General features: G+C 46.1%; 1 pseudogene; it reads left to right on the forward strand.

Annotated features, from left to right (window-relative positions):
• Window positions 1–8,813: 8,813 nt before the first annotated feature.
• LOC119356107 lies at window positions 8,814–55,384 on the forward strand (annotated as a pseudogene).
• The last annotated feature ends 16,129 nt before the right edge of the window (window positions 55,385–71,513 follow it).

Raw genomic sequence — 71,513 nt, forward strand, 5'->3', positions numbered from 1 at the left:
TGATCCCCCATGCGGCATTTTTATCCCACGTAACCCCTGCCAGTGATAAAACAAATATTGCATGACACATTTATTACTATGTAATGCAAATAATATAGTGAAAATGTTGCACACACTTACAATTTGAGCCAGTGGCGGACCACTAAGCATGTAGCTAGTCCATTCAATGTTATCTCAAGAATATGGAATAGGTTTACCTAGGCCGCCCAAGCACTGAGAATCGAAGAATAACGTGTACATACCATTTTGTTGGAACCAATGTCTATAATCAGGTAAACTAGCTACATCGAAGGGAAATTTCCTCTGGCAACTCACTTTCTTGAACGCGATAGTATTCTTGAACATAATTGACATGGATCCCGATAATATTTGGTACCTATACATATTTCATTTGCAAGTTAAGAAAATTATTTGTGGCAGCGCAAATGATGTGTAATAAATTTAGTCAGTAGAATACAATAACAGCATTATGAGGGACATCAAACGCATGTGCAGCACACTTCTTTGCTCCAAAAACAGGGTTATAATCCAAATGTACGTCTTGTTCGTCTTCCTCTTCTTCATGTTCCTCTCCTTCTTTGGGTTTCTCAAAAATGACTTTAGGATAACCAAGTGGCAAATGGGACCAAGACCATAATTGTAGAAGCAATAATGGCCCGAAATTTCTATTATCTCCTTCTCAGCGCACATGCTCAATTGCCTATACAAACAGAGCAAGAGCTGCTACTCCCCAATTATACTCTGTTGGTTGTCCTAAATTTTGCATACAATGGAGATACATAGCTGGCACTAAATCTCCAGATGTATCAGTAAAGACTATGGAGCCAAGGATTTCTAGGACAAGTGCTCTCGCATGCCAGTTAATCTGAAGTGCTTATGAAACCAATGACAAATCATTAAAGCTGCAGCATCAGCAATATCAATCATGTCCTCTCAACTGCTTACAAGTAAACACTTACACTCATGAAAATTCAGGAACGGACATTATTTTGTTTTGATGCAGTATCGATAACAATCTATTAATCAGAAGAAGAGACAAATACCATGCAATAAGCAGAAGATATTTGCTAGCATCTATTGTAGTGTACTATTCAACTCGAGATCAGGAAGAACATACAGTTTCAGAGAAAAAATACAGTGCCTACCATGGTGTGCTCCAGCGCGGGTGATGATTGACGCTCGGAGCAATGCTAAGACGAGGAACGGAATAGTGTGGTTACCACGGTGGAGCCGAGAGAAGGGTCGCCAACTCCGTCGCGCTCACCGCGGTGGCACAACCTAGTTAGCCGTGGTGGTGCAACCTGATTGCAATTAACCTTTCCTATTTTCGTAATTCTGAGATTTTTAATTACTATTAATAAAAAATTCGGGGCGGCAGCGCTTAGCTAGGGCACCGCCGCACGGGCGCACGACAGCTGGCAGTCACTAGGCAGTGGGCGCACAGGGCGGGTCCTGCGACCGGCGAGGCGGCAACCGGCAAGAAGGACACCTCGAGGCCGTGATCAGCAAAGACTGCGACTCGCCGAGTTCGCTAGGGTTTGCAGATGGCGCCGCCCAAGGAAAGGATTAAGTATGTAATGAAAGGTGTAATTTCATAGTCCTTCCACTTGATCACATCGGATGAATTGTCATATTAATTGTTCGAATCACATGAACATAAATTATTCAATTGTTCACTAACCATTTAATGTTTCTTGTGGTTTCTACAGATTTAATGTGTAGTTTTGCCGAAGCCAGTAGAAGTATGTCATTGCCACGTTCTACTTGATGAAAGTATACCTTCATTATGGGTATGTATTCTTTCTAACTATCTTCCCTTGCATAATGTGGTTTCTATCATTATATCCTACTAGTTATTAATTCATGATTTATCTATGGGTTCTATGTTTTATAGGTCATCTTTATGCCAGTCTAGTTAATATAGATGATACATTGGCAATCAATAATCCATGTAATCTTCATCAAATGAGGTATGTAGAGTGCCCACACTTAAATTTCAGATTTTGGTTGTATTTGTTGAACACCAAGTAATATTTATCTAATATTCTAGTGAGCTCTTCCATAGTTGAGTTGTACATGATTTTTTTTCAATCATAAACTTCGCCACACCTGGAAATCATTCCTGCCTCCGCCACTGGTTTAGCACTTCAATCCGATGTGCTCCGTGCTCGAATCCCATGTGCTTTAATTCGGTATGTATCGAAACCATAACAAAAGGTATATACCCAAAAAACCATATTTTAATTTCATATAATATTTACCAACGTATTCATAATATACAAACCAAAAAACATATAAAATGAACCATGAAAACCGAACAAATCAAATGCACAGAGTAATATATCAAAAAACCAAATAGTTAACCAAATAAACTGAAGTAACGAAAATTATTTATTTTCTCGAGGCAAAAAAACATACAACCAGCTACTTTTCTCATACAGGAGCCAGATTAACTTCTAAGCATGTCCAATTTTTTTGTAACGTAGTCATTATTCTTTGAAAAATGCTAAGCACATCCATTTTTTGTAACTTAGTCATTATTCTTTGAAAATGCTAAGCGCGTCCATAACCATCAAGGCATAAACTCATGCATGCATATGGACTTCTATGTACACTGTTTGTGTAAAAAAAGTATGTGTTTTGAGTCATACATTTCTAAATTATTACTATTCCATTTTCACATTCGCATCAACTTTGGTTATTATGGTCCTCTCAAAAATACTTTTGTTATTATGGTATATACCTAAACGATACTGAAATAATGTGGTATATACCTAAAACCGAACCGTATTTTAATTTCATACCATATTTACAAAAGTATCAATATCATACAAACTGGTAAAAATGTATAAACCGAACCATGAAAGCCGAATAAACCAGGGGAGGAGCCATTATCCATCTTCTGCATAGATTGTCATATGAGCTGGTAGACTGAGAAACATCGGTCCAGGAGGGGAATTTTTGGTCTATGGTGTATATACACCCTAAATTAATAATTAGATAAAAAGTCAACAAATTCTTTTTTTAGATAAACTTCACCTTTCATTGTACTGGTAAAAAAATCCATGGAAAGCAAAAAATCTCGTTGTCTTCTTTTCAAAAAAGACAAAAAATTCGGTCAAAAGAGTGACCTATAATAGCAAAAAAAAGCCTAAAGTCAACGCTGGTTTTCCATTGTGATCTTCTTTTCCTGAAGTTTATAGTAAAAAAGACTTCCAAACTGTTTTGACTTCTAGTGATTCTAGCCACATAACTTTATTGGTTCTTTTTCTAATGCGAAAGCCAGGTTTGACTGTCTCACCTTACTATCTACAAATACATTGACGGACTAGCAAACATCAGTATTAGTAGCTATTTCAGTCATTTACAAGGAGCAAAATAATCCAACTCCCATCTAGTGTTTTTTTTATGTGGATAGTAAGGTGGTCTACAGGCCTGGATGTAATTTTTACTTCTAGTGTTTTTTTGTACTACCTTGACAGTTGATGAATAGATCGGAAGTTTTCGCGCAAAATAAAAAATAAAAAATAATCCAAATAGTAATAATAATAATACATCTAATAAACACACACGTGAACTACAAACTCTAGGCAGGTACGAGTGCATAAGCAAAGCAAACTCCCATGGACAGCATGCGCAAAAAGGCTGGGAATTGACATGACACAGCCGTTGGAGAGCTGTGACCAGTGCATGCTGCCAAGGATGCGACCACACACTGTTGGCCGCTACGTCCTTTAGTCTAAGATATGTTAGATACACAAAATACTGTACAAAATGGGCGCAGCTCTAACAGATTGATCACACAAAGCAAGGGACTGATACGAAATTGAGCTAATGGCCTGAGATGGCAGGTGGGTGGAGAAGGAAGGGCACGGTCGAGGGAAGGGATGGATAAGACAGTGCTGGGTGGGGGAAAGTTCAAGCGGCGGAGAGGGAAAAGTTCCTAGTTAGGTAATTCAGAGATAGTAGTTCCTCTCGTACTTTAACTCCCTTTCTGGAAGAACTTTATATCGTACAAAACGGTTGTTAGTTCATTGTGCATTAAAAAACAAAATATTTTCATGCTATTACTCCGTATATCAGAACATAATTAGCATACACGTTGGTTAAGCATAGCATAAAAAATAGCAGTCCCGCATTCCATCCTGTAAACGGTGGGTTGCAGCGCTCGTGACAGGAATCTAAATGACATGGTACGGCCTAGTCACAGAAGAATCTATAGGACCCGGACCTGCAGTTGTTGGAATACGGCTCCATATACGTAGGGAATATCATGTGACTGTGGGATACATTGCATGGCTGACACACATGTGGGCCAAGTTGATTTGACACCACGCCTGATGAGAGGTCACGATTCGATTTGTGCACGCATACAGTTAGACAAAATCCATGTCCCTGTCTTTCATCACGAACGAGCTTCTTCGCTGACGTGGCGATTTTCTGTGCTCCAGGATTCGTGCCAAAAGTCCAACTGCAGACGAGGCGTTCGGGCTGAGAATCTAAAAAACAGCACGTTCGGCACTTATTGATTCCGGTCTTGTAATCTCGACTAAATTCAGAGCATCAAGCAAGGTGTGATCTCCACTGAATTTTGTGCTCCTGCAAACGGGAGGCACCTCAACTTTTTATTTCGTATGCTACTTGTTCAGCACATATGCATGGTTCTTGGCATGCAGATTCCTTCAGGACTTTGGTTACCTTCTCAGCACAGCACATATATCGTACCAATGTAATCACAGAGTTCGCTGGGACAGAACATGGCAGTATATATTCTTTGTACCCTGACCGATCTGTCATTTTTCCGTATGGATATTACTTGAATTAATCCGGATTGTCTGTGGTGGTGGTGCTTTTTGGGGTCGGGAGAGGTCCAGGTCTGCTCGTCGGTGACGCCTACGGGTGTCGCCCTTTCTTCCTGAAGGGCCTTAGTGTATCTCTTCCCCGGTGCCCTTCACGTATTGTAGGAAACCTTAGGACTCGTCTGGGTAGCAGCAGCATCGTCATCGCGTTCCTTGTTGAAGGTGTTGCTCGATACATGGTGCTTCGGAGTGCGTGGAGCGCGGTGGGACTTCTGCGGAGGGCGTAGCAGTTCCGGTCATCTTCTCTTCATGGATCTGCCGATGTTGCCATTTGTTTCTCTTTTCGTTCTCTCATTTTTCTTTGGGCTTGGTTGCGCTGCGGCCCCAGCAATCTTGTTGTATCGTGTGCTTGGTCGTTGCTTTATAATATAAAGCGAGGAGAAACCCTTTATCGTCATTTAGTGAATCTAAAAAATACTATGTATTTACTGGTAAATGTTGACGAGACTACAAACATGTACAGAAGCAGGTTTGGTTTTACTCAATATTGGAATTGATAATCAAGCCACACACAGCAGCACGACTCCGACGACCATCGTCTCCTCTGTCGATCCCTCCTATATAAAATCAAGCACTCTTTTCTTTATCCAATTACCATGGTCAGATAAAATGTCATCTATGACGCGTTCACAGCTTAACTAAAGGCAAAATGAGGTGGAGACTAACGCCCAGCTAGTACATGGTGCTCTTTCTGAATTCTGAATCAGAAACAGAGTCTCGCCTGGGGTTTTCCACCTGTGAAATTTGAACATGGATTTATAAAGCTCAGGTTTCTGGACACCTCTTATCTTCACCCTCTAATCTTGCTTTAAGATCTGTGCTAGACAACTAACTTACAACACGAAAATTTCTCTTTTTTGTTCCTTAAAAACAAAACAACATATGAACTTCAAACTTTGCAGGACAACAAAACATTCTTACTACAACGTGGGAAAAAAAGTTTCAGATTTTTTTGTCCGACATAAATATACAAAATGAGAATTTTTGTGTAAAAAATATTCATATTTTGTATATATGATTCACGAAAAAATCTGAAAGTTTTTTCCCACGTTCTAGTTAGAATGTTTCGTTGTCCTCCAAAGTTTCAACTTCATATGTTGTTCTATTTGGAAGAAACAAAAAAGACAAATGATACTGAGGAGGAGGAGGAGGAGACAGTATTTGAGCACTTCAACGAGCTTGTGGGTGCCGTTCATATTGTGGTGGAGACTGATGCCCAGCCAGTGCGCACTGCTCTCTCCGAATCAGGCACGAGCAGATTCCTCATGAATAGCTCATAACAAATCAATCAGGTAACTCACAAAGACCTCACTCTAATTGTAAAAAATTGCGCAAACGGTTTATATATTCAAATCAACCACACCACACAACCTTCCCTGAAAAGCTAAGGCATTCGTGGAATCGCAGAAACAGAGACTTGATATGTGGCACTGGGCAACCACTAGAAAATAACAATCATTCCTCAAAACACAATAGCCAATTGCTCGATGGTATCAATTAAACCATGTGGTCAAATACCATATATTTTTTCCTTCCAAATTCACATTTTGTGTCAATATGAGGACAGGAAATCATTTAAAACAGAGGTTAAAACTAGTATACCTTTTAATGCCACCTGATTATGGACAGAAAAAACAGCATTCAAACTTGATTTACCTTCTTTTGTATTAGAATGAAAGAAACACCGATACATGCATGTTGACAACAAATTTCAAATGTGTGAAAGTACTAAATTCTGTAAAACAAACATACACTCCTGGTTAAGCTAGCAGAAACAAGGTTGCAAATATTAAGATTGGTTGTTTCATCAGTTTGAAATAAGGGAACTTAATAACCCGCTGACAAAGTTGTAATGAATTGCATGGAAAGAAACAAATTTGATACTACATACTTTTAGACATAAAAACGTAAGACTGTTTTTCCACTAAAGCAAGTGGTGCATAGTGCATACACAGATATATTACCTGCAGCCTACCAGCTTACATATGACAACAAGCAGGAGAGAAGCAACTAGCACCAACTAATCATAAGTAAGTGCATAACACATACTCCCTCCGTCCGGAAATACTTGTCGTATAAATGCATAAAAATGGATGTATCTAGAGCTAAAATACATCTACATCCATTTCTCCGACAAGTATTTCCGGACGGAGGGAGTACATAGTAGCAACATTCAAGTCTCTTGTACTTCAGCAAGTTTGTATTTGAACCATGGGCTTGGGCATCATCTCCTGAATCCCGGTTTGCTTCATAGTGGGTAACAAAGCATTCCATTGCTGAATGAAGTACACCGTTTCTTCCTAGGGTCATCATAATGCTCTCTCTCCTTTTTAATTACTTTGCCACATCACTTTTTTGCCTATGTGGCGCCCTTAGCACCTGTACATCTTGGAGCACTGAGAAGGGCCTTACCTTTTTTTTGAAAAGGGGGACTCCCCGGCCTCTACATCAGAATGATGCATACGACCACCTTTATAGATAAATAAAGAGGTTCAACAAGGTCTTACAGTCTGAAATCAAAATAACGGCAAGCTCACGGAGAGCCACAACGCCAAACACAAATGCCAAGAGGCCACAACCGGCTAGCATAACAAAGATAGGTAAACTAATCGCCTATCCTATTACATGACCGCCAGCCAAACCGGTTGAAGATATCCCGAGCTACCATCTCCCAGCGGATAGATCCAGTAACCAAACGCTCCCTGGCCTCCGTCGGAGTGAGTAACGACCACATACGGATCAGTGCAGTGGTTCAGAAAATAACCTGCAAAAAATGAATATTTGTTGTTCTGTTAAAAGCCAAATCATTTCTGCAGTTCCAAATTTCCCACGACAAAGCACATACTCCTACGCGAATGTGTCTAGCTGTTTTGGACTCTATCCCAACAAGCCACGTTCCAAATAACGTACTGACAGAATTTGGAGGAGAAATGTTAAAGGCAATGTGCACCGTGTGCCACAACACTTTGGCCAACGGGTAATCAAAGAATAAGTGCTTGATAGTTTCATTCCGATCACAGAAACTACACCTAGTAGATCCTGTCCAGTTGCGCTTTACCAAGTTATCCTTTGTTAGAATGACTTGTTTATGTACAAAGCACATAAACACTTTAATTTTCAAAGGAGCTTTGACTTTCCAAACATATTTAGAACTAGGAATGGCACTAGAGTTAATGACATCGATATACATCGATTTAACTATGAACTCTCCAGCCCTAGTAAGTTTCCAGCACAACTGATCGGACTGATGAGATAGCTGAACCTCCATCAGTCTACTCACCAAATGGAGCCACACTTCCCACCGGTTGCCAACAAGCGTCCTCCTAAACTGAATATTAAGGGGAATGGACTGCAAAATCGTTGCAACAAAAGCATCACGTCGTTGAACAATACTATACAGGGACGGATATTGAAATGCCAGCGGTGTTTCACCAAGCCAAGTATCCTCCCAGAAGCGAGTGGTGGTGCCATTGCCGACTATAAACTTTGTCCTATTAAAGAAGGCTATTTTAACTCTCATAAGTCCCTTCCGAAAAGGCGAGTCAGTCGGTCTCACTGTCACCTGGGACAAAGTCTTGGACTGCAGATACTTACTACATAGAATCTACGCCCACGTGGCATCAGTCTCAACTGATAATTTATACAGCCACTTACTGAGAAGACATCTGTTTTTGACTTCAAGATTCTCAATACCAAGGCCCCCTGGTCCTTTGGTCGACAGATGATATCCCATTTGGCCAGTCTGTATTTTCTCTTTAGTTCATCACTTTGTCAGAAGAATCGGGATCGATAGAAGTCCAGCCTTTTCCTAACACCAACTGGGACTTTGAAAAAAGATAAGAGAAACATTGGCATACTCGTGAGCGAAGGAGCTAATCTGTGTTGTTCCAACTCTGGTGATCAACCTTATCCAATGGCACCTCTAAATGATGTTGATTCTCGAATATTGTTTTTTATCCGGATGATCCTTGTCCTACTGATCTGGAAGAAGTTGCTATTAGGATCTTAAAAATATGTGGTGGTCTGCCATTGGCTATAATTACATTTGCAAGTTTGCTTGTCGGTAAGGCACATGACAGGGATGAATGGGAGAGACTCCAAGATTCCATTGGTATTGGTTCTTTGCTTGAAAAAGATGGGAACTTAAAGGTGATGAAAGATATATTATTACTTAGTTACTGGAATCTCCCACACCACTTGAAGACTTGTTTACTGTACTTGTGTATATATCCAGAGGACTATAATATCAGCTGTGAAGAATTGAAGTGGAAATGGATGGCTGAAGGATTCCTTAAAAGACAATGTGGACATTTGGATCAAGCAGCACAAAACTGTTTTAACGAACTTGTAAATTCAAATTTGATCCAACCAATTGAGTGTGATGGTAGTGTGCAATATTGTCCGGTCCATGATATGGTGCTTGACCTTATCATATCTTTATCAAATGAAGAGAAATTTGCCACTATTTTGAATGGATTTATCTACAAATCTGCTCCAAACAACATTCGTCGTCTGTCCATGCAATCTTGTGGCGGAAAGTGCAATGGGACAGTTCGTGCAATTACAGAAACCAAGTCACATGTTCGCTCACTGACTATGTTTCAAAGAGGCGAGCAGAAAATAAATATTGTGGGCTTCCATGCTTTGCGGGTGCTGGATCTTGAGGGATATGAATGGTTGGAAAACAAGCATTTAAAAAATATAGGAAGTTCACCTCAGCTGAGGTTTTTGCGAATTCATAGTAATAAAATTACTGAGATTCCTAGGGAAATTGGAAAGCTACAACACATAGAGACTCTCGATTTGAATGGCTGTATGTTAGGTTTAACACTGCCATCTACTATGGTGCATTTGCATAAATTGGTGCGCATATTTGTCAACCCCAGTGACTGGTTGCCTGCAGATGCGTTCAGGGGTATGCAAGCCTTGGAGGTCTTGCAGGGGGTAAACATCTGGGGAACTGGCAACCCAATGAGATTTGCAGAAGAGCTTGGGCATCTAACAAAATTGAGAAGACTGTCTATAGTTCCCACGATGGTGTGCAAGGAATATGCAATAAGAGGAAGAATAATAGAACTTTTGGTGTTATCTATACATGAGTTGGGCAAATGCAACCTTAGAGATCTTAATACTAACACAGAGATTGGCTGGCATCTATTTTGAGACCCATATTGCACCTATCCATACCTCCAAGTTCTTAGAATTGAGACAATAGTTGAAGAAGTTCGAAGGGAGTGGGCTCCCTAAAAAATCTGACGAATCTATACTTGAAAGTAGCTGAATTTGATAAGGAGGGTCTCCGTATCCTCATGAGCATGCCTTCTCTGGCCTATCTTCAGCTAAAGGTTACAAGCGTAGTCAAAGGAAAGTTGATGATCGGTACTAACGGATTCAACCTCCTAATGGAGTTCCGCTTCGCGTACCTTTTTTTGAATGAAAGGGGTTTCCCCATGCCCCATTTTATTGAAGCAGCAAAGAAAACCAGATTCGGAATATAAGCTTAACAGCTGGATCCCCACACAGCCCACACCAGGCAACCACCAGGCAGATTGGAAACATAACTAACTGGAAGGTCTAAACAGCCTCACAAACCAGCAAACAATTTATCCTACATGAAGTTCTTTTATTACAAAACCCAAAGGCGAGGGCCAAAAGTGAAAGCTAATTGTCTACTGACGACGACCGGAGATCAGGTCCAGGTGATACGCAGGAGCTCCCCCCGGTGTTTGTCGAGCAACAGAATACATCTTCGCAGCAGCTCCGCTTGGGTGTCGTCGCAGAGTACCCCCAGCGCAAAAGCACATTTTTCAACTTCACAAGGACGCAATTCAAGCCTCTCCACGAGCGGCCCTGAAAACAGAAATCATTCCTTAGCCTCCAAATGCTCCACAAGGATGCAGCCGTGACCAGATTGAGCACAGGTTTGCATTTGTAAGAACGCCACACAACACATATGTCTTCAGAACAAGTAAAAGGTTGCACATTAAAAAACTCAGAGACCAGTAGCCAGATACATTTGGCCACAACACAATAAAAAATAGATGTTGAGTGGACTCATTTTCTCTACAAAACAGGCAGGAGAGGTCTTCCACCTGTCTACGTTTGTTCAAATTATCTCTGGTCAGAACTTTATTGTACACACAAAGCCACATGAAAACATGAATGTTTTGAGGACACAAAACTTTCCAAAGAGATTTTCCAATCGGAGAAACAATTCCCCCGAAGTTTATAGCTTCATAGAAAGATTTAACTGAGTACAGCCCCTTAGGTTCAAGAGACCAGATGGGCAAATCTGGGAGGTAGACAGGGGGAAATCCCTAATGTGGTCTTGTAATTGATTCCACCTAAGCATCCCCCTCAGATCGACACATCGCCTAAATGTAAGTTTCAGAGTAGTCCCATCCCACACTTGAGCCACTGAACAATCAGGCTGGTTACACATTTCAAACATGTCCCAAAACATAGTTCTTAGGGAACAATCTCCAGCCCACGTATCATGCCAAAAACTTATTTTACTAGAAGAACACCCGTGCGTTGCAATGGGGCCATATTAAATTTAAGAGTTCAATATTAATATTTTTATACATATCAAGTGACATTGGCGACCTTTTCTCACCATCAAATCCTCACACACACACTCTCTTCCTCCCTCTTCCTCACTCTCTCTCCCCCTCCCCCCATCTCTCTCTAACACACACACACATATCCATCTTATTGGGTACGGGACCATAATCCATCTATTTCACACACACACACACACACACTAGTGCATAACAATATGGATTATGTGTATTATATTTGCCACCACAACTAAGGGAATTAATTTCATGTAAATCGGACAGCCACAGCTCCAAGAATACAAGGAGGAGGTGGCCCGGGTCGGCGTTGGCGCCGTCCGGCGCGGGCCACGGGCCCGCTTCCAAGTGCGTCTGCGCGCTGGCCACCCACGCGGGGTCCTTCAAGTGCCGCTTCCACCGCACCAACTCCCAGGGCCACAGCACGGCCAGGGCCAGGGAAGCGCCCTTCTTCGCCCCCTTCACCAGCCGCGGCCAACGCGGTGCCGTGGCACCTGGCCTCGACGTCCTCGCGACCCAGTGACGCAGCCCAAGCATCGGCCTCGAGGATCAAGAACGCTCGACAATGGAGAGGGAAGGGAAAGATCATATACATGTCATAAGAAAGGGAGTTTATTTACTGCTCCCTCGATGTATTGTTTCCTTTGTTTGAAGATTGATTACCATCCGTGAGTTAAGATAAGGTTAATGTGATTGAGCGATTTTTCTGAAAATCAAATATTTGTTTTCTAATTAATGTGATTGAGTGATATAAGGTAAGGTTAATTAATTTAGATTTGATCTTTAGAGATTGTTCGTGATTGATTCTACATTACTAAATAAATTGCGTCAGTATGGAAAGTTCTGATCTGTTCAGATTTCTTTCGTTGTGTGAGAGGGTGACGCGAAAATAAACCGATGAAGTGGGTGGAGGGGACGAAAAAAATCTACAAAAAAACCCAGCGAAGGTGGGAGGAGTACCAAAAAAACCATGGCAGGTGGGACGAAAATAAACCGTACAAGGCTACCAAGTGCGTCTGCACGCCGGTGATACGTCTCCGTCGTATCTATAATTTTTGATTGTTCCATGCCAATATTCTACAACTTTCATATATACTTTTGGCAACTTTTTATACTATTTTTGGGACTAACATATTGATCCAGTGCCCAGTGCCAGTTCCTATTTGTTGCATGTTTTTTGTTTCGCAGAATATCCATATCAAACGGAGTCCAAACGGGATAAAAACTGACGGAGATTTTTTTGGGAATATATATGATTTTTGGGAAGAAAAATCCACGCGAGACAGTGCACGAGGGGGCCACGAGGCAGGGGGCGTGCCCCTGACCCTCGTGGCCACCCCGTAAGGCGGTTGGTGCCCTTCTTTCGCCGCAAGAAAGCTAATATCCAGATAGAGACCGTGTTAAAATTCCAGCCCAATCGGAGTTACGGATCTCCAAAAACGGTGAAAGGATAGAATCGGGGAACGCAGAAACAGAGAGAGACAGAGAGACAGATCTAATCTCAGAGGGGCTCTCGCCCCTCCCATGCCATGGAGGCCAAGGACCAGAGAGGGAACCCTTCTCCCATCTAGGGAGGAGGTCAAGGAAGAAGAAGATGAAGGGGCCCCCTCTCCCCTTCTCTCTCGGTGGCGCCGGAACGCTGCCGTGGCCATCATCATCATCACCGCGATCTACACCAACACCTCCACCATCTTCACCAACATATCCATCACCTTCCCCCTCTATCTACAGCAGTTCACTCTCTCGCAACCCGTTGTACCCTCTACTTGAACATGGTGCTTTATGCTTCATATTATTATCCAATGATGTGTTGCCATCCTATGATGTCCGAGTAGATTTTCGTTGTCCTATCGGTGGTTGATGAATTGCTATGATTGATTTAATTTGCTTGTGGTTATGTTGCTGTCCTTTGGTGCCCATCATATGAGAGCGCACGTGGATCACACCATAGGGTTAGTTGTATGTTGATAGGACTATGTATTGGAGGGCAAGAGTGACAGAAGCTTCAACCTAGCATAGAAATTGATGCATACGAGATTGAAGGGGGAGCAATATATCTTAATGTTATGGTTGGGTTTTACCTTAATGAACATTAGTAGTTGCGAATGCTTGCTAATAGTTCCAATCATAAGTGCATAGAATTCCAAGTCAGGGATGACATGCTATCAGTGGCCTCTCCCACATAATACTTGCTATCAGTCTAGTAATGTAGTCAATTGCTTAGGGACAATTTCGCAACTCCTACCACCACTTTTCCACACTCGCTATATTTACTTTATTGTGTCTTTACTTAAACAGCCCCTACTTTTTATTTACGTAATCTTTATTATCTTGCAAACCTATCCAACAACACCTACAAAGTACTTCTAGTTTCATACTTGTTCTAGGTAAAGCGAACATCAAGCGTGCATAGAGTTGTATCGGTGGTCGATAGAACTTGAGAGAATATATGTTCTGCCTTTAGCTCCTTGTTGGGTTCGACACTCTTACTTATCGAAAACTGTTGCGATCCCCTATACTTGTGGGTTATCAAGACCTTTTTCTGGCGCCGTTGCCGGGGAGCAATAGCATGGGGTGAATGTTCTCGTGTGTGCTTGTTTGCTTTATCACTAAGTAATTTTTATTTGCTATTCTTAGTTGTTTTCTATCTTTAGTTATGGATAGGAAACGCAAAATACCAAAAAAATAGTTGTACCTACTAAACTAATGGGTGAAGAACCACTCAAAATCTATCACACTGCTGAAGCTTATTACTTGGATCATCTTCGATCCCTATGTGCTCGTGTTGAAACCCCAACTAGCTTAGTTGAGGGCATATCTTTAGATGAGCATGCTTGTTATGTGCGACACCGAATATCTGAAAAAGGAAAAATTTTACTGGGTCAAATTCATCGTTTGCAATGCTATGCTTGGAATTTATGCGAAATATATGATATTATTTGTTGTTCTGAAAACCCTAAGAAACACCTTCCCTATCAATGTGAGTTTAGTGATAATGAAATCGTATCTTTGTATGCTAAAGGTGTTTATAGTTACTATGATGTTCAACAAATTGAAGAATTTGTTGCTTTTAAGGGTGCTTATTAAATTGCTTCTTTGATTGAAACGTATGATGCTACTCTTTACAAATCTGAAAATTTTGACATACTTAAATATTTCTATGATAATTATGCTTCTAATGCCTATGTTGAACCATACATTGAGGACTACCCCACTGTCCAAGAAGAGACTAATATTTTGCAGGAGTCTATGGAAGAAGAAATTGATGAAACTGTGAGCTCATTGGATGAAAAAGATGAGGAGGAGAGCGAAGAACAAAAGGAGGAAGAGCGGATTAGCTACCCGTGCCCACCTTCTAATAGGAGTAACTCTTCAACTCATACATTGTTTAATTTCCCTTCATGCTTACCGAAGGATGATTGCTATGATGATTGTTATGATCCCGTTGATTCTCTTGAAATATCCCTTTTTGATGATGCTTGCTATGCTTGTGGCCTAGATGCCAATATGAATTATGCTTATGGAGATGAACATGCTATAGTTCCTTATGTTAAACATGAAATTGTTTCTATTGCACCCACACATGATAGTCCTATTATCTTTTTGAATTCTCCCGACTACACTATATCGGAGAAGTTTGCCCTTATTAAGGATTATATTGATGGGTTGCCTTTTACCGTTGCACATGATGATTTTGATGAATATAATATGCATGTGCTTGCTGCTCCTACTTGCAATTATTATGAGAGAGGAACTATATCTCCACCTCTCTATGTTTCCAATATGATAAAATTGCAAGAAACTGCTTATGCATTGGCCTTTACTTTGTGTGCATGAATTGTTATTTTATGACATGCCGATGCATAGGAAGAGATTTATACTTCGTTGTTGCATGATATATTTTACTTTGTGCTCACTACTAAATTACAAATCATTGTTAATTAAAATTGGCTCTAATATACCTTGGGATCCGGGTGGATCCATTACTTGAGCACTATATGCCTAGCTTAATGGATTTAAAGAAAGTGCTGCCAGGGAGACAACTCGGAAGTTTTAGAGAGTCATTTATTTCTATTGAGTGCTTTCATATAGTTTAAAAACAACAAAAATAAAGAAGGTAACCCAAAACTTTTTCAAAAAGGAAAGTGAAAGTGAGAAAGACAAGCATTGTTGAAGTGGGAGAGCTCCTTGAACTTTGTTCATGCTCACGGCAACTTTGTGAATCTTGATTACAGAAACTTTTCAACAAAAATAATTATCCTCTTTTACAATTCCATTGTATTATAAAAATAATGTGCCAAGGTTTGCCTTTAGGATGTTTACATTTGCTTGATGGTTTGTACGGTGCAGGACAGAAACTTTAGCTGCAGTGCGCGATTTTACATTTTTAGCTGGAACATCAAATGGTTCTGATTCGTTTTGCACTGTATTTCTATACAAAGTTTTTATTTTTCCTAATTTTTGTAGAACTTTTCAAGTATCATAGGTATGGTTAATGTTCAGATTATTACAGACTGTTCTGTTTTAGACAGATTCTGTTTTTGATGCATAGTTTGCTTGTTTTGATGAAACTATCAATTTATATCAGTGGATTAAGCCATGGAAAAGTTATATTACAGTAGGCACAATGAAAAAACAAAATATGAATTGGTCTGCAACAGTACTTAGAGTAGTGATTTGCTTTATTATACTAATGGATCTTACCGAGTTTTCTGTTGAAGTTTTGTGTGGATGAAGTGTTCGATGATCGAGAAGGTCTCGATGTGAGAAGAAGGAAGAGAGGCAAGAGCTCAAGATTGGGGATGCCCGAGGCACCCCAAGTAAATATTCAAGGAGACTCAAGCGTCTAAGCTTGGGGATGCCCCGGAAGGCATCCCCTCTTTCTTCAACAAATATCGGTATGTTTTCGGATTCGTTTCGTTCATGTGATATGTGCAATCTTGGAGCGTCTTTTGCATTTAGTTTTCATTTTTATTTTATGCACCATGCTGGTATGAGGTAGTCCTTGGTTGATTTATAGAATGCTCTTTGCACTTCACTTATATCTTTTGAGTATGGCTTTATAGAATACTTCATGTGCTTCACTTATATCATTTGAAGTTTGGATTGCCTGTTTCTCTTTACATAGAAAACCGTCATTTGTAGAATGCTCTTTTGCTTCACTTATATTTGTTAGAGTGTGGGCATATATTTTGTAGAAAGAATTAAAACTATCTTGCTTCACTTATATCCATTTAGAGAGATGACAGGAACTGGTCATTCACATGGTTAGTCATAAAATCCTACATAAAACTTGTAGATCACTGAATATGATATGTTTGATTCCTTGCAATAGTTTTGCGATATAAAGATGGTGATATTAGAGTCATGCTAGTGGGTAGTTGTGGATTAGTAGAAATACTTGTGTTGAGGTTTGTGATTCCCGTAGCATGCACGTATGGTGAACCGTTATGTAACAAAGTCGGAGCATGAGGTATTTATTGATTGTCTTCCTTATGAGTGGCGGTCGGGGACGAGCGATGGTCTTTTCCTACCAATATATCCCCCTAGGGGCATGCGTAGTAGTACTTTGCTTCGAGGGCTAATAAACTTTTGCAATAAGTATATGAGTTCTTTATGACTAATGTTGAGTCCATGGATTATACGCACTGTCACCCTTCCACCATTGCTAGCCTCTCTAGTACCGCACAACTTTCGCCGGTACCATAAATCCACCATATACCTTCCTCAAAACAGCCACCATGCCTACCTATCATGGAATTTCCATAGCCATTCCGAGATATATCGCCATGCAACTTCCATCATCATCATATACATGACTTGAGCATTCATTGTCATATTGCTTTGCATGATCGTAAGATAGCTAGCATGATATTTTCATGGCTTGTCCGTTTTTTGATGTCATTGCTACGCTAGATCATTGGACATCCCGGTACACCGCCGGAGGCATTCATATAGAGTCATATCTTTGTTCTAGTATCGAGTTGTAATATCGAGTTGTAAGTAAATAAAAGTGTGATGATCATCATTATTAGAGCATTGCCCCATGAAAAAAAGAGAGGCCAAAGAAGCCTAAATGAAAAAAGGGGGCCAAAGAAGCCCACACAAAAAAGGGGGCAATGTTACTATCCTTTTACCACACTTGTGCTTCAAAGTAGCACCATGTTCTTCATATAGAGAGTCTCTTGAGTTATCACTTTCATATACTAGTGGGAATTTTCATTATAGAACTTGGCTTGTATATTCCGATGATGGGCTTCCTTAAATGCCCGAGGTCTTCATGAGCAAGCAAGTTGGATGCACACCCACTTAGTTTCAGTTTGAGCTTTCATACACTTATAGCTCTTAGTGCATCCGTTGCATGTCAATCCCTACTCACTCACATTGATATCTATTGATGGGCATCTCCATAGCCTGTTGATACGCCTAGTTGATGTGAGACTATCTTCTCCTTTTTGTCTTCTCCACAACCACCATTCTATTCCACCTATAGTGCTATATCCATGGCTCACGCTCATGTATTGTGTGAGGGTTGAAAATGCTGAAGCGCGTTAAAAAGTATGAACCAATTGCTCGGCTTGTCATCGGGGTTGTGCATGATGTGAATATTTTGTGTGGTGAAGATGGAGCATAGCCAGACTATATGATTTTGTATGGATAACTTTCTTTGGCCTTGTTATTTTGAAAAGACATGATTGCTTTATTAGTGGGCTTGAAGTATTATTGTTTCTATGTCAAATGATAGACTATTGCTTTGAATCACTCGTGTCTTAATATTCATGCCATGATTAGACATGGGATCAAGATTATGCTAGGTAGCATTCCACATCAAAAATTATCTTTTTTATCATTTACCTACTCGAGGACGAGCAGGAATTAAGCTTAGGGATGCTGATACGTCTCCGTCGTATCTATAATTTTTGATTGTTCCATGCCAATATTCTACAACTTTCATATACTTTTGGCAACTTTTTATACTATTTTTGGGACTAACATATTGATCCAGTGCCAAGTGCCAGTTCTTGTTTGTTGCATGTTTTTTTGTTTCGCAGAATATCCATATCAAACGGAGTCCAAATGGGATAAAAAACTGACAGAGATTTTTTTGGAATATATATGATTTTTTGGAAGAAAAATCCATGCGAGACGGTGCCCGAGGGGGCCACGAGGCAGGGGCGCGCCCCCCAGGGGGCCAGGCGCGCCCCTGACCCTTGTGGCCACCCTGTAAGGCGGTTGGTGCCCTTCTTTCGCCGAAAGAAAGCTAATATCTAGATAGAGACCGTGTTAAAATTTCAGCCCAATCGGAGTTACGGATCTCCGAAAATATAAGAAATGGTGAAAGGATAGAATCTGGGAACACAGAAATAGAGAGAGACAGAGAGATAGATCCAATCTCGGAGGGGCTCTCGACCCTCCCATGCCATGGAGGCCAAGGACCAGAGGGGAAACCCTTCTCCCATCTAGGGAGGAGGTCAAGGAAGAAGAAGACGAAGGTGCAACGCCCTCGATGCGGCTATATCTCCTATGTGTCGAAGCACGACTTAGAGGCATAACCGCATTGAAAGCAATGTCGCAAGTAAGGTAATCTTCACAACAACCCATGTAAATAGATAAAAGGGAAAGGAAACATAGTTGGCTTACACTCGCCACGTCACACAAATACGTGAATAACATTACAATCATCCAATACACTCATGGTCCGACTACGGTACCAAAATAAAGATCAACCCCCACATGCGACAAAGTCCCTGATCGTCCCAATTGGGCACCACTACTGATCATCTGGGAAAGACACGTAGTAACGACGAGAGTCTTCATCGAACTCCCACTTGAGCTCAAGCGCATCGTCTGGAGCGGTATCATCGGTCCTTGCATCTGGTTTGGAAGTAAACTGTGAGTCACGAGGACTCAGCAATCTCGCACCCTCGTGATCAAGACTATTTAAGCTTATAGGTAAGGCAATGTATGATGTGGAGCTGCAGCAAGCGACTAGCATATATGGTGGCTAACCTATTCGCAAAAGAGAGCGAGAAGAGAAGGCAAAAGCACGATCGAACAACTATGATCAAGAAGTGATCCGAGAACAACCTACGTCAAACATTACTCCAACACCGTGTTCACTTCCCGGACTCCGCCGAGAAGAGACCATCACGGTTACACACACGGTTGATTCATTTTAATTAATTTAAGTTTCATGTTATCTACAACCGGACATTAACAAATTCCCATCTGCCCATAACCGCGGGCACAACTTTCGAAAGTTCAAATCCCTGCAGGGGAGCCCCAACTTAGCCCATCACAAGCTCTCACGATCAACGAAGGATATTCCTTCTCCCGAGACATTCCGATCAGACTCGGCATCCCGGTTACAAGACATCCTCGACAATGGTAAAAACAAGTCCAGCAACACCGCCCGAATGTGCTGACAAATCCTGATAGGAGCTGCACATATCTTGTTCTCAGGGCACACTCAGATGAGCCAGACGTCGGGTAGGCCAGCCCAGAGTTGCCCCTGGTAGCCCCGGACATCGCTCAGTTGGACCAACACTTAGAGAAGCACTGGCCCGGGGGAGGGGGTAAAATAAGATGACCCTTGAGTCCGCGAAACCCAAGGGAAAAAGGCTAGGTGGCGAATGGTAAAACCAAGGTTGGGCATTGCTGGAGGAATTTTATTCAAGGCGAACTGTCAAGGGGTTCCCATTATAACCCAACCACGTAAGGAACGCAAAAACCCAACAACATAACACCGATATGATGGAAACTAGGGCGGCAAGAGTGGAACAAAACACTAGGCAAAAGGCCGAGCCTTCCACCCTTTACCAAGTATATAGGTGCATTAAGATAACAAGATAATATAGTGATATCCCAATAATAAACAAATGTTCCAACGAGGAATGATCTCCAATCTTCACCTGCAACTAGCAACGCTATAAGAGGGGCTGAGCAAAGCGGTAACATAGCCAAACAACGGTTTGCTAGGACATGGTGGGTTAGAGGTTTGACATGGCAATTTGGGAGGCATGATAAGCAACTGGTAGGTATCATAGCATAGGCATAGCAAAAGAGCGAGCATCTAGCAAGCAAAGATAGAAGTGATTTTGAGGGTATGATCATCTTGCCTGCAAAGTTGTCAAAGTTGACTTGATCCTCGTAAGCGAACTCAACGGGCTCCTCGTTCACGAACTCGTCTCCCGGCTCTACCCAAACAAGAACAACAAGTAAACGGAACACAATCAACCACGTGCAATGCTCAAACAACATGATGTAAACATGGTATGATATGCGGGATGCGGTATGTGATGCATATGTAAGATTTGACAAAGAATGATTGAACCTGGCCTCAACTTGGAAATCCAAGAGTGTCACTGGAAAGGTGACGTGATTTCGGTTGAAATCAATATAAAGATAACCGAAATCAGATGCACGGTTTGGAAATGGCAAGCAAAACAAATATGGCATCGGTCTGCGATAATCAGCAAGTGGCCAACTAAATGCATCAAGATAAATATGCTACAGCACTCAAACATGACAACAAAAACATGACAGGGATCCACTCATGAAGCTTGACAATAGATGAATACTGAGCTACGGCTAATTCATTCATTAACAGGTTCAAACAAGCATGGCAAAAGTGCAAATGATAACAGGTTTCAGACTTAGTGAAATTAACACAAGTCTGAAATTTAACATCAGGAAGCACACTTTAGAGCATGAAAACTACATGCTACAGGAACTTAACATGGCAAAGAAAGGCATGGCATGAAGCTACTCAAAGCACTTAACAGAAGTCCCTTAGTGAACTTGAGCCAAAAGGGATCATAAAATACAATTGCAAGCATGTGAACATGGCAAAAATATAAACAGATTTAGACTTAGTGAAAAACTGGAGCATGCAAAACAGTTAACGAGTAGGCATGTTTACGAGCTCGGTGCACTCACTACAGAGCATGGCATGACAACTAAGCATACACCCATCAAGAATACATAGCATAGAAACTAGAAATGGCAAGAACAACAACATAGCATGCACGGATCAATAGCAACATCCTCGGCAAAATCGCTACACATGTCAACAATCTGCCAGGATTCACGATATAGCAAAAGTAGAGCTCGATTGACTCAAGCTAGGATTCTCCATCAGGTAAAAAAAAAGCTAGGATTCTCCATAATTGCAAAAAAAGATATGGATGGATAGAGCACCACAATGTTAACACAACATCCTTACTGATCATCCTCAAAAGAGGCACGGATCACTAGGAAACAGCATGAACATATGGCATAACAACAAAAACAGAACAAGGACTTAGTGAAATTCTAAGTCCCTGAAATCAGCATTACCGATTACGCTACTTTGCAAGCTTGTGCTAGTCACCACAAATATCACAAAAATACATGGCAAGCACCTCTGTAAAGATAGCATGGCATTTAACAAAACACATGTAGAGCTCAGGATCATAGCATGCACACATTAATCATGGCAAAAATGACAAAAAGCTATTTGATGAAACAGATCTGACAAATTCCTCACATAGCCCTCTTCCAATAGCATTTCGGTCATCAAGATGAGCTCAAATGAAAATGATGCAATGAGATGAAATGATGTACTCATCGAGGCGAACATTTTGATAGGCTACACGCACAAATTGGAGCTATGGATGCAGAGTTACGACATGATGAAAATTGCCAAAAAATTAGGGTTAGAGGGGAAGAAGTCAACCGAGATCTAGATCTGGCAGGCGCGGTTACTGTAGCAGGGCGCGGAAAACGAGGACCGCCGGGGACCTGTTTGCCGAAAACAGAGGGAGTTCGCCGGAGGGGTCGTCGGAGGGCGGCGGAGCTCGTCGCCGTCCGGCGAGCTGCGGGCGGCGACAGCGTTGAGGCGGAGGGGCGGTGACCGGCGCCAGACGGGGCCGGAGGTGGCCGGTGGCGGTGGCGCGCCGGCGGCAGTGGCGGTCACCGCAGGCGTCGGGAGGCGGAGAAGGCGGCGGCTCGGCTCCCCAGGCGCGCGCGGGGTGAGAGGAGGCCGGCCCGGTGGCACGCAGAGGAGGGCCGTGGCTGGGCCTTGTGGGCCGGCGCGGTCGGCGGCGATGGGAGGAGGCGGTGACAGGTGGCGTACGGAGATTGGCGGTGGTGGTATGTCCGTTAGGCGGCGGACATGTCCGGCGGCGGCAAGAGCAAACTTTTTAGGGTTAGGGTAGAATGATCCGCGAATTTTTGGGGGAAGGCCTTTATATAGGGGTAGAGGAGGCTAGGAAGCTCCAAATGGAGTGCGGTTTTCGGCCACGCGATCGTGATCGAACGCTCTAGATGATGGAGAGGGTTTAGGTGGGTTTTGGGACAAATTGTAAGGGTGTTGGGCTGCAACACAAACGAGGCCTTCTCGGTCCCTCGGTTAACCGTTGGAGTATCAAACGAAGTCCAAATGGCGTGAAACTTGACAGACGGTCTACCGGTAGTAAACCAAAGCCGCTTGGCAAGTCTCAGTCCAATCCGGAAATGTTTAACCCCCACACACGAAAAAAGGTAGAAAGGACCACTGGAGGAGATAGGAGCGCCAGAATGCAAAACGGACAACGGGGAAAATGCTCGAATGCATGAGACGAACATGTATGCAAATGCAATGCACATGATGACATGATATGAGATGCATGACAAAGGCAACAACACACGGAGACAAAAACCTCACACCGATGACATAAAATAACTTAGCGCCGGAAACAGCAAGAGTTGGGATACATATAAGGTAAATTACATCCGGGGTGTTACAGAAGGGCCCCCCTCTCCCCTTCTCTTCTGGTGGCGCTGGAACGCTGCCGTGGCCATCATCATCATCACCGCGATCTACACCAACACCTCCGCCATATTCACTAACATCTCCATCACCTTCCCCCCTCTATCTACATCGGTTCACTCTCCCGCAACCCGCTGTACCCTCTACTTGAACATGGTGCTTTATGCTTCATCTTATTATCCAATGATGTGTTGCCATCCTATGATGTCTGAGTAGATTTTCATTGTCCTATCGGTGGTTGATGAATTGCTATGGTTGATTTAATTTGCTTTTGGTTATGTTGTTGTCCTTTGGTGCCCATCATATGAGAGCGCGCGTGGATCACACCATAGGGTTAGTTGTATGTTGATAGGACTATGTATTGGAGGGCAAGAGTGACAGAAGCTTCAACCTAGCATAGAAATTGATGCATACGGGATTGAAGGGGGACCAATATATCTTAATGCTATGGTTGGGTTTTACCTTAATAAAAGTTAGTAGTTGCGAATGCTTGCTAATAGTTCCAATCATACGTGCATAGAATTCCATGTCAGGGATGACATGCTAGGAGTGGCCTCTCCCACATAATACTTGCTATCGGTCTAGTAAAGTAGTCAATTGCTTAGGGACAATTTCACAACTCCTACCACCATTTTTCCACACTCGCTATATTTACTTTATTGTGTCTTTGCTTAAACATCCCCTACTTTTTATTTACGTAATCTTTATTATCTTGCAAACCTATCCAACAACACCTACAAAGTTCTTCTAGTTTCATAATTGTCCTAGGTAAAGCGAATGTCAAGCGTGCGTAGAGTTGTATCGATGGTTGATAGAACTTGAGGGAATATGTGTTCTGCCTTTAGCTCCTTGTTGGGTTCGACATTCTTACTTATCGAAAACTGTTGCGATCCCCTATACTTGTGGGTTATCAGCCGGCCACCCACGCCGGGTCCTTCAAGTCCAGGGAAGCCGCCCTTCTTCACCCCCTTCACCGGCCGCTGCCAACGCGGTGCCACGGCACCCGGCCTCGACGTCCTCGTGACCTAGTGACGCAGCCCAAGCATCGGCCTCGAGAATCAAGAACGCTCGACAACGGAGAGGGAAGGGAAAGATCATATACATGTCATAAGAAAGGGAGTTTATTTACTGCTCCCTCGATGTATTGTTTCCTTTATTTGGAGATTGATTACCATCCGTGAGTTAAGGTAAGGTTAATGTGATTGAACAATTTTTTTGAAAATCAAATATTTGTTTTCTAATTAATGTGATTGAGTGATTTAAGGTAAGGTTAATTAATTTAATTTGATATTTAGAGATTGTTCGTGATTGATTCTACATTACTAAATAACTTGCGTCTGTATGGAAAGTTCTGATCTGTTCAGATTTCTTTCGTTGTGTGAGAGGGTGACGCAAAAATAAACCGATGAAGTGGGGAGAGGGGACGAAAAAAATCTACGAAAAAAATGAGATGGAGAGGGGGAGGGAACGAGCGAACGAAACAATGTACGTACTGAGACATTATTAGGAGTAGAGAATAATGAGATAATATTCCCTTACAAATTAAGTAGGTACATAAATGCTTTAATAATGAGATTTCTTAAAATTGGTTATTTGTTTTCTAACTAATTAATGTGATTGAGAGATTTACGGCAATTAATTTAGATTTGAACTTTAGAAATTGATCGTGATTGATTCTTTCACTTGCATCAGTACTCAGTATGGAAAGTTCTGATCCGTTCAGATTTTTTTTGTTGTGCGTGAGGGTGATGCGAAACTAAACTGGTGAGATGGGGGAGGGGATGAAAAAAACCCAGCGAAATAAAATGGTTGAAAGTGGTGGGACGAAAATAAACCGTACGAGGCTACTAACTGCTCCATTAGGAGTAGAGATCACCTCTCCCCACCATCCAAACATAGAAAGTTTTTGAAGCATTTAAATCCCAAGTCATACTTTTCCAAAAGGGGGGCCCAATTTTTTGTTTGGCCCACAGAACATTCGGCGAGTGAGTGTTGTTGGATAAACAGCAACTGATCTTTACCGAGGGCCAAGGGCCATTACATATACATGTGTGACAAAGTACAAAAAACATCTTATACAATGGGGATATGCCAAATGGAGACTGTACACATCTAACACCCCCCCTCAATCTCATGGTGGATTAACAACACTGAGTTTGGAGAGGAAAAAACCATGCCGCGCTTGAGTCTGTGCCTTCGTGAAGAAGTCAGCCAACTGTAACTCAGAGGGCACATAGTGAAGAGCGAGAGTCTGATCCTGCATAGCAGCACGCATGAAGTGGGCATCCACACCGATGTGCTTGGTGAGCTCATGCTTCAATGGTTCACGCGCAATACTGATAGCACCGGTACTGTCTGACAGTAAGGGAGTCGAGGTGGTAGCAGACACACCAAAATCCTCAAGTAACCAGTGTAACCAGATCACCTCAGCTGTCAACATAGCCATGGCGCACAACTCAGCCTCTGTACTCGATCGAGAAACTGCAGCCTGTTTCTTTGTCTTCCAGGCAACGAGAGAGCCACCAAGAAAGACACAATAATCAGACAACGAGCGGCGATCAGAGGGATCACTAGCCCAAGTAGCATCAGAGTAGGCCTGGAGCTCAGGAGAGCTGGAGCGGGTAAAGAAAAGGCGCTGAGAGATCGTGCCACGAAGGTATCGTAAAACACGGAGGAGATGACTATAGTGGACAAAGGTGGGGGCGGAAACAAACTGCCTAAGAATGTGGACAGGATAGGAGATGTCAGGACACGTAACAACAAGATAGACAAGACTGCCAACAAGATGATGATAGCGAGTGGGATTAGGAAGAGGGTCACCATCAGTGGCACGAAGCTGAACGTTGAGCTCCATAGGAGTCACAAGTGTGCGCTCATCACCGAGAGCAGCACGAGCAAGAAGATCCTGAATATACTTCTCTTGGGAGATGTAGAAGCCATTAGAGGTCGAGGAGATCTCAATCCCAAGAAAATAGCAAAGGGGACCAATATCAGTCATAAGAAACTGATCGCGAAGACAAGCCTTAACAAAGGCAATGTAGTCAGAGTCGTCGCCAGTGATGATCATGTCATGAACATAGAGAAGGAGAAGAGTCTGACCACAAGGAGACGTGTGAACAAACAACGCGGGATCATGATCACTAGGCAAGAAACTAGCGGCAGTCACCACAGAGGCGAAGCGCTCAAACCAGTTGCGAGGGGCCTGTTTAAGTCCATAGAGGGAGCGACGAAGTCTACAGACCATACCGTCAGGAGCATAGTACCCTGGGGGTGGCTGCATATAAACCTCCTCACGCAACTCGCCATTGAGAAAAGCGTTCTGAACATCAAGTTGAGAGACAGACCAATGACGAACAGAAGCCACAACAAGAAGAGTGCAAACAGTGGTCATGTGGGCCACATGAGTGAATGTCTCATCATAATCGCGTCCCTGCTCCTGCTGAAAGCCACGGGCCACAAGACGCGCTTTGTAGCGCTTAAGAGAACCATCAGAGCGAGTCTTAATCTTGTAGAACCACTTGCAGGTGATGGGACGAACACCGGAAGGGAGGGAAACCAGATCCCATGTGCCAGAGCGCTCAAGGGCAGCAAGCTCTTCGGCCATCGCAAGCTTCCATTCATGTTGAGTCATGGCAGTCCGATAGGAAGTGGGCTCATTAATAACAGAGAGACCATACCGAGAAGGAGAGTAGCGATCAGGCGGGTGGCGAGGCCGAGCACGGAGGTTATGAACCGGGAGAGGCGTGAAGGGAGGTGCACCAGAGGTGGAAGGCGCATCAGGAGAAACATCCACAGAACAAGGGCAACGAGTATAGTGGAGAGGAAACAGGGAGAGAGGGCGACGGATTGGAGATGATGGAGGAGAGGTGTAGGAGGAGGCTGGGGAAGATGGTGTCGGTGGTGAAGGGGAAGGAATGTGAGGTGTAGGAAGAGGAGATGAAATATGAGGCACATAGCAGGGTGTATCGGGGAGAAGAATAAAAGAAATGTCGTCCACAGAAAAGCTCGAGGAAGAAGGACAGGGGTAGTAAGAGAGAGATTTGTCAAAGGTCACATTATGGGACAGAGGGAGTATGATCTTAAGTAGAACAATCACAATTATGATTCATGACTTAAAGTTTGCAAAATCAAGACCACGGTGAAAGCGTTGTAATGTGTAAAGCAGAAACCACGGTGATTATAATGTGTAAAGCATTATAATCATGATTTGGTAATGGGCCAGTCAAAATCACGATGAATTTGTGATGATAGGAGTAGCATGGTTCTTTCTTCGCCATTGCAAGGTGTGACCCATTTGGGTCAGAGCTAAGTTTTCACCCTAGAGCTTGTCAAAGTCAATCATGTATTGTCACCACCATGTTTTCACGACCCTAGTAACTACATGCGATAGGTTAGAGAATCGATCGCTGCCGCTACGCAACCATACATCTGCATCAATCCGTTGCGTGTAGTTTGCATCTTGCTGCCGAGGGCAACCACCAGGAGAGAGGAACCCTCGCGAAGGTCTTTCGATGGCCACCGCAATACGAAAAAAGGTCGCCGTTGATGTCCAGAGTGGTCACCCATTGCCGCCATAATCGCCGGAGATGAAGAAGTCGGTTCTGACAAATCAACTAGTCCCGGCAGCCATCGGCATAGACACAATTGTTGTAGCACCCTCATGGAGCCTACGAGCTTCACCACAACGTTGTACATTGCTGCCCTGGTCTGTGGCCACACAAGTCTGGCAGCACACAACCATGCCAAGGCTGGCGGCGGCTCGAGCAACACATGGGCAGCGAGATCCAATCGAGGCAAACCATCGCGAGGGAAAGATCTCGCTGCCATCGACCACGCGAGGGGCTTTGCACTGCGGCCCTGGCCGGCGACGGAGAAGAAAGGAGGCAGAGGATGGACTAGAGTGGCATTGTTAAATCTATCGTCTGAGTCGCCCGCGGGACGATGCGAGAGCGTTCCTATTCCTATTTCAAATTTGGTCCCACATGAAAGTCTCTATTCATCTTCTTCTTCCTTCCTTTTGTTCTTCGTTCCGGCGCTCCCATCCTGATTTTTCCATCTACGGCGACGACGAGTGAGAGGTAGGTAGGCGGTGTATACGTGCATGCCCATGGCGTCGTCGATGAGGATGAGGATGCATAAGAGGATGATAGCGTGGACAAGGACAGTGATAGTGCTGGTGGCCATGTTGCTGAGCTCCACCACCCTGGTCCTCGTTGGCAACTAGAACAATAAATAATATTGGTTGTGTGCATCATTCGATGTAGAGGCCGGTGGTTATACCCCTTTTCAAAAAATACAATAAACACCTATCCCAGTCTAAAATGATAAATATGTTAGCAAGGACATCACTATTTGACGCATTATGCGTCAAATTGTTGGGGCGTCGCACAAACGATCGAAGTGATCATCCAAGACGAGAGGCCCATTTAGCAGTGAGGTGTCGGTTCCACCCATCCTAGTTTTGGGAACCTTCTATAAGGTTCCTGGCCGGTTTTTGAAATCTTCTAAAGTGGTTGCTTGGATGTCAAGAATTAAACATGAGATTCTAGAAAACTAGTTTTTAGAGGATTTTTAGGAAAACCAATTTTAGTTAGTTATTCTGTTAAGATAAGTTTACAGAATTTCTTGTTTGGATAGGGAAAAGGGAAACGTTTCCACCCGGTGCGCCGGCCAAAACATTGGGCCGGATGCACGCGGGCGTTACGCATGGTGGGGCCAGGCATCGCTTTTCGATCTCTTATCTCTTCCCGTTTTCACGTCTTTGTTTGTTCTCCTCCACTCATCCCCCTCCTTCCTCTGCTTTCTTTTCCATCTTTAAAAGCTTCAACACTAGACACGGAAGCTGGGTGGCCATGGCGCAACCGAAAAAAGGCTGCAACCGACAGATGAAAATGCTGCATCCGGCACCTGAAAAAGCTTCATGAGACTATGGTGCTTTACAACCTAGATGTGACCGGCGACGGCGAGGACGGCATTTTTGCTGCAACCGCCTCGATTTTTTGCTACTATCGGCAACATGTTTTGCTACATCAGTTTGGTTCCAGCTCGAGGCGCCACACTCAACGGCAAATCAGGAGCCGCGGGAGCTACAACCAGCGGTTGGTGGAGCTGTACCTAGCAGTTGGTCGAGCTGCATCGAGCGACGCTATCGGCGGCGAGCTGCAACCGTGCATCAATCAGTTGTGCTCTTCAACGGCAAGGTTGCAACCGCGCACGTCGGAGCTGCAACCGGCGTTTGGGGGAGCTGCAAGGCTTTGGCTCTTTTGAGATGCTGATTTTTGCTGAAAACCGGCGACACCAACTGCTAGCGCGGCCAAAGCTTCAACCAGTGTGTAAAATAGCTTCAACCGATGAAGAAGAAAGCTTCAACCCCATGAAAAAAGCTTCAATGGCTGTGGAAAAAAAGCTTCAATAACAAATAAAGCTTCAACCAGTATGTGAAAAAGTTTCAACCGGCGAAGGAGGAAGCTTCAACCATGGAAAGAGCTTCAATCGATGTTGGAAAAAAGCTTCAAAACGTGGAAAAAGTTTCAACCAGCATGAAAAAAGCTTCAACCAGCATGCAAAAAAGCTTCAACCGGCGCGACATGTTGATGATGGTGCGAGCTGCAGCCGACGACACAGCAGTGCTACGACGGCAACGGGTGAGCCGGGGGACGAGGTGTTGCAACCATCAATCGACAGAGCTACCACCATTCATGCCGAAGTTGCAAGCGGGTGGGATGGGGCAAGGGTGGAGCTGCGTCTAGCCGGCGGCGGATCTACGTAGTCGGCAGCGGCGCTGCACATGGCGAGCATGGGGAGAGCACCACGGGTGGTCTTTTTTTCCCCAAGCGCACATGGGAAGGAAGGAAGACGATGCATTTAACCCCCGCGCTAATCAGGGCCCTTAATGTGTGCTAGATCGAACGCTAGGCAGCAGACCTGCTGAAATTTTCGACCGGCGTGCCGGCGCCTAGTGGTGCCCCTAGGGAACATAAGTAAACACGTTTAGTCACTGCGGCTGCTTCCCCATGGACGAGGGTGATGTCGGTGTCAAAATAGGCGGATCTCGGGTAGGGGGTCCCGAACTGTGCGTCTAGGCCGGATGGTAACAGGAGACAGGGGACACTTTGTTTTACCCAGGTTCGGGCCCTCTCGATGGAGGTAATACCCTACTCCTGCTTGATTAATATTGATGATATGGGTAGTACAAGAGTAGATCTACCACGAGATCAAGGAGGCTAAACCCTAGAAGCTAGCCTATGGTATGATTGTTGTGTATGGAGTTGATTGCCTACGGACTACAACCCTCCGGTTTATATAGACACCGGATAGGGTTAGGGTTACACAGAGTCGGTTACAATGGTGGGAGATCTTGAATATCCGCATCGCCAAGCTTGCCTTCCACGCCAAGGAAAGTCCCATCCGGACACGGGACGAAGTCTTCAATCTTGTATCTTCATAATCCAGGAGTCCGGCTGAAGGTATAGTCCGGCTACCCGAACACCCCCTAATCCAGGACTCCCTCAGTAGCCCCCGAACCAGGCTTCAATGACGATGAGTCCGGCGCGCAGATTGTTCGGCATTGCAAGGCGGGTTCCTCTGTACCTGTAGGAATAATGTCTGATTTTTGTAATGTAGTCCTCCTCGGCTTCCATGCCCAATAATGGCCATCTTCCACGTGTTCAAACAAATGCGAAAAGCCGGGGCATTTTTACATCCACACCCCTAGCCGTATAAATGAGCCTCCTATTTAACAGGATGGGGATTTAGGTCGAAACCACATCTTCTCCTTTCCGCGAGTTATCATCAGAGCGCTTCCAGCAAAGGTCCATTCCAACATGACCAGCCGTCGCAGCTCCTCCCCTCGCCCCTCCGGTCCCAAACCCGGGGACTGGGAGAGTTGCACCATCCCGCATAGCAAGTTAGCGTCACTTCAGGCCCAGGGATTCCTCCCTCAGGCATGCATGGTCCCGGTCCGAGCCGGTCTCGCCACCTATAATGGCAGAAAACAAGCGGAGAACACCCCCAATCCTTCTAAAGGGGAGCGGGTGTGCCTTGTCCCCTACCTAATAAGGGGACTGGGATTTCCAATTCACCCATTTCTCCGCGGGCTTCTGGAGTTCTACGGCCTCCAGCTGCACAATCTCAGACCGACTCTGTATTGCACATTGCGGGTTTCGTCGCCCTCTGCGAGCTATTTTTAGGTGTTGAGGCTCATTTCGCGCTGTGGAAGAGGTTATTCTGCCTGGTGCCCCGTTCTGAAAAGGGGTCTATATATCAAGTGGGCGGAGCCGAAGTATGGCGCATCGCCGGGACCGGATACCTATCTGGAACCCCAAAGAAGGCGTCCGAGGACTGGCCTTCGAAATGGTTTTACATAGATGACGTCCCGCTACTGGACCCTATCCGGGTCGGTCTCCCTGAGTTCAACAGTGCGCCATTTAAGAAATGCTTGAGCTGGCATCCGCAGAGCTCTCAGAGAGAAAGTGACAGAGACGTCCTTTACCTGATGGGCCGGATAAGACTGTTGGCTCATTCCGGACTAACCATGATTGGAGTCATGGCCGCATGCATTATGCAGGGGGTGCAGCCGCTTCAATATAGAGGCCACCCCATGTGGGATTTCAACGGGGAGGATGACGCCACACGTTACGGTCGTAAGGGGCCGGACTCAGCCGCCGCCTTAGTAAAGATCTTATCCTCTTTGTATAAGGGAGAAAAGGAGGAACTCCTCCGCGTCAATCCGCAGGCCGGATTCAGTATGTATGATCCTCCAAGTTGGGTAAGTGAACAATTGCACTTGCCCGTTTGTTTTATACTCCCATGGTTAGATAGGTAGTCTAACGACTTCAATGGAGGAACTGCGACAGGAGGTAAAGGACATAAGCAGCCGCCCTCCACAGCCCGAGGACCTAGAATGGTCCCTCAATCCGGACTCCGAAGAGGATCCGGACATATCGGTGGAGCTTATCGACGGGGTATTCCATCAGCTAAGCAAGGACAATACCTTGGTAGCCATCATGGCTGATTACCTAGGGTTAATTCTGGCCTCCCAGGTGACAGAAACCGGAGTCTCCTTCCCTTGAGAGAGATTGCACTCTCGCGTATTCCGGTGTTTCTGACGACAACCGTGTTTTGCAGGGGAGTTTTCCGAGGCAGGAGGCCGAACCTCCGGCGGCTAGCCAACGAGGGGCCGCAGGGCCCCGTGGGGCAAAAAGGAATGAAGTCCGGCTGAGATGACGGCGCAAAGGTATAGTGCACCTTCTGTTTCCCTGGAGTTATTCTATCAGGGCATATTAACGTTCGTGCTATCTATAGAACGAAGAGACCTCGCCGGACTACATCCGGAGAGGTTGCCAATCGCGCCTCCACCAGCCAGGCTCCAACGGCTGGCCAGGAAGCGGAGGCGAGCACAAGGCGCGTACCGGAAGCTCCTCCGACAGAGGATGAGGACAGGCTGTCTGCCACAAATTCTGAAGTGGAGAGTGCCATGAACCACAGGCGTCGCCGGACAGTTCTATGCGACGCTTGTTTCTCCCCAGAGGCTTTAGATGCCTTTAATTCGGGAGATGCGTACCTCTGTGCCGCTCAAAATGGTTTAGCCAGAGCCACGGAGCAGTATGTAAAAGACATACGGCTAAGAAAATTTTGGTCAAATATATATATACTAGTAGCCCCCTAGACTTGAAACAGTTAGAGCAACTGATTTAAGGATCATTTAATATGCAGGTTCTTACAGAGAAGAATACTGTACTGTCCCAGGAGCTGGAAAAGTGCAAGGCCCAACTAGAGGCCGCACTAACGGCAGCAGGGGAGCCCAAAGAGACCCCCTCAGGTAAGATACACTTCGAAAGATTAGTATTGTGCTGTGTGGGTGCAAATCTGACAAATCGTATTGCAGATGGCACCGGACTCGATCCGGACAAGCAACAACTCTTACGCCAGCTAAAGGCCGGTGAGAGTATGTTGACAAGGGTGAGGCGAGAGAAGAATGATCTTCAGGATGCCAACACCAAGCTGGACGTCGAACTTAAAGATGTTCATGGCCAGTTGTCGGACTCCACGAAGGAGAGTCAGCGGCTTCGACGCGGCATTTTTAGTAAGTGCTTGAACGAACTTTGAAAAAAGAGTTCGGCGAGGAAGTCAACTAACAGAGTAATGTCTGTAGGTATGCTCACAGGTCGTCCTGAAGAGGAGATGCCCGGTTCTATGGGTGACCTTCTTCCTGAACTCACGCAACTGCACGAGCGAATTCGGCAGGCGATGCGAGGTGTTGCCCAAGCCTTATGGCCTGCCCACTCCGTGCGCGAGGGCCTTGGAGAGCTTGCAGAGAAGCTGAAGGGAGCTCGGCGGCGCTTCCGGTTGTGGAAGATATCGGCCTGTCGACAAGGCGCTAGGGAAGTCTGGGCCATGGTGAAGACCCGTTTTACGAAGTCTGACCCAAACCACATGGCCGAGGTCGGACCAGTGGGGCCTGACGGGAAGAAGATCCCTGTGAGCTTAGTATACGGCCAAGTAGAGTTGGCCGCGAAGTATTCCCAGCAGGACTGTAAATTAGACAGCCTGTTAGATGGTATAGAAGAGGAATACAATCAGTCAGAATGACTATGTAATTTTGAATTGACATGTGTAATGCCTTCTAGCCGGATTGTAGATCGTTTGTTGTTGCCGACCTTTTCGCTTCAACCTCGGGACCTGACGGTCCGGAGTGTGTCCGAATACCATAGCGGTTATATAAGAACCGTGGTATGCGTGGAGACCAGGCGTAGGGGTCATTAGTGCTTTATCAGACAAGTGCCCAACTAGTTATGTTATATTACATGGTTAGTAAGAAACATCTTCCAGAGAGAATAGTTCCGTTAGGGGTTCCTTTCGCTGGGAGGCATGCCCTAAAGTGCATGTCCGGACTGCATAGAAAGACGCAAAAAAGCATCTTGGGGCGCTTAAAATGAGTAAAAAGATCATCTTTTATCTCACCGACCGAATATTCCCTTAAGAACGCTAGCTTTCGGCTTCACCCAGTCTGAGGTACACATCCGGCTGACCCGGCAATAACAATCGCAGAGGTGCTCCCTTTACCACCTAGCCGAACAATCGGGAACGTAGGGGTAAGAACAGGAGCCAGGCAACCCAGCTTGGCCAAAACTTAAGTCATATCGATGCATATAATGGTGAAGAAAAAGGTATATGCGGAAGTTTGACGCATGTGTTGGGCATGAAGCCCGTATAAATAAGCTTCTGTTAAGGAAGCCCCCAGGTTTAATGAGCGCGAGTGGCGCGTCACTAGATAAGCCTTTAAGGGCTATAAAAGGAAAGAGGGTAAGGAGAGAAATGTAAGACAGAAAAATGAAAAAAATGGACAGAGGAAGGAGACGAACCCAGAGTCCGGCGCTAGGCATAGAATCTTCAGAGACGGGTGGCGTTCCACGGGTTCGGCTCGAGTCGGTTATCCGACGCATCTCGCAGGTGGTACGCCCCGCCAGTCAGGACTTGGTCGATTATGAATGGACCTTCCCACGTGGGCTTGAATTTGTCCTTTTTCTTATCCGGCAGGTGTAGAACTAGTTCGCCAACATTGTAGTTTTTGGCCCGTACTTCTTTGCTTTGATATCTTCGGGCCTGCTGTTGATAAAATGCGGAACGGGCTTTTGCCACGTTACGCTCCTCCTCCAGGGTGTCCAAGTTGTCCTGCCGATCGAGCTCGGCTTCTCTTTCTTCGTACATGCGCACTCTAGGTGAGTCATGAATTATGTCGCAGGGCAGAATTGCCTCTGCGCCGTACACCATAAAAAATGGTGTGTATGCGGTGGTGCGATTTGGCATGGTCCGCAGCCCCCATAGCACGGAGTCGAGCTCCTCTACCCAGTGCGTGTTAGATTCCTTGAGGGACCGCACCAGTCTGGGTTTAATGCCGCTCATGATAAGACCATTTACACGTTCGACCTGGCCGTTGGTTTGTGGGTGATAGATGGAAGCATAATCGAGCTTGATGCCCATGTTTTTGCACCAGAGTTTTACCTCGTCGGCAGTAAAGTTTGTACCATTATCGGTTATGATGCTGTGGGGGATGCCATAACGGTGTACAACCCTGGATATGAAGTCTATCACAGGTCCGGATTCGGCCATTTTAACAGGCTTGGCTTCTATCCATTTGGTGAATTTATCCACCATGACCAGTAAGTATTTTTTTCCTATCGGTCCCACCTTTAAGGGGTCCGACCATGTCAAGCCCCCAGACCGCAAAAGGCTAGGTGATGGGTATAGTTTGGAGTGCGGTGGGTGGCATGTGGCTTTGGTTGGCAAAAAGTTGGCAACCAGCGCATCGTTGGACTAAGTCCTGAGCGTCTGCCCGGGCCGTTGGCCAATAAAAGCCTGTACGGAAAGCCTTGCTAACAAGGGACCGAGCAGCGGCGTGGTGACCACCAAGTCCGGCATGAATTTTAGACAGAAGGTTCCGCCCTTCCTCTTCGGAGATGCACCTTTGAAGGACTCCGGTAGTGCTTTTCTTATAAAGCTCTCCCTCATGGACTCTATAGGCTTTAGATCGCCGCACTATGCAGCGGGCCTCGTTTTGGTCCTCCGGGAGTTCCTGCCTAGTAATGTAGGCTAGGAATGGTTCTGTCCACGGGGCAATGTCCGCCATTATTACGCGGGCTGAAGGTGTAATTTCATTGGCAGAGCCTCCAATTGTGTCAGATTGTTCAGCGTCGAGTGGTGCGGCTGGGTCCGAGCTGTTATTTACGGGCTCCCCCTCCCATGTTACGGATGGCTTGAACAATCTTTCCAAAAAGATGTTGGGGGGGACTGCATCATGTTTTGCTCCGATGTGTGCCAGGACGTCCGCTGCTTGATTGTTTTCTCGAGATATATGGTGAAACTCCAGCCCTTCGAACCGAGCTGACATTTTTAGGATGGCGTTGCGGTAAGCTGCCATTTTTGGGTCCTTGGCGTCGAAGTCTCCATTTATTTGGGATATCGCGAGGTTTGAACCCCTGCGTACCTCCAGGCACTGGATGCCCATGGATACTGCTATCCGGAGACCATTTAGGAGGGCCTCATATTCGGCTGCGTTGTTGGAATCCATGTACATGATCTGGAGCACATATTGGACTGTGTCTCTTGTGGGGGACGTCAGGACGACGCCAGTCCCCAGTCCGGCCAACATTTTGGAGCCGTCGAAATGCATAATCTAGTTTGAATATGTGTTGTACTCTTTAGGGAGCTCGGCCTCCGTCCATTCTGCGACGAAGTCGGCCAAAACTTGCGATTTAATAGCTCGTCGTGGCTTATAGGTTATATCTAACGGGAGAAGCTGGATGGCCCATTTTGGAATCCGGCCCGTTGCATCGCGGTTGTTGATAATATCGTTGAGTGGTACTTCCGAGGCTACTGTTATGGAACACTCTTGAAAGTAGTGTCGTAGCTTCCGGGATGCCATGAATACCGCGTATGCAATCTTTTCATAATGCGGGTACCGTCATTTGCATGGAGTGAGGACAGTGGATACGTAGTAGACCGGCCTTTGAAGGGGGAATTTGTGTCCGTCCGTTTCCCGCTCGACAACAAGCACTGCGCTGACAACTTGATGTGTTGCTGCAATGTACAATACCATTGGTTCGCCGGTGTTTGGCGCGGCCAGGATTGGGTTTGTTGCCTATATGGCTTTTATTTCATCAAGTCCGGCCGTGGCGGCCTCCGTCCACTCGAAGTGTTTGGTGCGCCGGAGGAGGCGATAGAGGGGTAGTGCCTTTTCTCCCAAGCGGGAGATGAAGCGGCTTAAAGCCGCCACGCATCCAGTTAATTTTTGTATTTGTTTGAGGTCCTTTGGGATATCCAATTGTGACAAAGCCCGGATCTTGGCTGGATTAGCTTCAATTCCTCTACCGGATACAATGAAGCCCAAGAGCTTTCTGGCTGGAACACCGAAGACGCATTTTTCTGGGTTGAGCTTGATGTCGTATTTTCGGAGGTTATCAAATGTGAGCCTCAAGTCGTCTATTAGAGATTCGACATGTCTTGATTTGACGACCACATCATCCACGTACGCCTCCACTGTTTTGCCGATCTGATTTGCCAGACATGTCTGGATCATGCGCTGATATGTTGCGCCGGCGTTTTTCAGCCCAAAGGGCATTGTGTTGAAGCAGAATGGGCCGTATGGTGTGATGAATGTTGTTGCAGCTTGGTCTGATTCTGCCATCTTGATTTGACGGTAACCGGAGTATGCATCGAGGAAACACAACGAGTCGTGTCCTGCGGTGGCATCGATAATTTGATCGATACGGGGGAGGGGGAAGGGATCCTTTGGGCAAGCCTTGTTAAGGTCTTTAAAATCGACACACGGGCGCCAGGATTTGTCCTTCTTTGGTACCATCACCAAATTTGCTAGCCAGTCCGGATGTTTTATGTCTCTAATGAATCCGGCCTCGAATAGCTTGGCTAGCTCCTCTCCCATAGCCTGTCTCTTGGGTTCGGAAAAACGCCGAAGGGCTTGTTTGACAGGTTTGAATCCCTTTAGGATATTTAAGCTATGTTCGGCCAGCTTGCGTGGGATCCCTGGCATGTCTGAAGGGTGCCAGGCGAAAATTTCCCAGTTCTCTCGTAGGAACTCTCGCAGTGCAGCGTCTACATCAGGGTTCAGTCGTTCCCCAATGGAAGCTATTTTATTGGGGTCCGTTGGGTGGACCTGGAATTTGACTATTTCGTCCGCTGGCTTGAAGGATGTGGATTTGGATCTCTTATCGAGTATCACATCATCCCTGTTAACCGTGGAGCGCAGCGCCGTCAGTTCCTCGGCCGCTAAGGCTTCGGATAGTGCCTCAAGGGCTAATGCGGCCGTCTTATTTTCGGTGCGGAGTGCTATGTCCAGATCACTAGCTAGAGTGATAATTCCATTTGGCCCGGGCATCTTAAGCTTCATGTACCCGTAATGGGGTATTGCTTGGAAGATTGTGAATGCTTCCCGCCCTAGTAAAGCATGATGTCCGCTTTTAAACGGGGCCACCTGAAACATGACTTCTTCGGACCTGTAATTATCCGGCGTGCCGAATACCACATCTAGTGTGATTTTTCCTGTGCAGCGCGCTTCCCGACTGGGGATTATTCCTCTAAAGGTTGTGCTGCTTTGCTCGACGCGGTTCCAGTCTATTTCCATTTTTTGAAGGGTTTCCTCATAAATGAGGTTCAATCCACTGCCTCCATCCATGAGCACCTTGGTGAGGCGAAAGCCGTCCACTATGGGACTGAGGACCAATGCGGCTGGTGCTCGGGCTGTTCGGAATCTAGGTTCATCACTTGCGTTGAAGGTAATGGCAGTGTCGCTCCATGGATTTATTGTTGCAACTTGATAGACTTCGGCGAGGCTGCGGAGTGTTCCTTTTCGCCTATTGTTTGATGCGAAAGTCTCGAAGACCGTGAGAACGGTACTGGTGTTCTCGGGCTGGTTTTCTGCGGCCTCCAGGATTAAGAGATCCTCGCCAATTTTGGCCACCTGCCGGAGTATCCAAGATGCTCTAAGGCTGTGAGTTGGTGTGGCGTCCTCTGTACTGTGAATTCTACAGGGTCCATCAAGCCACCTTTCCAGTACAGTTCCATGCCCTGTAGAGGGTTTTGGCTTTTTGGTGTTTATCCCGGGTGTCCTATGATGATGCACCCTCTTAGTTCGGATGGGATTACTATTCAAGGACGGATTATCCCAAAATATTATTTCGGTTTTCCACGCGCTTTCCATCGCACAATATTTTTGTATTATGGATGCCAAGTCAGTGAAGCGTGTAATATCACGACGACTTACGGCGTTAAGGATTCCCTCGTTCGTGCAATTACTGCAAAAAATTGAGATTGCGTCTTCCTTGCGGCAATCCTTTATCCTGTTCATAACCAGGAGGAATCTGGCCCAGTAATGATGTACTGTTTCCTTGGGCCTCTGCCTGATTTGGGAGAGATCGCTTATGTTTGGGTGGGCGGGTGTCGTTGAATCTGAAACCTCACCCAATCCAAGATTCGGAGGCCGAAGAGTTTCCGAACTCTGAAGTTCGGATTCTTGGATGTTGTCCAATGAATCTAGCCCGTTGCCTGATCTTAAGCTCAGGTCTTGAGTTACATCCTCCCCTCCGCGGGTATCCGGCTTGGAGGAGTTGGGAATTCGGACGTAGCTAGTCCTTAAAATAGATGAAGGGTCGCCGCACAACGTCTCTACCACGGCAACATGGTGGGTGACTTGGGGAGAGTTAATTTCTCTTAGATCGGGTTTAAGCCCAACCTAGTCGTAATCCGTAGCGACCCCCAGGGCGGCGATGCAATCCAAGAGCTCGTTTACGGAAGAGAGCTCCATTGGATCTAGCTGCTCGACAAGCTCCGAGCTGACGTGTAGGTTGCTTTTGATGACCCGAGAGGTCACCGTCGGCGCAACAGCCGAACAGGCGGTCATGAGAAAACCACCTAGCCGGAGGGTTTGGCCGACAGCCAAGGCTCCCTTAGCAACGGCGCCGTCTTTAAAGACGGGAGGAGGCATCCTTCCTGATTGTGACGGCACACAGGAACTCTCAATGAAAGCACCAATGTCGGTGTCAAAACCGGCGGATCTCGGGTAGGGGGTCCCGAACTGTGCGTCTAGGCCGGATGGTAACAGGAGACAGGGGACACTTTGTTTTACCCAGGTTCGGGCCCTCTTGATAGAGGTAATACCCTACTCCTGCTTGATTAATATTGATGATATGGGTAGTACAAGAGTAGATCTACCACGAGATCAAGGAGGCTAAACCCTAGAAGCTAGCCTATGGTATGATTGTTGTGTATGGAGTTGATTGCCTACGGACTACAACCCTCCGGTTTATATAGACACCGGATAGGGTTAGGGTTACACAGAGTCGGTTACAATGGTGGGAGATCTTGAATATCCGCATCGCCAAGCTTGCCTTCCACGCCAAGGAAAGTCCCATCCGGACACGGGACGAAGTCTTCAATCTTGTATCTTCATAATCCAGGAGTCCGGCTGAAGGTATAGTCCGGCTACCCGAACACCCCCTAATTCAGGACTCCCTCAGGTGACATGAAGCTGCTGATAAGAAATTAGGCAGTTTTCCGATTAAATTAATCCATGAATAAATCATGAGCATGACATGGACAACATTGATAACACACTGATTACGATCTAACAGAGCATGTACTACGCATATAGTAGAAACATCTACGCATATCGCTAGTACTGCTACAACAGAAAGAAACACGAGAGGGATATATGATGTGTACCCTCCAATCGGCCACGCAGCGGTGGTGGCAGCGGCAGCAGCCACGGCATCCTCGGCGGCCTTCTTGTCGGCCTCGGCCTTCTCAGCGGCGGCACGGTCGGCGTCGGTCGACATGGTGATGACAAAGGTGATGTGGACGTAGATGAACAGAAGCGAGCAGTCGCGTAATCGCTACACAAAAACCTAATCGCCCCTCTCCCGTACAGGATCCGGAGAAGCGGGGTTTCGGAGGCCTGCTCTCCCGTCAACCGTGTACGCGGTGAACGGGACGGAGTCGCCGGCGGCAGCAGCAGCAGAGGAACGATGTGGGCGTGGAGGCAGAGATGCGTTCTGTTTCGTGGCGTCTAGGGTTGGCAGCGTCCCACATATATATGTGTGGCCGCGCATGGAGAGACGTGGGCTGAACCCACGTCCAAGTCGGTAGCCCATGATCCGACGTCTCAGATCGTGGCCCTACCTGTCAAAGACTCTCCGTTCCTGACCGGCAAAAAGAAGCGCATAGGAGTGAGCTCGTCTCGGCTCAATCCCGTAACCCGCGGCGCGCCGCGTCGTGACGAGGCGTGGCGTGGCAAGGCGAGCGGAGGAGGAGGAGTGCGCGAGGGCCTCATCTCTTCTCAAGCTCCAATAGCATGATGGAGAGGATCCCTTATAAACCACTCCAACTCTCCTTCCACTTCCGGGGTGGGACTAAACTTCCCACCACCTTGTCATGCCACCTACATGGGCCCTTAGAGATCAAATCTGAAATTGTCATATGGGCTCTAGGCCCATCTCATATTTCAACAATCCCCCACCAGATCTCAGGGGCCCACTTTGTCCTTTGTTCCAAACGCTGCTTTGATATACCAGCATCTCAGTGAAGACCGATTAAGGTTGAGCTCCACCTAGACCAAGTAGTTGCACTCCTTCACAACTGAACAATGGACTATGCCTTGAATTGTCAGTTTGGCGTCAAGAAGTTTCACCACAAGTCTCACTGATACGAGGCCGCCGAAGGCCGACCCCTCGGGTGGAGCATATTAGTCACACTCCTAGCCTGTTCATGAGCTTGCTAGAGATCACCCCAATCTCATAGACTGTGACTAGCAATCGGGCTCATATAGGTGTGTTCCTCCAAAGATCGCTCTGTAGGATAGCATCTTGCTTATGCATATAAGCCTTGGAACACATTAAGACAGTAGTCATCCTTCCATACAGTTTCCAAGAGTATTGCATCTCCAACGGAGTGGGTAATTAAAGTTACTGTCCTCAGTTCACCACTGGCTTGTTTTCCCAGGTCCTACTTCATGGGATCTCCGATCACATAGGTTGGGTTACTACCAAGGCAACTCATGTGGGTCTCATACCCATCTCCCTTGATGCGCTATCTATCACAACACGTGATAGCCCTTTAGTAAAGGGATCTGCCAGATTCTTAGCCGTTTGAATATAATCCAATGCTATCACTTCGGAGTTCCTCAATTTTTTGACAGCTTTCAATCTCATTCTTATGTGTTTGTTGGACTTCATGTTGTCCTTTGAACTCTTCACCTTGACAATAACTGTTTGATTGTCACAGTTCATAAGGACGGCCGGAACCGGCTTCTCAACCACTGGCAAGTCCATCAACAGATCTCGAAGCCATTCTGCTTCGCCACCCGATGTGTCTAATGTTGTTAATTCTGCTTCCATTATCGATCTTGTTAAGATCGTTTGCTTGCAAGACTTCCAGGAAACAGCACCACCTCCAAGAGTAAACATATACCAGTTGTGGCCTTCATCTCATCATCATCAGAGATCCAATTCGCATCACTATACCCTTCAAGTGCCGACGGGTATCCGGTATAGTGAAGTCCATAGTTCATAGTACCTTTCAGATAGCGCATAACTCTCTCAAGAGCACGCCAATGTACATCATCCGGTTTGGAAACAAACCGACTCAGTTTGCTAATAGCAAATGCAATGTCAGTCCTCGTTGTGCTTGCTAGATACTGGAGTGAACCAACAATCTGAGAGTATCTCAATTGATCTATAGATGTGCCTTTAGACTTTCGAATCAGCACACTAGGATCATATGGTGTTTGAGATGGTTTGCAGTCCAAATATCCAAAACGACTCAACACCTTCTCAACATAATGGGATTGCAGAAGTGTAATCTCACCTTCATCATCTCTCAATAGCTTGATGTTCAAGATAACATCAGCCACTCCAAGGTCCTTCATCTCAAAGTTCTGAGATAGGAAAGACTTAACTTCCTCGATCAACTTGAGATTAGTCCCAAATATCAGTATGTCATTAACTTACAAACACAGTATAACTCCTTCGCCCCCACCATAGCGATAGTATACACATTTGTCGGCCTCATTAACAACAAAGCCAACAGATGGCAACGTTTTATTAAACTTGTCATGCCATTGCTTAGGCGCTTGTCTCAGGCCATACAAAGATTTCACCAACTTACACACCTTTCCTTCCTGACCATCCATCACAAAGCCATCAGGCTGTTGCATATAGATTTCCTCCTTTAGCTCTCCGTTCAGGAAAGCCTTCTTAACATCCATCTGATGAATGAGAAGACCACGTGAGGCCGCCAACGAGAGTAATAGTCGAATGGTGGTCAGTCTGGCCACAGGTGAATAGGTGTCGAAGAAATCTTCTTCTTCTTTCTGGGCGTAGCCCTTGGCCACAAGCCTAGCCTTGTACTTTTCTATCGTACCGTCGGGCCTAAGCTTCTTCTTAAACACCCACTTGCATCCCAATGGTTTGCAACCATAAGGATGTTCCGTAAGCTCCCATGTCCCGTTAGCCATGATGGAATCCATCTCGCTACGGATCGCATCCTTCTAGTAGTCAGCTTCTGGAGATGCATACGCTTCTAAAATAGAAGTGGGATTATCCTCCACGAGGTATATGAAGAAATCATCATCAAAGGTCTTTACAGTCCTTTGTCTCTTGCCCCTACCAAGGGATTCCTCATTATCCTCCTCAGGATTTTCATCATGTGTTTGATTATAATATTCCATCGGAATGGCAGGTTCAGGAGTCTCCTTAGATTCCTGTCTAGAAGTGCTTTGTACATCTCTCATGGAGAAAATGTCCTCAAAGAATGTAGCATCTTTAGACTCCATAATTGTACCGACCTTCATGTCAGGTACCTCAGATTTCACTACTAGAAATCTATAGCCAACACTATTCATAGCATAGCCCAAATTAACACAGTGCACAATCTTTGGTCCAAGATTACGCTTTTTGGGGATCGGCACATTAACTTTCGCCAAGCATCCCCAGGTACGTAAGTACGAGAGTGTTGTCCTTCTCTTGGTCCACTTCTTGTAAGGAGTGATCTCGTTATCCTTTGTCGAAACTTTATTCAGGACATGACATGATGTCATTATAGCCTCCCCCCACCATGCCTTGGATAAACCCGATGTATCTAACATGGCGTTAACCAAATTAGTTAGAGTATGGTTTTTCCGCTCAACAACCCCGTTTGACTGGGATGAGTAGGGAGGCGTCCTCTCGTGAATAATGCTGTGTTCCGCACAAAAGGCATCAAACTCTTTCGAGAAGTACTCTCCCCCACGATCTGACCGAACTCGTTTAATTTTCTTTTCAAGTTGATTCTGAACTTTTGCCTTATAGATTTGGAAGGAGTGTAGAGCCTCATCTTTAGTATTTAACAGATACACATAGCAATATCTAGTGGAATCATCTATCAAAGTCATGAAATATTTCTTTCCACCTTTAGTCAACACACCATTTATCTCACAAAGATCAGAATGTATGAGTTCCAGTGGCGCCAAGTGTCTCTCCTCTGCTGCCTTGTGAGGCTTGCGAGGTTGCTTAGATTGCACACACGAATGGCACTTAGAACCTTTGGCTAAAGTGAAACTCGGGATTAAATTCGATTTTGCTAGCCGCATCATAACACCGAAACTAATGTGACAAAGACGTGAATGCCATACTTCAGATTCATTAACACTCAAATGAATATTGTTCACGACTTTATTACATAGATCTGCAAGAGAAAGGCGGAACCTGCCTCCGCATTCATAACCCTTTCCAACAAATAGTCCATATTTCATAACAACTAATTTATTAGACTCGAATACCAACTTAAACCCTTCTCTACATAGAAGGGATCCACTAACGAGGTTCTTCTTGATGGCGGGGACATGCCGCACGTTCTTCAGCTGCACGATCCTTCCTGAAGTAAACTTCAGATCGACTGTCGGGGATATACCCCGCGGCGTAAACCGGCCGGAAGTATAACTCGGCCGGACTAGGCGTTTCATTGGTAAACCTCCAGAGGATTGGCGGTTTACGTGATTGGCGGTTTACATGTCTGACGGTTCACGTGTCTGGCGGTTCACTGGTATGACGATTCACGAACCTGAAGACTCATTGGTGACCCGGCGCGTGTTCCAGATGGATGACAAGGCCCAAGGCCCAGCAGGCCGGTTTATGTTAATGGTGGGCTGGTTTAAGAGGAAAGGCATGAGGAACATTTATCTTACAAGGATTTAAGACCTGGACTTGTATCCGGTTTGTATTAGAGATAGACTAGTCCTAATCCTAATAGGACTCTACATGTAACCCGCCCCTCCAACATATATAAGGAGGGGCAGGGCTCCCCAAAAGGGACAAGATTCACAAGTTCCACAAGTTGGACAAGTTAGGTTTAGACAATAGCTCTCGAGATAGAGCACTCTTGTAACCGTGATCATCATCATCAATATCAATGAAGCAGGATGTAGGCTTTTACATCCACCGTGAGGGGCCGAACCTGGGTAAAACATCGCGTCTCTCGTCCCGCTCAACCCCTCTCAAGCTACCACATAGGTGTGTTGGCCTCGCGACTAAGTCCTGACACCTAGGACATCTGCCGTGACAATTCCACGACAGTTGGCGCCCACCGTGGGGCCTACGCACGGTGGTGATGAGTTCTTGGTGGGATCTCTCCCAGGGATCGAGAAGGCCGCAAATTTTTCCGGATGAAGAAGAGCTGGATTGGATCGGTCTAGATTCACAATCCGTGGTAAAAAAAAGAGGAAATCAGGGTTGCGGTCTGTTCGCTGCTGTAAATCGCCAAGGTTGACAGGATCGTATCCGCCGCAACCAAAAACACATTGCAATAATCCATCAAAAATTGCGGTGCCGCTACTCTCCATGTCGCGACACCAGGGATCAACCAAATTGTTGCTGCCTGTACTGCATCAAGCCATCAAATTGCCAAAGTCCCGAAGGACCCAGTAAACAGCGTAATGACTGACTACTCAGCTCGCTTTCGATTACGACGACCCGGAGGAAGACTCGGATTCGCTTGGCAAGTCGCCGCGCCATCCCACCTCTGCCTCTGCGGGTCTCCGCCTCGCTTGAGTCTCTACCAAGTCACCGGTTCCCGCAGTGGATCCACGGCCTGGTGCCTTCTCAAGCCATTGTCTGCTTCTAAACCGCCCCCACAGGCCTCGCCTCATAGGCCCTCTTCTGCTACGGCCGTGGCCTTGCATGACCGGCGCTCATCCGAGTCGACGCCCCAAGTTGCCATGACCTGCCGGCCACGCCTATTGAGTCGCTACGGTCTGCTTCGAGCCGGATTCGCCGCCACTGCTACAGGATACGATTCTTTCCTGAGGCAGTACGGATATGACCCAAAGAAGAACTCGGGCCGCGTTTCCGAGACCGACTGTTGTACGCCTCGGCTACGGAGCCACGGCTTCACTCCAACCCGTCGTCCCCACGGCCATCGATCCGCCGTCTCGCGCTTGAGCCACCGGACTCCGCCTCCATGGCTTTATGCCTTACCGCCGGAGCGAGCGCTGGGTCGTTCCACCGTGAACTGCCGCACCTCCATAGCCAGACCACGCCGAGCCGCCCGTCGCCGCGTCTCTGCTCCCCCGGCGCGCTCCCTCCGAGTCGCCAGCTGCCAACCACCGCTAAGATACGCAGCCGGGTCTTCGAGCGCCGTTCTCCACCTCTATAAATCACTGACCAAGATTTCTGTTGGGAGTCACCACGCCTTCTCCACCGCAGAGCCGACCTCCAGCCACCCCGCCAGTGCATCCTATCCAGGGAGTCGCCAAGCTCCTCCGTCCAATCGTCACATCGCCGCCTCACTGCTGCTATTGATCGCTTCGCCGATCGCGTCGGGTTCACAACCGCCACCTGCTAGTCGCCACCTTGCCGAGTCACCGTTGGGCCTCGCCTTGATGTGGAGATCAATTAAATCCAAGAAACAAAGTGCTACGCACAGTGGAGCAGACGAAGATCCCAGTTGAGAGTGTACTGCCAGCAAGACCTCCAAGAAAGCTCTCACAAGGGACAAACTGTCACATGAAAAATCAGTACGCAGCAAAAACATGCACTGAGACAACCTCAAACCAGGTGCTATCTCTTCCATATATTTTATCAGCATGGGTTAAATTTTTGAAAACGATTACTATGGTTTGTGATATTTTTTCGCAGGATCAATATTCATTACAAAGGTGTGTATAAGGGACGCGCGCTTACATCACTTTTTACTAGCAATTATCCACACCGCGGCCGGCTCACCTGTCTGCGCCGGTTTACATACACTTGCTGGGATTGCGCCCGCGATAAACTCGCCGTCCGTACGGCTTACCGTGCCCGCAATTAACTTGCCCGACCATATGGAGCATTACTATATCATCTATCGTTCACAAACGTCAGGTGATATCCATCCAAATTTTATTTATTAGCACATGTTGTTTTTGTCAAAGAACAAGTCTATATTTGCCTTGGTGTGCAATATTGTTTATGCAGGGCAATTATTTATGACAAAAAAATGATATTATACCTCGGAGATTGAGGCACGCCAACATCTTTTGGCACGGGTGGTCGTCGTTACTCGGCGAACTCCCGTGCCGGTTTACAACGCCGTGGCCGTCTCTCGCGGCCGCACCGGTTCACAGCGACACAGACAACTCGCCCGTCCACCCTCGCGGCCGGTTCACGCGTCCGCGCCGGTCTACAACGTGGAGGACAATTTGCTCGTCCGCGCCGGTTTACAACACCGGGCCGGCTCATCTGCTTAGCTCCCGCGGCCGACTCACCTGTGAGTAATTTCAGCTTCACCCGGTGATCATCAACTCCGTGGTGATAATCTCTGACCTGACGCATCAAGTGAAATCCATCCAGTATATTTTTATATTATATATTGCTTTCTTTTAAAAAAGAGGAGCCATTACTTTGTCTTGCAAGTTCTTCAATGTAGGACAAATTAAATCACAAAGCTCTGAAGCTCTCAAATCCGGTTTAAGAATTTCCGGTTCAAAAAGGAATTAACTTCTCGCAAGTTCGAGTTTAAGAGGCCGTCAGAAAATTTCCGGGTCATCAGAAAGTATTCTGGTTTACAATCCGGTCCAAGGGAAAGATGTCTTCCATGAAGCTTTGAAGCTCTCAATATCCGGTTTAACATCCGGTTCAAGAAGGATTTATCTCTTGCAAAAAGTTAAAGGGTGCCAAAGAGGACCTGCTGCCATGATGCGCGGTTCAAATATGGGTATCATGCCTTATTGGCTTATCATATTCTTGATCACTTGGGGGCTTTGGTCGTATCCGAACCATAGTCACACCTCTTGATCGGCGCAATGCCACAATATCACTTGGGGGCTTGGTCGCGTCCGAACCATAGCAACGCCATTTGGTAGGCGGAAATCCACGACATCACTTGGGGACTTGTGGTCACGTCTGAACCATAGTCATGCCTCTTGATCGGCCTAGTGCCATAGCATCACTTGGGGGCTTTGGTCGAACCCGAACCATCCCTACACCTCTTGATCGGTGTAATGCCAATGCATCACTTGGGGACTTGTGGTCACGTCTGAACCATAGTCACGCCTCTTGATCGGCCTAAGGCCACAGAATCACTTGGGGGCTTGGTCGAACCCGAACCATTGCCACACCTTTTGATCGGCATATAATGCCATTGTTTCATTTAGGGACCTGGCTGACTTGAACCATAGCTACGCCTATCGGGGGCTTGGTCGTGTCCGACCGTGGTAACGCCATTTGATCGGCTCAATAGCCTCTTTTTGCAAATGGTTTTATCATTCCCTTTGTTTGAAATTTGCTTTGATAAATATTTCCTTTTACTTCTGTTGCGTTTTTAAACCGACATTGTTAATCCAGTTCGACTGTCAATTACAAATTGGCGGAACACGGTCAAATCTTAATCCGGAGACTATCTGCCCGGTTTGAATTTATGTTACCATCTTATTATGGAGTAAACCAGTGTTCGTTAACCCGGCTTGACCTTCAACTACAAGTTGTCAGTACATGACCAATTATAATCCGGCGATTATTAACCCGGTCCGGTTCGACTACAAGTCGCCAGTATTATATATGGATAATCCGGTGTCTATCATAACCCGGTACGGTTTTATCATAAACCGGCACAATAAGGAAAGAGTTATCAGTACTCGAGATTGGGGTTCACCTTTACTACAAAAAGTTGGTAAAACCAACAATGTGATTCAATGTCACGGGTATGATATATTTCATATTTGATTATTCTTAAGTGCAGCCTTGGTTATAAACCCGGGCTATATGTTGGGCGTTATGACCCGTCCGGCGGTAAACCACCAGGACACTTTAAACTTGTTGTATGCAGAAACAGGTTGAATAAAGCATAATTACAAATCACCAGTGTTTATTGAACCGGCCTGGCTTTGGACTATAAGTCGCCAGTATATATTTGGATTGCGCCATTGGAATTATGCGCTTATAAATCATTGGGTATATTATTCAAATAGCCAACATGGCTAGATTTTTATTATGGTTATCAATAACCAGTATTATGATTAAGGTTTTCAAAGTCGCTTTAGCGCAATGGCTATCATATTATCAATAGATATGATTTATTCTACAATTGAAGGAATAGTCTCGAGTTGCTGCAGGATTACGACCCGGCACTTGGGAGCTACATTATTTCAGTTGAAATTACATCAAATACACAAGTCTCATGTCGCTGCAAGCATGCACCATGACACTTGGGGGCTAATGCAAAGTCATTTTTTGCTCACCTTATTGAAGACCCGACTCTTCACATTGTAATGAGCCGGCCCTTGGGGGCTACCAATTGCTCCTGTCAACAATTCAAGGTACACAAGTTTTCGTCCATAATATTGAAAGATCCATTGCTCAGTTGGTAAAGCACAAAGCTCTTAACCTTGTGGACGTGGGTTCAAACCCTACGATGGAAGCTACATTACAAGATGTTATTTTCATTGAAGTATATATCAAGTCCCGGTTCAGTATTATCTTACTAAGCCGGCCCTTGGGGGCTACACATCACTGCTAAAATCTACATAATTATATTTACAAAGTTCCTGCTCATTATTGCATAATGACCCGACCCTTGGGGGTTACACTGATTGAAGTTTTTATAAGCAATTACAAGTCCCAGGTCGCTGCAAGCATGACAACCCGGCACTTGGGGGCTACATATATGGAGTATTCAGTTTTTAGATGAACAAACCGGATTTCTTCAAGGTTGAAACACTTATTGGAGCAAGTCTTAAGTTATCACTATGTTCTCCTCTTAAGACTTGGGGGCTACAGGTATTATGCATATAAAGGAGGAACATCTTCATTTTATCAGTTTTGAGCGAATCAGGAAGATCAGTTACATGACCCGGTGTCGACAACAATTATGACCCGGTGCCGTCAATATTTGTAAACCGGTAATGATAAACTGGCAAGTTCAAGTCTTATACCGGCACAATTTACATTCTCAAACCGACAAGTTTTACATCTTCAAACCGGCTGAATATCAGATAAGTATTTCAAAACCCATATTTCTTAAACCGGCGCTTTGGGAGCTGAATCAAAGGAGTTATTCTTCACAATATTTCTGTGACAAACCAATGTCGGAAAATTGATTATGAAGCTGGTCTATTGACCCGGACTTCCCAGAAGGAGGAAATAACAAGGACTTAAGGGTGATCAGGTACTGGTTTACAAGAATTCTTAACCCAGAGCATAACCTGTCAAATTTGTTCTTGTGTTTATTTTTGCAGCATAAGTTTACCATGGATAAATCCAAAGCTAAACTTGAGGGCTAATGTCGGGGATATACCCCGCGGTGTAAACCGGCCGGAAGTATAACCCGGCCGGACTAGGCGTTTCATTGGTAAACTGCCAAAGGATTGGCGGTTTACATGTCTGGCGGTTCACGTGTTTGGCGGTTCACTGGTATGACGATTCATGAGCCTGAAGACTCATTGGTGACCCGGCGCGTGTTCCAGATGGATGACAAGGCCCAAGGCCCAGCAGGCCGGTTTATGTTAATGGTGGGCCGGTTTAAGAGGAAAGGCATGAGGAACATTTATCTTACAAGGAGTTAAGACCTGGACTTGTATCCGGTTTGTATTAGAGATAGACTAGTCATAATACTAATAGGACTCTACATGTAACCCACCCCTCCAACATATATAAGGAGGGGGAGGGCTCCCCAAAAGGGACAAGATTCACAAATTCCACAAGTTGGACAAGTTAGGTTTAGACAATAGCTCTCGAGATAGAGCACTCTTGTAACCGTGATCATCATCATCAATATCAATGAAGCAGGATGTAGGCTTTTACCTCCACCGTGAGGGGCCGAACCTGGGTAAAACATCGTGTCTCTCGTCCCGCTCAACCCCTCTCAAGCTACCACATAGGTGCGTTGGCCTCGCGACTAAGTCCTGACACCTAGGACATCTGTCGTGACAATTCCACGACATCGACCATGCCAACACCAAGAACAGAAGCACTCGCGTCATTCCCCATCAGTACGGACCCGTGACCTGTGGCCTGGTAAGAAGAAAACAATGAAATGTCAGCACACACATGAACACCTACACCTGTGTCAACCCACCAATCGGTGGACGGTCAAACTGAAAATACAGCAAATAAATTACCATACCCAGAAGCACCACTCTCATTGTTGCTCACAATCATATTGACAGACTTGGAGTCCTGCCCTTGCTTCTTATACTTGTTTGGGCACTTGTTGGCCCAATGTTCAAGCGAACCACAAGTAAAGTAGCCCTCATCCTTCTTGTTCTTCTTGAAGGTCTTCTTACCCTTCTTCTTAAAGTTGGCACTCTGTTGGACACCGTTCTTTCCCTTGGGCTTGTGGGAATTGGAGTTCTTCTGATGCACCATGTTGGCCACAGAAGTTCCTTCGACCCCTTTTCCGTGCGAGTCCTTTGCCCTTGAATTCTTCTCAACACTCAGATGTCCAATGACATCCTCCACAGAGAATTCACGCCTCTGATGTTTCAGAGTGGTGGAAAAGTTCCTCCAGGAATTGGGAAGCTTAGCGATTATGCAGCCCGCGACAAACTTGCCCGATAACTCGCACTTAAGAAGCTCAAGCTCCTTAACAATGCATATTATCTCATGAGCCTGCTCCAATACAGGACGGTTTTCAACCATCTTGTAATCATGGAACTGCTCTATAATATACATCTCGCTCCCTACATCGGCAGCCCCGAACTTAGATTCGAGCGCCTCCCACAAGTCCTTGGCAGACCGCACATGCAAATATGCGTCAACCAGCTTATCTCCAATCACGCTCAGAACTGCCCCGAGGAACACGACAGTGGCCTCCTTGAACGCCTTCTCCTGTTCAGGAGCGATCGTTCCTGTGGGAGTCACCCCGGCGACCCAGAACACGTTCATGGCCGTGAGCCATAAGGTGGTTTTAGTCTGCCAATGCTTAAAGTACGTCCCTATTCAGTGCAGCAGCAAAACCAGAATTCGAAAAACTCCTACACAAATTAGGTTTTTGGATTGATAAGAAATTAGGCAGTTTTCCGATTAAATTAATCCATGAATAAATCATGAGCATGACATGGACAGCATTGATAACACACTGATTACGATCTAACAGAGCATGTACTACGCATATAGTAGAAACATCTACGCATATCGCTAGTACTGCTACAACAGAAAGAAACACGAGAGGGATAAATGTTGTGTACCCTCCAATCGACCACGTAGCGGTGGTGGCGGCGGCAGCAGCCGCGGCATCCTCGGCGGCCTTCTTGTCGGCCTCGGCCTTCTCAGCGGCTGCACGGTCGGCGTCGGTCGACATGGTGATGACGAAGGTGATGCGGACGTAGATGAACAGAAGCGAGCAGTCGCGTAATCGCTACCCAAAAACCTAATCGCCCCTCTCCCGTACAGGATCTGGAGAAGTGGGGTTTCGGAGGCCTGCTCCCCCGTCAATCGTGTACGCGGTGAACAGGACGGAGTCGCCGGCGGCAGCAGCAGCAGAGGAATGACGTGGGCGTGGAGGAGGAGATGCGTTCTGTTTCGTGGCGGCTAGGGTTGGCAGCGTCCCACATATATACTGACCGGCAAAAAGAAGCGCATAGGAGTGCGCTCGGCTCGGCTCAATCCCTCAACCCACGCCGCGCTGCGCCGCGGCGAGCGGAGGAGGAGGAGTGCGCGAGGGTCTCATCTCTTCTCAAGCTCCAATAGCATGATGGAGAGGATCCCTTATAAACCACTCCAACTCTCCTTTCACTTCTGGGGTGGGACTAAACTTCCCACCACCTTGTCATGCCACCTACATGGACCCTTAGAGATCAAATCTGAAATTGTCATATGGGCTCTAGGCCCATCTCATATTTCAACAGCTGCCTACTACGAAGATGAACTCCGTTTCCTCCCGATCTCCTATATCCTCTCCGACTACCCAGGCCCGGCCCAGCGCGTCTCGCTCTACCGCAGGTTCCTCCCCGACGAGATCGACGGCTGGTTCTGCTCTGGGTCCCTCTCCGGCCTCCAGCACCTCGAGGTCGTCAACCTGGAATGGGACCACCAATTGCCGCTGCCATCGCACGCGCTGATCCGCTTCGCGCCCACACTCCGGCTACTCAGCCTCAACCACTGTCGATTCCCCGACCTGGGCGTGCCATCGAGTTTTCCGCACCTCAAACAGCTTTTCATGCATGATGTCGGTATCTCGGATAACCATCTCCAAAGCATGATCACTGGATGCGTCGTTCTGGAAAGTGTTTCACTGCACATCATGAGTTTTGGTCGCCTTTGCATCACATCGTTGACTCTCCACCTTGAAACCTACTTGCAGGGCCTTCAGTTCAGCGTCCCATAGAAAGAAATTAAGTCCAGGAGTAATCATCATTCCCTTCAACTGGTACGTTTTACTCAAAACATGACTTGACTATATAGCTTGTTCATTCCCAGCTAGAAAGTGTGCACCTGAAAGAGTGTTCCAGGATTACCTTCCCTGAAAAAATAGAAACCCATTATTATTGGAGGGAGAAAACGCGGGGCAATCTTCCTTGAGTATGTTTCGAAGTCAATGTACCCGAACCTCGGAAATTTCTTCCATACTTATGAATATTTCTAGGTTCTAAGGATGCAGCATCGGTGCTTGGTTAAATTCTGGTTGCAAAATATTGGATGTGTATTTGGCTACCTGGTCCTCTCAGATATCTGAATTCTGAACGTGAAATATTCCCAGTTTAGTGTTGCGCTGATAGTTATGAATCTTATGATGGTTACAATTCTGAACGCAATCTCCTACGTGCTCTAGCAATTCTAGTAGTCTCAGATGCAGTCCAGTCACAAGTGAACTTCGGCCAAGCTTTGTGCAACAAGCAGGCAGGGCCTATAATACATACATAAAGACAGACAGAGAACTAGATAGCCAACCAACATCTAACACACATCAAAATTAAGCAACTTTGATTCAACTTGTTGAAACCAGTACATCAAACGCAGACATATTACAAAAGATGCATAACTCAATTCAATTATTTTTTTCAAATCGCATGGAAACAATAACATGGATCTGCTAGGGGAAGAGTCAAATAAAATTCAGGGACCCACGCTTCCACAGCAGCAAAAAAATAAACACACACCTACTCCTTGTTTGTTCTACTCAAGAAACAACCCAACAGGAAGGGAGGCAGGCAAACAGATTTAGGAAACAACAAGCAAAGCGCCTTGAATACAATTGATCTACTCAACAAATTCGCTTCAGGTACGTGGTATGTCGCTCAGGGAATACACGTTTTTCATAGAAATTATACAATTGCAATTTATTTGCAGTAGCATTCCTTTATCGGCTTCGGTTAAAAGTTACAGTTAGATGGTATGCTTCTGTAGATAGCATGCAAGGAAAGGAATACTGAGGCAAGCGTTCAAGTCCGAGTCTGCCAGTATCTTATCCAGAGAAACACAAGAATGTGGTTCACTGAGCCAACAGGAATATTACGAGCAGTATACACCTGAGGTGTACTTCAAGCCGGACAAGGTGGCCATGGTGTGCATCGGGAACCTACCCTATGACATTGTGCTCTTTGGGTTGGCTGGAATCGTCGTGTGGTTGGAGGTGAGCCTTATGAATTAGCTCTTCATTGTCCTTGTCTGTCATTGATATGTGAAAATAATGCCTCAAATTCCTGATTCATCTGAAGTGTATGCGCACTAAGAAATAGACCTGCAATTATTGTGCCAACATCACATAGTTTTGGACTTCCCCTTATGGCTGCTCTGTGAGCTTGTGCGATATGTTTAGGTTGCAGTTGGTAGCTGTATGATCTTATTTTGACCGATGTTTGTGTTGTGTGTCAATAGCTCTTATCCGAGTCATGTCTAGCTAGCCACTTGGATTGGCATTAAATCATTATACCCCTTAATTTGTCAGGAGTGCAGTACGTTCTGCTATATTTGTTTCGCCAGTGTTGTTGGTACTTGGGAGGCAGTTAGACAATACAGTTATTAGGACATGTATGTGTTGTCTCTGTTCTTAAACACCGTCTCTGCTTTGGTTCTGTGCAGATCATTCACGATAGGAAAACCAGCAAGAGCCGTGCAAATGGGTTTGTCACTATGAGTACCATTGAGGAGGCCGAGAAGGCCATCGATATGCACAATCTCCGCGTGAGTATATTGGATAAGTGATAACCTGTTGCGGCTAGTATCCTCAAGTTAGAAGGGACCTGTTCTCCTATGATAAGTGCCGCTTGTGTGTTCATAGTTGACCATGTATATGATTGCAGTACCGGTGGAATGTTGCTACCTCTTGAACATTGCGTTGGTTTTCCCTTGAAGAGAAAAGGGTGATGCAGCAAAGTAGCGTAACTATTTCCCTCAGTTTTTGAGAACCAAGGTATCAATCTAGTAGGAGGCTACCCGCGAGTCCCTCGCACCTACACAAACAAATAAATCCTCGCAACCAACGCGATAAGGGGTTGTCAATCCCTACACGGTCACTTACGAGAGTGAGATCTGATAGATAAGATAAGATAATATTTTTGGTATTTTTATGATAAAGATGCAAAGTAAAATAAAAGCAATGAAAATAACTAAGTGTTGGAAGACTAATATGATAGAAAATAGACCTGGGGGCCATAGGTTTCACTAGTGGCTCTCTCAAGAACATAAGTATTTTACGGTGGGTGAACAAATTACTGTTGAGCAATTGACAGAATTGAGCATAGTTATGAGAATATCTAAGGCATCACGTCCGAGACAAGTAGACCGACGCCTGCCTGCATCTACTACTATTACTCCACACATCGACCGCTATCCAGCATGCATCTAGAGTATTAAGTTCATAAGAACAGAATAACGCTTTAAGCAAGATGACATGATGTAGAGAGATATTCATGCAATATGATAAAAACCCCATCTTGTTATCCTTGATGGCAATAATACAATACGTGCCTTGCTTCCCTAATGTCATTGGGAAAGGACACCGCAAGATTGCTAAGCACTTCTCCCATTGCAAGAAAGATCAATCTAGTAGGCCTTACTGTAACATCCCAAATTTCCAATTTGGAATGTTATACATTAGATCATCATTGCATATCATATTTTATTTTGCATTTTGGTTGATCCTAGAAATTCTACGCAACTCAATGACCCACGGAGAGAGTTGGGGATTTCGTTATTTTCATATTTGAGTTTTCTCAAATTTTGAGAATAGGATCATTTGATTTTATTTATTTTATCATCAATTATTTCTATTACAAAAATATGAGAGAGGGAATAAAATGACTTTCCCAAAATAAAGAAATATTGAGGATCAAATAATAAAATCAAATAAGATTTTATTTCGGAGTTTTTCGGTGTTTTATTTGAATTTAGGAAAAATGTGCGTTTCTCAAAATTGCATTTAGGTCCCAAATAAATGTTCACCTTGTGCGGCTTGATTTTAGAAGCCCGTGAAAATTTATTTCAGAATTTTTGGAGTCTGTTTAGTATTTCTTTTTATTTTTATTCTGCGTGTAATATATATATATATAAAACGCGCACCGACCTAACCGGGCCGTGTCCGCCTGGGACTCTGGCCCGGCAGGCTTTATAAGCCGGGGCAACCCACCCGGGGCAAACCCTAAGCCGCCCCAGCCCTAGCCGCCGCTGCCATCGCCGCCGCCCCGGCGCCGCCGCCCGCTGCCGCCGACCCGCCGCCCGAGGTCCGCCGCCGCCTCGAAATCCGCACCGGTTTTTTTTCGAAAAACCGTTCGGTTTTTCCATCAGTTTTTCCGTCGTTTTTTTTCTAGTTTCGGTTTTTTTAAATAGATCGGTTTTTCCGGTTTATTTAAATAGTGAGCGCTCGTCCGTTCGTTCGTTCTAGCGAACGTTCGTCGTTTTTCTTTTTCTCGGATTAAATCCGCGATTTTTCTGATCGCGATTCCTGATCTAATTTTCGTTTTAGTATAACTTTTCGCTCGTTTATCGGAATCAGGCGATTCAAGCGCCTGGAGTTTCGTCTCGAAACCCTCTATCCGTTTAACCAACTTAAACAAGATTTTGCTATTGTAAAATATGCCCTAGATTCATATTAGTAGAACGAAGTTGTTTTCTTTCGCCGTTTGACTTTCGTTGTTTCGTTCGATTTGATTCTTTTTGCCAACCGGAGTTCTTAAGTTGAACCTTCTGGTTAGATCTCTTATTTGCGTTTTACCCGTGCATTAGATGAGTACTTATTGTATGCTTGTTTGTTTGTCTGCGATAGAATACCCGGAGTGCGCCGCTTGTTACTTCGAATCTCTAGGTTTCCCGGATCATCAGCAAGGCAAGTAACACTTTGATCATATTTTTCCTACTACCCAGTTTTATTGCATTAGATCAATCGTCACACATTGCATGATTAGGATCTAATTAAATTGTGGGATGGGAAGTAGTTGAGGTAGTACCTATTACCTGTTTATTATCAAACCTTTGGGAGTTACTTCTACGTTTGCTTATTATGCCATGCTAAGCTAGTAGACGTGGATTGGGTGAGTGATATCCATGACAGATGTGAGTTTGTTAATTAATGGTTTATCTAAGGTGGCAACTTAAACACACATCTGGGTGGATTGAGGCACCTGGGTATTGCAGGACTTGCCTGTTTTCTTTTGGACCGCCACCCAGGCTCAAAGGGATCATGAGACTATTCATACTAGAAACTTCCGTGTGCAGCCACAAGCTATTATGGGCTCTAGCATAGTTGACTAAGTCGTGCGAACTCTTACAGTGGTAGACTAGCAGATGTAGGGGATGTAGGTGGTACGGTCTACCCGATCGTAAGGTGCTAGCGCTTCTGAAAGACTATGTCTCGGTCATCCGTCTTCTCAAACACCATGTAGTGCGAGAAACCAAACGGAGGCGATCGAGTCTTGTGGGGAAAAGTGCGCAAACCTCTGCAGAGTGTAATAAATTAATCATGGTTAGCCGTGTCCCCGGTTATGGACAACTTGAGTATCTAGTACCTGGATTATCATGTGAATCTCAACATGTTACTCTAAATTAATTTTGTTGGGTTATGTTTAATGATGATGTTTAATTGGGACTGAGAATGCTGTCAACCATTCTCAATGTTTAACAACTACCATGATAGTAAATAAATTTATTCCTTTGAAGTAGGGAAAAATTGGCTTTATGCAAAACTGTAACCATAGAGCTTTCAACCAGCCAAATATGCATATAGTATAGCTGTTTGATTCCATTATTCTCTATGTGCTACCTTGCCAGCATATTCCATGTGCTGACCCGTTTCGGGCTGCAACGTTAATGTTGCAGACTTTTCAGACGATGATTAAGGAGTTTTAGGTCGTAGTTCTATACTCCGTGATGTCGTTGGAGTTGATGGACTCACTTATCTTCCAAGCCTTCCATTGTTATCGTTATTAGATGGCCTTAAGCCATAGTTATTGTAATAAGTTCTCTATTGAGACACTCGATGTAATAAGTGTGTGATTGCTACTCTGTTATAAATCCTGCGAGTACTGTGTGGTGTCAGCATTACTGATCCAGGGATGACACCGGAGCATAGAGATCAGACTGTTTGAGGTCTGGTCGCTACAGAGATGGTATCTGAGCTAGGTTATACAGAAAAGAATTCAGAAGATTCTAATATTGTTCATAGATAAACTTGATCATAAACCCACAATTCATCGATCTCAACAAACACACTGCGAAAAGAAGATTACATCGAATAGATCTCCACGAGAGAGGGGGAGAACATTGTATTGAGATCCAAAAAGAGAGAGGAATCCATCTAGCTAATAACTATGGACCTGAAGGTCTAAGGTAAACTACTCACACTTCATCGGAGAGGCTATGGTGTTGATGTACAAGCCCTCCGTATCGATGCCCCCTCCGGAACAGGCCCCAAGATGAGATCTCGTGGATACAGAAGGTTGCGGCGGTGGAATTAGGTTTTTGGCTCCGTTTCTGATCGTTTGGGGGTACGTAGATATATATAGAAGGAAGGAGTACGTCGGTGGAGCAACATGGGGCCCATGAGGGTGGAGGGCGCGCCTGGGGGGGAGGTAGGCGTGCCCCCTGCCTCGTGGCTTCCTGGTGGCTTTCTTGACGTAGGGTCCAAGTCCTCTGGATCATGTTCGTTCCGAAAATCACGTTACCGAAGGTTTCATTCCGTTTGGACTCCGTTTGATATTCTTTTTCTGCGAAACTCTGAAATAGGCAAAAAAACAGCAATTCTGGGCTGGGCCTCCGGTTAATAGGTTAGTCCCAAAAATAATATAACAGAGAATAATAAAGCCCAATATTGTCCAAAACAGAAGATAATATAGCATGAAGCAATCAAAAATTATAGATACATTGCAGACGTATCAAATGTCTTCCCCCAGATTGCATTTGCATATTTTTTTCCCTTTTTCCAAAAAGGAGGATGTCCCCGGGCCTCTGCAAGATGCAACACAGCCAATACGCATACCTTTCCTGTAGTAGGCTCCTGTGCTAATATGATGTGGTACTGGATTCTGGTTTACATACAAAGTTAATTATTTTCTTTATACGAAAAGGTGTGGTAGCTCCCGGGGGTCGGGGCACCCCATTATCCTATCCGTCTGACCTTGCTGAGATGATTTGATGCTACTTTGTGTGCTCCATTTTTTCTTGTGCCTATCGAGTATGGTGACATGCCCCTTTCATGTTTTGATTTGAGTTTTGCAGGTTTGGAAGGGATGGAAACCGCTGAAGGTTTTAGTTGCTGGGTTTTGCACGTTTAGCTAGGAGCATCATAGCACGTATCACACTGGTCTAGATTCAGTCAGAGCCTTCATTAGCATTTTTTCCAGAAAAATAGGGAGGCTCTCCCCGGCTCCATTGCTTAGAACGAAACCAAACGAATTTATGTCGCTTACATCAGCTCACTGAGAGGACAATTCGAAAGGAAATAAAAGTCTGATTACAACTTAGCTAAATCCCACAACAAACTATGCGATACATTAATGCAGGGTGACAGCGCAAGATCTTCAGCTCCAGGGAAAGTGAAAGCTCTGATATCTTCACACCGCCGAGCAAGCGATTCTGGGGCTGATCTTCTGGTCTTCAGTGGTGGGGCAAACACTGCTTGTGGTGACCAGCGAGCAGTGAGCGTGGACACATGGCTGGCAACAATAGTCTTGGCTCCAGAGTCCTTTTTCTTGGCTGGTGACATGAAGCCGGCAGCCTCATCAGTGATCCCGAGCTTTCTCCAGGGGTCTCCAGATTTTGGAGTATCCAACTACACCTGGGGTATTTCAGTCAGCCACTCCTGATACTCAGAGGCTACTGAATGAATCTTGCCAGGAATGTTGAGAAGTCCATCAACCTCTCCTTGCTCTGCTCTGGAGACAGAACAACCCAGTATCTGATAGTTCTTAGAACTACCCTCTATGCCTGTGTAATAGAGATCCAATTGGTGTTGTTAAAAATCATAGAGTTCCTATATTTCCACAAGGAACAAAGAATCACACAGCTAACAATATTCAAAGCTGAGTTCTTTTTATTTGAAATCCAATATCTAGCTATGGATTCAAAATTGCCCCCGACTGGAAGATTAAAATAATCTCTAACAAGGGGCCATAAGTTTTTAGCTACAATGCAATCAAAAAACAGATTTGTTATAGATTCATCATTAGCACAGAACACACAGTCTAGAGGTTCGACAATGTGTCTCTTCCTAAGATTATCTCTAGTCATTAACTTATTATTAGAGAAAATCTAAAGGAAAACATGGATCTTTTGATGAGGACATCAATACCATTGTTACACCCATAGCCCCTACTGTTACATATACTGGACCAATTATTAGAGCTCGCGCACGCCAATTAAATTACCAGGTACTTTCGTTTCTTGGTAATGATTCTAATGTTCATGAGATTATGATGCTGCCTAAATTGGATACATTTGTTTTGCTTACAAATGAAGGGCCTAGCTTGGAGAAGGATGAACATTGGAGCAAGAACACGCATGGAGTTGATGGCATGCGCAAGGGGATCAAGAACGGAGTTACAAGTGATGATTTCAGGACTTTGAAGCCGCCATAAGGAGTGCATGAAGCCTTGGACGAAATATACAAGATGCCACTTCATAATATTCGTCCATAGGCTATTCTAGGTGCTGCGTCACCTTATTAACGGGCCAGACCCATGTAATTTCGAAATACTTAAGTATAGGCTATTTTTAGAGTCCGTATGTGTGGGGAAACAAGAGTTAGGGTTGGTTTCGGACCCCACCCTCAAGGGCCACGAAATTCCCCCCTCTTCCTCCATATATACAGCCCTTAGGGCGTCGTTTAGACTTTGGGTTTTGTTTAGATTAAAAGTTCGCCATAGCTGCAACTTCTCGTACTTCGTTTGTGTCCAACGACCAGACCAAGACGTCACAGAACCCCACCTAGATCAATAAAGCTTTCATCTTATATTCGCAATATCCAGATTGCAATCTCAGTTTCTTGCTTGTTCTTCGTTTGCTCATAGGAAACAGACCCTCGTGGTCAGGTTGATCGTGCACCGGCATGGTCAATAACCCCTCGGAAGTTGGTTTAGCGATTGCTAAGGCGCGACGTCTCGCACGTTCATAGTCGGATCGTCAAGGTCGACTCCCACAGAAAACGATAGCCACCATCTCATCGAAACATCGGGACACCTTTGCCTCTATCAAGTGGTATCAGATTTCTAGGTTGCTCGGTGAGATTTTACAGTTTTTCGTAGATTAGATCGAGTCTGTTCTTCATACCTACAGTCCACGAAAAAGCCACAAAAAAAATTAGGGTTAGTTCATCATATCCGAACCAATCTGAGCCTTTGCATAATCTTTTTAGGGTTTTTGCTTGGTTGAATTTGCGGTTGCATCGTCGTGTCAACTTGCTAGTCTTAGAGTCTAGTCTTTTAGAGTTTCGAGTTTTGGTCATAAGTTGTCACGCCGCTGCCGCACCATCATCATCGCCCGTCCACCACTTTTGCTTATCCGCCACCGCTCTGAATCCATATCCATATACCACCACCAATCCGTATCCATATACCACCACCAATCTGTATCAATATACCACCACCGCTACCATATACCACCACCGCTGCCATATACCACAACCATATATCCACCACCAATCCGAGTTCTTCTCATATTATGTTTGTTCTTGAGATCAATCTAAATTCCGATTCGTGTTTCCTTGCCTGCGTAGGTCTCAAAAAAAAAGAGTCTGGAGACCCCCGGGCAGTTTTTAGGCCAAAATTTTCACGGGCAAATTTTTTTCCCTATCCTATTTTTAGGCTTTTCTGAGTCTTTTGAGCCACGTGCCATCATAGTGATTTTTTGTCGCACTTTTTCGTCGTCGCTGCCCTGATTTCCAAAAAAAAAGTGAAAAAAAAAATTCTGTGCCCATCCTATTAGTTTGACGAGGGAAGAGTTTTGAGACACTCGCCATTATAGTGATTTTTCGCAAAAAAAAGAGGAGCGCAAAAAAAAGGAGCGCAAAAAAGAGCGAAAAAAAGAGAGTTCCAGAGTGTGCTTTTCCCTTATTTACGTGTAGCGCCGTGATTTTGTTAGTGTTCTAGGCTCGCGTCTCTAGCACGGTCTAGCCTAGGACCAGCACAGTACCGTCGTTGAGCGTTTATTCAACTTTGCATCTCTGAATTGATTATTGCTGACCCTTTTTGCTACCATACTATAAGCCTTCCCAGCTTCACATACATCTACGTCGTGCATTTGACTCTCCCTGGCAATCACTCTATCCAAGCTTTTGAGAGTTTTGACTACAACGGTTGCCGATCACCGCCTGCTGCTGGGTAAGAACTGGTAAGAATTTGAGATTTGCTTGACGGATTTGTGACACCCGCCACCACCACCACTTGTTAGTAGTCTGTAGGATCATATTCTTGTGTGTTTCTATTGCTGCTAACCATGCCAGGATCACAAGCCGACGAGACTGACTGGGAGAACTTGACGAACAAGGAGCTTCATGATACGTTTCAGCAAATGATGAGTGGACAGGTGCAAACAGATTTGAAGAGGCCATGGAGAAGATAGATGGCATGGAGAACACGTTTGAAACAAAGCTCGATAACAAGTTTGCTGAATTGCTTTCGCATTTTCCACCACCACCACCACCGGCTGCTCCTGCCGCACCTCTGCAACAACAGCAACAACACCGACTACCTCCACGTCGGGAAATAGCACTCCACCGAGCGAGCCGTGTCCCTCTTCAGTCGGGCCAAACTGCTGGTGCTGTTGTTGATACTTCTGTGGCTCCTACTGCTGATGTGGAGGAGGATGATTATGTGGGAGATTATGAGGATGAGGTTGATCAAAATCAGAACTACGTGCCACCACCAGCACAGCAACCACCAGGTCGTCCACATGCAAATAATGGCAATGGTAGGGCTCACCCTCAGGTACGAGATCATGACCATCTCCCTAAACTAAAATTGAATATTCCACCATTTGAGGGTAGATATGTTCCTGATATATATCTTACTTGGGAGTTAGAAACTGAACAACGATTTACATGTTTACAATATCCCGAGGAGAGACGTGTTCCTGCTGCTGTTTGTGCATTCACTAGTTTTGCATGTGTTTGGTGGTCTGAGCATTGTAGATTATATCTGATGAAGACATGTACCTAGGGTAGGGACACGGACCTGACCAAAGAGTCCTACCCTAGGACACCCCTAGGAGAAGTCACCTTTCAATCGACTTGAAGGTATCCCACTTGACGGGTTCAAGACACTCGACCAAGAAGCTATCACTCGACCATGAAGCCAACCACTCGACTGCCAGGAGACCTAAAGTCACTCCGCAGGCAAACGGTCGGCTGTTAAGTAGTCTTTATGATCATTATAGCACTTTATTAGGGACGTTACCAGAAACGCCCAACCTTAAATGTACCTTAAACCCTGCATTACTGAGGGCGGGAGGGGTCCGGCGAACTCTATATAAGCCACCCCCCTCCTCAGTATGAAGGGTTCGCACCCCTGTATCCATACACGCATAATCCAGTCGACCGCCTCCGGGCTCCGAGACGTAGGGCTATTACTTCCTCTAAGAAGGGCCTGAACTCGTAAACCTCGCGTGTAACAACTTCCCAATAGCTAAGATCTAGCCTCTCCATATTCACCCCCCTACATCACTGTCAGAGTTAGAACCACGATAGTTGGCGCCCACCGTGGGGCTGGAATCTTAGCGCTTAGTTGGAGAAGTTGCGATCTTTTCCAATCCCTTTGATCATGTTTTCTTGCGGAGTTTTGGTGGAGGACTGCGAGATCCGTCTCGGCGCGCTTACCTTCATCGTCGATGACTCCGCCTGGCTTCAAGAGGCACCACTCTACATCGACGCGCTCCCCGTCCGCGGTGCGACGCACTTCCACGCATTCATTCGTGGCGTCCTCCTGCGACAGCCATCGACTCAGTATCGGTCGGGCCCTGCGTCGTCTCCCCGCCCTGCCTCCCGCCAGCGCAAGCGCTTTGGTCGGTCAAGACTCCAGCGGTGGGTGAGGCATGCCGTGGCCCGCCAGTCGGCAGCCCCACAAGTCACGGCAATCGAGCCCGATGAATCCCTCTGCGGCCTGTTCGACCTGTCGACTGGCTCTGCGGAGACTGCATCCGAGTGCGATAGCAGCGACCCAGCGGCTGAGATTCTGGCGGTCGACGGAACACACAGTCCTCCCGGTTTCCCTCGCGCTGATGGAGGTGCGGGTGGGGGCGATCCATCGCATCCCCACGATGAGTATCTCCCCGAACCTCTCACGTCATTACAGCGAGAGGAGCTTCGCCGCCGGAACATGGACGCGCTCTGCACTCCTATCATCGGAGAGACCCCCGAGGCCCGGGCCTTGGAGGACGCGCGTTTGGCCAACTTGGCCGAGCACACTCGACTGGAGAATCTCCAGCGAGCACTCGACGAGCAAGCGCGTCAGCGGGCTCCCGAGTCTAGTCGACGCCAGCTCTTCCCGCCGATGCAGGTATATCGAACCCCAGTTCAGAATTTGGCCGCCACGGCCCGTATAGCAGAATCGATTCAGCCCTCCCAGTCGGAGGCTGGCAGGGGCTTGTTACAGATCAGAGCATTGCTCCGGGTGGCGGGAAACCAGAATTCCGCTGTCTCTTAGTCGCGGAATAGGATCCACAGTCGATCTGTCGCAACAGATACAGTCGAGTCGGCTCACAGCCCGAGATCGCCCCCGAGGCGTGAGGGACGTGGTGACCGGTGTGACCAGTACAGGAGGAATGAGCAGTGTAATCACCGATTCGACCGTGATGATCGACGTCGAGTGCCAACCCCTCCCCCGAGGAGTGGGTCATATGCGCCTCGATGGCAAGATGACAGACGCCCTCATAGTGTTGGGCAGAGGATACCAGTCGACCCCAGAGACCCAGGCTTTGATGTGAGATCCATCCTCGTTCAAGGTTTGGTTGACAGGAACAGAGCTCATCGAGGAGGCCACAACAGAGATGCGCCTGCCAGCAGCGGAGTACGTGCTTCAAAGCCAGAGTGTTTCAGTCGAGCCATCAGAGCCGCAGTGATTCCTCCCAATTTCAGGCTGGCGACTGGAATCAACAAGTTCACCGGTGAATCTAAGCCTGACACCTGGCTCGAAGATTACCGAGTTGCTGTACAGATTGGCGGTGGCAATGATGAGGTGGCCATGAAGCATTTTCCTCTCATGTTAGAGGGCTCGGCCAGAGCGTGGCTAAATCAGTTAGCACCCAGCAGCATTTACACTTGGGAGGACCTCTCCCGAGTGTTTATCACGACCTTTGGAGGAACATGCAAGCGACCTGCAGGCCTTACAGAGTTGCGGTCTTGCGTGCAGAAGCCGAATGAAACTCTGAGGGAATACATCCAGAGGTGGATCACGCTGCATCACTCGATTGAGAATATGCCAGACCATCAAGCGGTTTGTGCCTTCAAGGAAGGTGTCAAATACAGAGAGTTGAATCTGAAGTTCGGTCGAACTAGAGAGATGTCTCTGAATCGGATGATGGAGATTGCCACCAAGTACGCTAACGGAGAAGATGAAGATCGACTCCGGAGTGGCAAGCAGAAAGCAGTCGCCCAGGAAACCGGAGGCAATTCCAGTCGGAAGCAGAAGCGGAAGGCCGAGCCAGCCGCCCCTGGGGAGGCCCTGGCCGTAACCCAGGGAAATTTCAAGGGAAAACCCAAAGGCCCCTGGAAGCCCAAGAAAGTCAAGGATCAAGACGGTAATGATGTTTTGGATCTGCCATGTCACATCCACACCAAGAAGGATGAAGAGGGTAATTTTATTTACCCAAAGCATACCACTTGACAGTGCCGGCTCCTGATCCAGCAGTTCCAAGGAAAGCAGTCCAAGGATAAGGAAAAAGAGTCGGGCAGAGTCGAGGACAAGGAAGACAGTGACGATGGATACCCCCAAGTCAATTCCACCCTGATGATTTTTGCCGATGTCGAAAGCAAAAGTCGACTGAAAGTCATTAACCGAGAGGTGAACGTGGTTGCCCCAGCAACACCCAGTTACCTGAAGTGGTCTCAGACTGCCATCACATTCGACCAGTCTGATCACCCGACGCACATTGCCACCCCTGGGAGGCAAGCTTTGGTGGTCGACCCAATTGTTGAAGGCGCTCGACTGACTAAAGTCCTGATGGATGGTGGCAGTGGCCTGAATATACTGTATGCTAAAACATTGAAAGGAATGGGCATTCCGATGTCCAGGCTCAGCACCAGTAACATGAGTTTCCACGGAGTCATTCCTGGGAAGAAAGCCCAATCACTCGGCCAGATCGCTCTTGATGTGGTTTTCGGTGATTCAAAGAATTACTGCAAGGAAAAGTTGACATTCGAGGTTGTGGAATTCCAAAGTGCTTATCACGCCATTTTGGGCAGGCCAGCTTACGCACGCTTCATGGCCCGGCCATGTTACGTGTATCTCAAACTGAAGATGCCTGGCCCCAAAGGTGTGATCACTGTTACAGGCAATCGGAAGAAGGCGGAAGAGTGCTTTCAGAAGGGCTCAAAGATTGCAGATGCTCAGGTGGCAGTGGTCGAGCTGCAAGAGTACCAAAAGACTGCCGATCCAAGTGAGTTGCTACGAGCCAAGAAGCCTGCTTCAGAATTAGCTTTTCAGTCGTCCGGTGAAACAAAGAGAGTCCACATTCACCCGACCGACCCCGATGCTGCCCCGACTCACATCTCAACGACGCTTGACTCCAAATAGGAAGAAGCGCTCATCCAGCTCCTCCATGAGAACTGGGACATCTTCGCATGGAAACCCTCTGACATGCCTGGAGTTCCCAGAGGGCTGGCTGAGCACCGTCTACGAGTCGACCCGAAGTTCAAGCCTGTGAAAGAACATCTTCGATGGTCCGCCGTCCAGAAGAGGAAAGCCATTGGCGAGGAGGTGGCTCGGCTCTTAGCAGCGGAGTTCATCCGAGAGATTTACCACTCCGAGTGGCTCGCCAATGTCGTCATGGTCCCCAAGAAGGACAAGTCACTTCGCATGTGCATTGATTTCAAACATATCAATTGGGCCTGCCGGAAAGATCATTTTCCTCTCCCTCGCATCGACCAAATAGTCGACTCGACTGCGGGGTGCGAGAGATTGTCTTTTCTAGATGCTTATTCCGGGTACCATCAGATCCGTCTGTATGGACCCGACGAAATCAAAACAGCTTTCATCACCCCATTCGGATCCTTCTATTATGTCACCATGCCGTTCGGCCTCAAGAACGCCGGAGCCACGTTCATGAGAATGATTCAGAAGTGTTTACTCACCCAAATCAGTCGGAATGTGGAGGCATACATGGATGATATTGTGGTCAAGTCACGCAAAGGTTCCGACCTGCGAGCTGACCTTGCCGAAACCTTTACCAACCTCAGGAGGTATGATATCAAGCTCAATCCATCAAAGTGCACATTCGGAGTTCCAGGTGGAAAGTTACTCGGTTTTCTCGTTTCTGAACGGGGGATCGACGCCAATCCTGAAAAAGTTGGCACCATACTCCGGATGAAGCGTCCCGTTCGCGTGCACGACGTCCAAAAGCTTACAGGCTACTTGGCCGCCCTAAGTCGATTCATTTCTCGCCTCGGTGAAAAGGTGTTGCCCCTTTACCGACTGATGAAGAAGTCTGACAAGTTCGAGTGGACTCCGGAAGCTGATGCAGCATTTGCAGAGCTCAAAGCTCTGCTCTCCACCCAGCCGGTGCTTGCTGCCCCAATCAGCAAAGAGCCTCTGCTGCTTTACATTGCAGCCACAGGGCAAGTTGTCAGCACAGTACTTACGGTCGAGCGGGAAGAAGAAGGAAAGGCCTTCAGAGTTCAGCGCCCAGTCTATTATGTGTCTAAAGTTTTGACACCTTCAAAACAAAGATACCCTCACTACCAGAAGCTTGTATATGGGATTTATATGACCATCAAGAAGGTTGGACATTACTTCTCTGACCACTCCATTACAGTCGTCAGCGACGCCCCACTGTCAAAGATTCTGCATAACAGAGATGCAACTGGTCGAGTGGCCAAGTGGGCGATTGAACTCCTTCCCTTAGATATCAAGTTTGAAGCAAAGAAGGCTATCAAGGCCCAAGCAATCGCAGATTTCATCGCCGAGTGGATTGAACAGCAACTTCCGACTCAAGTTCACTCGGAGCACTGGTCCATGTTCTTCGATGGATCTAAGATGCTGAATGGTTCCTGTGCTGGGGTAGTCCTAGTCTCCCCCCGAGGAGATAAGCTCAGATATGTTCTCCAGATTCACTTCGATTCCTCCAACAATGAAGCAGAGTATGAAGCACTTTTGTACGGGTTGCGCATGGCCATTTCACTCGGCGTCCGTCGCCTCATGGTCTACGGCGACTCAGATTTGGTGGTTAATCAGGTGATGAAGGAGTGGGACGTCAGAAGTCCAGCTATGACTGGTTATTGCAATGCAGTGAGAAAGCTAGAAAAGAAATTCGAGGGGTTAGAGCTTCATCACATCCCCCGACTGAAAAATCAAGCAGCTGATGATCTGGCAAAAATAGGCTCCAGGAAAGAAGCCATTCACAGCAATGTGTTTCTGGAGCACATCCGCTCGCCGTCAGTCCAGGAGGATCCTTTCACAGAAGAAGCCCCACAACCGAAAAGTGCCACAGATCCGACTGAAGTCGAAGTTCCTGCTGTGGTCGACCTAATCATGGAAGTCTTGGCAATCACTCCCGACTGGACGATACCGTACATCGCGTATATCCTAAGGAAAGAGCTCCCAGAAGACGAAGAAGAGGCTCGACAGATCGTCCGCCGATCCAAGGCCTTCACAGTCATAAAGGGGCAGTTGTATAGAGAAAGCGCGACTAGAATCGGTCAGAAGTGCATAACACCAGAAGAAGGTCGGATAATCCTTGATGATATCCACTCGGGGACCTGTGGCCACCATGCGTCCTCTCGGACGATTGTGGCTAAAGCATACCGAGCGGGATTTTACTGGCCTAGAGCAAATGAGATGGCAAAAGAGATAGTCGACAAATGTGGAGGCTGCCAGTTCTACTCCAACATGTCACACAAGCCTGCATCAGCCCTGAAGACCATTCCAGTCGTCTGGCCCTTTGCTTTCTGGGGACTAGACATGGTTTGTCCACTGAGAACAGGCAGGAGCGGATTCACGCATGTGCTTGTGGCAGTCGACAAGTTCACCAAATGGATTGAAGCCAATCCTATCAAGAACCTCGATGCTGGCACGGCTATCAGTTTCGTCAGAGGACTAACATTCAGATATGGAGTCCCTCATAGCATCATCACTGACAATGGGTCAAATTTGATTCGGACCAGTTCAGAGCTTTTTGCACCTCTCAAGGCACATGAGTCGACTACGCGTCGGTCGCGCATCCTCAGTCGAATGGACAAGCTGAAAGAGCAAATGGTTTGATTCTCAAAGGACTGAAGCCTCGGCTGATGCTGATCTCAAGCACGCGGCAGGTGCTTGGGTCGACGAGCTTCCGTCAGTTCTGTGGGGATTGAGGACCACCCCTAACCGGTCGACTGGAAGAACTCCATTCTTTCTGGTTTATGGAGCCGAAGCGGTTCTACCAAGTGATCTTCTTCACAACGCGCCCCGAGTCGAGCTTTACACCGAAGATGAAGCAGAACAGGCCCGACAAGAAGCAGTCGACCTCCTAGAAGAAGAGAGGGAGATGGCCATGATCAGATCGACCATTTATCAGCAAGACTTGCGTCGATTCCACGCCCGGAATGTGAAGAGTCGAGCCTTCCAAGAAGGAGATTTGGTCCTCCGAGTGGATCAACAGAAACCACACAAGCTTGCTCCTACTTGGGAAGGCCCCTTCATCATCACCAGAGTCCTCCACAATGAGCGTATCACCTCTACAATGTTGATCGCCAGATCGACGAGCCTCGCGCTTGAAATGCAGAACTACTCCGCCCATTTTACACTTAAGCTCTCCCTTGGACGAGATGTAATAAGAAAAATTCCCGCAGTTCGTTTTTATCGAAGGAAAGAGTGTTCCATCAATTGTTGTCACTTTTGTTTACATACGGAATCCCCCAGTGGGTGACTTAGCTGCGAATCCGTTTCGCCTAAGTTTGAAAAAATCCTACCTAGTGGAGAGCGATCCTCCCACTCGGGGGCTTAGCTGCAGTCCAGCACTCGCCTAAGTTCTCTCACCTAGAGACTTAGCTGCAGTCCGACACTCACCTAAGTTTTAAAAGAAAAATCCTACCGAGTGGAGAGCGATCCTCCCACTCGGGGGCTTAGCTGCAGTCCAGCACTCGCCTAAGTTCTCTCACTTAGAGACTTAGCTGCGGTCCGGCACTCGCCTAAGTTTGAAAAAATCCCACCGAGTGGAGAGCGATCCTCCCACTCGGGGGCTTAGCTGCAGTCCAGCACTCACCTAAGTTCTCTCACCTAGAGACTTAGCTGCAGTCCGGCACTCGCCTAAGTTTGAAAAAATCCCACCGAGTGGAGAGCGATCCTCCCACTCGGGGGCTTAGCTGCAGTCCAGCACTCACCTAAGTTCTCTCACCTAGAGACTTAGCTGCAGTCCGGCACTCGCCTAAGTTTGAAAAAATCCTACCGAGTGGAGAGCAAACCTCCCACTCGGAGGCTTAGCTGCAGCCCAGTGCTCGCCTAAGTGTTTAAATCCTACCGAGTGGAGAGCGATCCTCCCACTCGGAGGCTTAGCTGCAGTCCAGCACTCACCTAAGTTCTCTCACCTAGAGACTTAGCTGCAGTCCGGCACTCACCTAAGTTTGAAAAAATCCTACCGAGTGGAGAGCAAACCTCCCACTCGAGGGCTTAGCTGCAGCCCAGTGCTCGCCTAAGTTCTCTCACCTAGAGACTTAGCT

This window comes from Triticum dicoccoides, chromosome 1A, assembly GCF_002162155.2.
Source record: "Triticum dicoccoides isolate Atlit2015 ecotype Zavitan chromosome 1A, WEW_v2.0, whole genome shotgun sequence".
Lineage (NCBI taxonomy): Eukaryota > Viridiplantae > Streptophyta > Magnoliopsida > Poales > Poaceae > Triticum > Triticum dicoccoides.